This window comes from Chroicocephalus ridibundus, chromosome 17 (genome assembly GCF_963924245.1).
Source record: "Chroicocephalus ridibundus chromosome 17, bChrRid1.1, whole genome shotgun sequence".
Classification (NCBI taxonomy): Eukaryota; Metazoa; Chordata; class Aves; order Charadriiformes; family Laridae; genus Chroicocephalus; species Chroicocephalus ridibundus.
The window spans coordinates 7,527,912-7,596,002 of NC_086300.1; the positions used below are offsets into that span (position 1 = coordinate 7,527,912).

A 68,091-nucleotide genomic window follows, 5' to 3' on the forward strand; every position below is an offset into this window, starting at 1 on the left:
CCTCTATAGGCAGGTGGGCTACACTGTGCTTTCAAATGCCTTTGCCCAAGGAAAGCTTCTCCTGTGGAGACATTGATTTCTTTGGTAAAGCCATCCACTCTCATGGCAGTTCCAGGAGTTCCCCAATCAATGCCCTCAGCTTTGGACAACTTTGCCGTACCAAACCCGGTGATTCCTCAACACAATCTGTGGAGTCAGGTCCCTCCTCACTACCAGAGGGGTATGCTGGGGCACAGGACAGTGCTTTGTTCCTCCCACTCTCCTCAAACCAACATGCACTTTGGTCACACGCTTTGGACCCTGACCTACAGGATATTCTGAGGCCAGGCCACTTTTCCAAAACATGCTGACCACCCTGTGACCGCTCTGAGCTGTGTTAGCGCTGGCAAAAAAGTCTTTATGAGGGCAATGGCCATTGGAGGTGCCTGGAGTAGTGTACTCAGGTACAGCCCAGTGCTCAGAGCTCGCTTTCCCTGGGCGGGAATACAGCTGCCCAGGCCACAGGGGAACGCAGCCCTGCGTGGGAGAAGGGCCTGCAGAGAGCACGCACTCCTGGCTTGTCGTCACACCAAAAGGCTGACACACGGCCAATCCACAATTAGAGTGTGACTCGCCATGGGTCGGGAGAGTCTGTCCCAGGAAGCTTGCCTGCTGAAGGCTTTCCCTTGCCCTCCTGAGACATGTCCCAGCTGCCTTCATGCCTGCAGGGCAGGGAAGTGCATCACCTTTTTGATGTAGACTGAGAGCTGTTTTTGAACACAGGGCCACTCTGATCCCCTCCCCTCCCTGAGCATCCTCAGGCACGTGGCACTTCAGGGTCCTGTCAGGCCTTGCTTGCTGTGGAGTTGGGGGAAATTTCCTGGCCTCTGCCATGGTGCTGGGTTGTGCTCCAAGCTGACGAGTCCCTTGGGGCATGGGAAAGGAGGCACGGTGAAGCCCCAGTGCCGGGAGAAGATGTATCGCCTGGGACCCAGGGATGGTGAGTCCCGGCTGGTGGGGAGCTGCTTTCTGCAAACCTTTCTTTTCCTCTGCAGAGCATTCAGGACAGGTCCTCACCACGGCCCGGTCTCTTTGTCCAGGTAGGTGAGGCCCGTGCACCCATTCCCTTTCACCCTCCAAGTCTCTCTCCATCGCTGACCCTGCTCCAGGGGGCAGATGTACCCAGAGGAGTTTCTTCTCTTACAGGTGCAGGACTGGACATTTGTCATTCTTAATCCCATGAGACTCCCGTGGCCCAGTCCTCCAGATGATCTAGGTCTCCCTAAAATGCATTCCTAGTCTGAAATGCATCAGCTAGCTTGTACGGGTCAACCTTTCTCAGGCAGTCATTGATTTGATACCCATCCGCTGCTGGGAGGGCTCCCCCTCATTCCTTCAACTCTTTCAGAGAAAGCATAGGGGCCTGGGAGACCTTGTAGGTGAATACTGAGAGAGAAAAGGGATTGAATTCCCTAGCCTGCTCTCTGTCAACTTTCAGGAAATCAGCTGCCCCAGTCAGCTGTGGGCTCATATTTTCCTCTGTCAGTCTTCAACCACTCTTGTACAGGTCAATGTTCCTCCTGATGTTTGTTGCCTGTTGCTCTGGATACCCCTTGCAAGACTCAATGCAAGCGAAGTTTTGGCTTCCTAACAGCATCCAAACATGCCTAGCAATTATTTCCAAATTCCTCCTTTGCAGCTCATCCATCCTTCCACCTCCAGAATGCTGCCTTTTGACATTGGTGCCTTGAGTACTCCACTTAGCCAAAGCCAGACGGCTGAGGCATCTGCTTGTTGTCCTGATTATTGGCAATGGACTGTTCTTGACCTTGGACTGTGAGGTGCCTAAGGTGCTGCCAGCTTTTCTGAGCTCTTTCTGGTTCACAGCTGTCTCCATGGCATCTTCCATACCAGCTGCCTGATAAGGCTGAAGTCAGCATGCCCAAAGTCCAGGGGCTCTCCTCTGCTACTCGCTTTCCTTCCTGCCATCAAGTCTTGAATTCCAGTGTCTCTCAGGCATTACAACCAAGGCTGCCTTGATTCCAATGTTCCCAACCAGTTCTTCCTTCTTAGGGACAGCTCTGCAGCATGTTTCTTTCCCATGACAGCATCACAGGGTCCTTGAGGTTAGAAGGGGACTCGAGATTATCTAGTCCAACTGTCCCTGCTCAAAGCACGGTCAGGCTTTGGAGGAGGCGCAGGGTCAAGTCCTGTCAAGCTCTGAATACCTACAAGGATGGAGAAGACACAACTTGTCCAGGCAACCCCAGTGCTCAACCATGCTTGAGCACCCTCACACTAACAAAGTCTTTTCTTATGTTTTCATGAAATTTCCCATATTTCTCTATGTGCCAATTACCTCTTGTCCCTTCACTGGATAGGACTCAGGACAGTCTGGCTCTATGTTCTTCACTCCCTCAATTCAGCTCTTTTACCCATTGCTATGAGGTGTGTCCTGGGGCCTTCTCTCCTACAGGGTGAATAACTCCACCTCTCACAGCCCCTCCTGCCTCAGGGGCTCCAGTCACTTTATGAGCACTGAGGCCCTTTGCTGGACCCACCAAAGAGCCTCTCTTGTACTGGGGGCCACGAACTGGACATCTAATTTTGTCTCAGCAGTACTGAGCAGGGAAGAGGGATCACCTTCCACAATCTGATGGAAAAAAAACCTTCCTAATGCAACCCAGATGCTGTTGGACGCCATTTCCACATGGGCTACCTGATGGTGTCTTCCAGGAGCCATGTCCTCTGCTGCAAAGCTCTTTGGAAGTGCACTGGCCCCAGCCTGTCATGGGACAGCAAATTCTTCCTTCCTCACTGTAGGACTTTGCATAAAGTGGTTAAACACTCTTGGCCCCAGGATGCACCCCTACAAGGCACCAGGAGTCAGTGGCCACCACATGGACCTTGTGACACTCATCACAACCCTTGGAGTCCAGCAGCCACCCCAGATTTCAATCCCCTGCACTGCCCTCTTCCCTAGCCTGTATTTTCTCTGCTGGTTTGTAATGATTGTCAGAGCAGACAACATTGAAAGCCTTGTTTAGATGAGATCAACAACATTTGCTGCACTGCCCTCACCCATCGGAGGCAGGCACTTCATCAAAGGAGGCCGTGAGGTTGGTCAGGTCTGCCTTTCCCTCCATAAATCCATGCTGACCTCTCACAGTCACCTTCTTGTCCTTTCATCTTGGTAAAGGGCTTCCAGGATGATTTGCTCCATCACCTTTGCAGGGATTGAGGTGAGACTGACCGGCCTGTCCTTACGTGGGTCCTCCTTCTTACCCCTCCTGAAGACAGGAGGCCCACCGGCTTTCTCCCACTCCTCAGATGCATTCCCTGACTGCTGTGACATTCAAAGTGAGTTGAGAGCGGCCATGTAGTGACACCAACCAATTCCCTCGGGTGCATGGTAAGGATCAAGCCTTGGTTTTGCTGCTTACCTGCCTGGAAGAAGACCTTCTTGTTGCCCTTCACATGCTTTGCCTGATTGTACACTAGGTTGACCCCACCAGCACTTAGGACAGTATCTTGACCCTGCGCTCACACCACCACCCTGCCCTTGAAATGCTTGGGTGTCCCATCCCAGCACATGAAAGGAACCTGCATGGTAGACCAGTCATGCCAGAAATGAGGAAATGTGATGGCAGTGTTGAGGGAAACCAAAACACAACGTGTGCCATTAGGTAGCATATTTTTCTTTGGAGGTGAGTCTGATGGAAAATTATTGCCCACACAAAGTGACTGTATGCCTGAGGCAGTGCAGGAGCAGTATAAAAGCTGGCCCTTCTCTCTTGTAATCTACTCCACTTGCCTCCATCTCCTTGTGTATGAAGTGAGTCTAAAGCCCTTTCTCCTTCTCCTCCCCTGGGAATTCTCACAACATACCCTGTTTGTTCTGGCTTGTGGCACTACTTATTTTTGGGGAAATTTATGTTTTGGGAAGGGGGCAGAAGGTGTGGCATGGAGACAGGCTGGGTCTTGGCTGACATGTGGTATGGGCTAGGCAGGGACCTACCTGGGCTTGATCACTCGTGGCAGGGCTCTTTTGGGATGACGGGAAGGGAGAAACACGTAGGGCTTGCTTCAACTCCTCCACATTTTGTGCCCACCTTGTGGCTTGGCTCCCTCTTGATGGGAGCGACAAGTTACTCTTTATCAAACTCTAATGCTCTACTTCCCCCTGCCCTCTCTCCCAGGTGCACCTCCAGCCCCAAGACATGTCCTGCTACAGCCCGTGCCTGCCATGCCGGCCCTGTGGCCCGACCCCGCTGGCCAACAGCTGCAATGAGCCCTGTGCCAGGCAGTGACAGGACTCCACTCTCGTCATCCAGCCCTCCCCCGTGGTGGTGACCCTGCCCGGACCCATCCTCAGCTCCTTCCCGCAGAACACCGCCGTGGGATCCTCCACCTCCGCTGCCGTTGGCAGCATCCTCAGCTCTGCGGGAGTGCCCATCTCCTCCGGGGGCTTTGGCCTCTCCGGCCTCTCTGGCTTGGGCAGCCGCTCCTGCAGCACGAGGTGCCTCCCCTGCTAAAGCTGCTGGCGATGGCCCTGGGAAGGTCCCCAGGGACCCAGAAGAAGGTTCAGGACTGGGGACGAAGCACCGTGTTGTTTTCAGCGGGTCTGAGCAAGCCCAGCAACCCTTGCAAAAGGATAGGGCCAGCCTGGGCTCTCAGAGAGCGCGGCCCATGCCTGCCTTTCCCCTCTTCCACTCTCCCCTTTGTCTTCCGTCTCCTTGTTCTCTTGTGCTGCCCTGGGCTGTGAGCTCCACAGAGCCAGCCTAGGCAGGACCTGCTGGCCCTGCTCCCTCTCCGGGACAGGCAGATCGACACCTGGTGGGATAACTTCTATAGCCATGGGGCACAGTCTCTTTTCTGCCCTTGTTGCTCCCTGCACTGGGTTCTCCAATTAGATTGACCTTGTATTCATGTTTTGACTAATTAAAATTCTGTTGCATCCCAGCCCATGCCTCTGTGTCATACTTTCCCCTACAGAAGCTCTCAAATGATACTCAGGAAGAAGGAGGGTGCTCTGGTGTGGCTCTGGGAAGGGTTTCTTCAGGATGCTTACACAGTGACACAGTCTTGCTTTGAGTATGCACAGTAATGCATCAGTTCACCTCCCATTCCTTCAGGAATTGTGATGGCTCCTCATGTGCCCCACAGACCCATAGCTTCCCCAGACCAACACTCTCCTCACCATTTCTGCTGCAGTGTTTGCATGAAGGAATGTCCACACAGAGGCAGTTAAAAATCTTTCTTGTGGTGGGTTACATTGTCTTGCTGCCAGATTGGTGGGGATACAGTTGTTATCTTCTTGATCACATCCATACGCATGTAACGATGTCCACCCTGCCATTTTACTGCCAAGAACCACATCTCCTGTGCACCTCCTTTGACCTTGCTTCTTTTGGTGGCCAATCCACCTTTTAGAAGAATCAGAATTATTCTTTGGCCCTTCTCTAACACTTCTTCTGCTTTCTTGCCCCACATGATGGGGCAACCACACTGCAACTAAACTGACAGCCTTCTTGCACGGCCCCTTCTTAGCAGCTCTCTTCAACCTCTGTTCACATACACAGGCTGACAGCTTAAAAGTGGGCTCACCATCCCACTTCCCCTGGTCACGCAGGAAGAACCAGAGAGAGCCCCGCAGCATGGTCCCGGGTCTTTCTTTCCTGCTGACCACAGCGGGAGGGGACTGGCGCCGTGGGTTGCCCCTCACAGCTGAGGTGCTGGCCTGTGGGAAAAGGAGCAAGAGAGATTTTCTTCCAAATTTCAGAGGTAGCATGATGCTCTGTCCACAGTTGATGTATCCAAACCTGGGCAATACATTCTTGCCAAGAATATGACACTGGTGCATTTTGGATCACCTTTATCATGTGGCCCGTATACACAGGCTCTTCTCCAGACCTTTGGAGACCTCATTGTCATTGAAGTCACCATAGTTGACTTCCAGCACTGCTAATTCTCTCAGGTACTGGATGCCTTCCTATGCTTTTCTTGCTAAATCACAAGATCATCCTTCAACAGATATCTTGCCCTCACACTTGACAGGAGACTCCTCCAGAGGCTGCAATTCATTCCCTCTTTCCCAACTCCTCTGTCAGCTCCACGGTCCCTAGTGAGGGATCCCAGCTTTTGGCTTCCTCACCTTCCAATTCCTGACTGTTGGCCCCACTCTCCCAGCATCAGAGTTGCCAGGCAGTAATCCGCTTACGTCGCTGGTGCCTGTAATCTTTCCACATGTCTCAAAGTTCTCTTGAGGTCAGGGAATGGGTACTTTGCATCTCTCGAGTGATTTCTCTCACTTCTCCCTTCCATTTCTTTGCTGAAGCGCCAGCTTCTGGTCCTGCAGAACAGACTCTTCCTCCTCCTCACTCCCTTATAAACCAATTATATAGACCCATTCACCTCCTGCTCCACTATTTCTTTGTCACTACTGGGGCGATTGTTCCCTGAATGGATATCTTGCCCTTGCACTTGACAGGAGATGCCTCTAGAGGCTGCAATTCATTCCCTCTTTTCCAATTCTGCTCCTGAGTCTTTGCTGAAGAACTGGCTTCTGGATCAGGCTCTTCCTTCTCCTCATTCCATTACTACTCAACAATATGGACCCATTCACTTCCTTGTCTGCTATTTCTTTTTCACTACTCTTGTGGTTACTGTAGGTGATATTTGAGTCCCACCTTAACCTTGTGGTGTTCTCACATGAGGTTTGGGTCTCTGCCTCAGCTGCTGTGTTCTTAGATCTACTTTGGATCCCTAGGTCAATCAAGGCATTTTCAGAGGTGGTTTGGATCCATGTCTTAACCACAGTCCTCTACTAGTACTGAATTGTGGCTCCGTACACAAAGGTCAAGCTCCAATACTGTGCTAAAATCTGCCATCCCAGCTCAGCCCCCGCAGGGCCACACCCAAAAAATTTCTCCTCTCACGCCAGCATGACATCAGATTCCACAAAACCCAGAATAGGCCAACACTGTTAATTAGTAGTATTAAACACCTCACATAAGGGTAAAGAAGGACCTTGGGAGCCTGCACAACAAAACAACCCACATCACTCCTGTATGGGAAGAGGATGGTGTATTCCCTCATCCTCTCCACAAGAAACCTCCCCCAGCACAGTAAGGGCCTCAATGCCAGGGCAATATCACAAGCCCTGCATTAGGTGCCCTGAAGACTGGAATGAGTTGACCTTGTATGGCTACTAGGTGCCCACTAGGACACTTTATCACATCCCCTCCTCAGCAGGACAGGGAGATAACAAGATTAAAAACTTGTGGGTCAAGAGAAATGCCGTTTCAGGAAGAAAAGCAAAGGTTGTGTGCAGAAGCAAAGTAAAGCAAAAGGATTTATTCTCTACTTGCCAGCAGCAGGCAATGTCCAGACACTCCGGAGAAGCATTCCAGAGGAGGCATAGAGGTTGCTTTAAGAGACAAATGCCATATTAATGAATGCAACCACCTCCCTCAGCTTTCACTTAGCTTTTAGTGCTGAGCACGATGCTATACGGCATGGAATATCCCTTTTGTTGTTCAGAGAGACAGCCTGCAAGAACTGCTCAGCAAAAGCTAAGACATTATGTGTTATCAATACCGTTACAGCTATCAACAGAAAGCAGAGAACGGTGAGTGCTGCTATGGGGAAAGGTAACTCCATCACAGCCAGACACTACACAATTGTGTTAACAACCACTGCACAATGCTCTCCAACAATTCCCTCCCAGAACCACCCCTGAGAAACACCGATCTTCCTGAGTATCTTGGGAGAGCTTCTGCTGGGGAAAGGATGACACAGAGATATGGATTGGGATGCAGATGAACTTTAATAAGTCAAAAGAGGAAAAGAGGAAAATGAGGTCTCTCTTAGTGGAGGTCCCTGTGCAGGGAGAAACAGGGGCAGAAAGGAGTCGGTGCCCCATGGCTATGGTGGAGATCCCACCAGGTGTCGATCTGCCTGTCCCAGAGAGGGAGCAGGGCCAGCGGGTCCTGCCTAGGCTGGCTCTGTGGGGCTCACAGCCCAGGGCAGCACAAGAGAACAAGGACACAGGAAGGAAAGCAGAGAGTGGAAGAGGGGAAAGGCAGGCATGGGCCGTGCTTTCCGAGAGCCCAGGCTGGCCCCGTCCTAATGCAAGGGGGGTTGTGTTGACTCAGCCCCTCTGAAAACTTTGTCCCCAGTCCGGTACCACCTTGTGGGTCCCTGGGGACCATCCCCAGGGCCATCGCCAGCAGCTTTAGCAGGGGAGGCACCTTGTGCCGCAGGAGCGGCTGCCCAAGCCAGAGAGGCCGGAGAGGCCAAAGCCCCCGGAGGAGATGGGCACTCCCGCAGAGCTGAGGATGCTGCCAACGGCAGCAGAGGTGGAGGATCCCACGGCGGTGTTCTGCGGGAAGGAGCTGAGGATGGGTCCGGGCAGGGTCACCACCACGGGGGAGGGCTGGATGACGACGGTGGAGTCCTGGCACTGCCTGACACAGGGCTCATTGCAGCTGTTGGCCAGCGGGGTCGGGCCACAGGGCTGGCATGGCAGGCACGGGCTGTAGCAGGACATGTCTTGGATCTGTAGGTGCAACTGTAGAGAGGGTATGGGGAAGCAGAGCATTAGGGGTGGGTGAGGATCAACCTATCATCTCACCATAAGGCAACCAAGGGACAAACTGGAGATAAGAGCTGGAGGCTGTGTAGGGAGGTCCACAGGGTTCACCCTTCCCTCAGCAAAGCCCTGCCAAAAGCAACCAAGCCATGGAGGTCCCCTCCTATCTAAAACTCAGGAGACATCCCAGAAAGCTCCAGTGACACTCCATGCGATATCATCTACCACCACAACAAAAAGCCCCATGACCCAGCAAGGTCAGGACAGACAAAGCGGCAAGAATGCAATGAGAAATTCCCGAGGAGGAGGAATGGAAAGGGTTTCAAACTCACCTTGTTCCCAAGGAGATGGAGATGGAGAGAAGTGGATGAGAGAATGAGGAGAAGGGCCTGAATTTATACTGCTCCTGCACCGCCCCAGGCCAAAAGTCATTGCACGCAGGCTGTGATTTTCCATCAGACTCACCTCCAAAGCAAAATATGCTACCTAATGGCACAGGATCTGGTTTGGTTACCATCAATTCTGCCGTTTCATTTCCTCATTTCTGACATGACCGTCTGGCCTCAGAGGCTCCTTTTAAATGTGGCAAGGAGAAGCCCAAGGATTTCCAGGGCAGGAGCACATTCTTTACAGGGAGATGTGCTCCAAGTTCTGGAGGGGTTTGTGCAGACAGGAGACATGGTTCTGGGGAAATCTGGTGATGTTGTTTACAGCCCTTGGTGCAGGAAGGTGCACATGTCCTCCCACCAATGCTGTCCTCTCATTGGTGCGTAAAGGCTCCTGTGACTGACGATGTGCTGCATCCTCCTACCTCCCTGCCTGCCTCCCTGCTCACTCCATCAGTCACTGGTCATCGCCTCTACAGGTAGGTGGGCTGCATTGTGCTATCAAGTGCCTTTGCCAAAGGAAAGCTTCTCATTCCTGGAGACAATGGTTTCTTTGGTAATGCCATCTGCTCTCCTGGCAGTTTCTGGGGATCCCCAACAATGCCCTCGGACTGTGGAAGGAGAATGTTGCCCCCCTGAAGGGGCGTAATGGGGCTCAGGACAGCGCCTTGTTCCTTGCACTCCTGTCACACCATCATGACCTTTGGCCACATGCTTTGGACCCTGACCAGCAGGAGACACAAATTCCTGGCCACTTTTCCAAAACATGCTGACCGTCTTGTGACCATCCTGTGAGCTCTGGGAGTGCTGGCAAGTAGGTCATGCTGAGGCTAATAGCAGTTGGGACTGCCTGGAGCCGTGTACTCAGGTACAGCCCAGTGCCCAGTTTTCCCTGGGCATGGACGGGGCTGCCCTGGCTGCAGGGGAATGCAGCCCTGCGTGGGACAAGGGCCTGCAGAGAGCACGCACTCCTGGCTTGGCGTCACACCAAAAGGCTGACACACGGCCAATCCACAATTAGAGTGTGACTCGCCATGGGTAGGGAGAGTCTGTCCCAGGAAGCTTGCCTGCTGAAGGCTTTCCCTTGCCCTCCTGGGACGTGTCCCAGCTACCTTCATGCCTGCAGGGCAGGGTAGTGCATCACCTTTTTGATGTAGTCTGAGAGCTGTTTTTGTACCCAGGGCCCTTCTGAGCACACCCCTTCCGTGAGCATCCTCAGGCACATGGCACTGCAGCATCTTGCCAGCCCTCACTCAGTGGGGAGTTGGGGGAAATTTCCTGGCCTCTGCCATGGTGCTGGGTTGTGCTCCATGCTGAAGAGGCCTTTGGGCCATGGGAAAGAAGGCATGCTGTAGCACTAATGCCAGGAGAACATATACTGCCTGAACTCAAGGACAACTCCCAGCTGGTGGGGAGTTATTTTCTGCAACCTGAACTTTCCTTCCGTGGAACATTCAGGAGAGCTCCTCACTGCAGCTTAGTCTCTTTGGCCAGCAAGATGAGGCCTGTGCATCTGTTATTTTCCCCCCTCAAATACTCTGCTTGTTTTCCTGAGTATTGGGCTGGATCCTTCTTGCTCTTGAACCATGAGGTGCTGTAGGCACTGACAGGTTTCTGAGCGCCTTTTTGCTTCAGAGCTGCCTCCATGGCATCCTACCTTCCAGCTGCCTGACTAGGCTGAAGTTTGTGTGCCTGAAGTCCAGGGGCTGTGCTCTGCTACTCACTTTCCTCCCTGCTATCAAGTTCTGAACTCTCAGTTTCTCAAGCCATGACCGCCCTTGATTCCAATGTTGCCAACCAATTTTCCCTTGTTAGGAGCAGGTGTGCATCACCCATCTTTTGCCCATGACAGAATCACAGGATCTTTGAGTTTTAAAGGGACCTCTGGAGATCATCTAGGCCAAGCACCCCTGCTCAAAGCACAGTTAGCCTTTGGAGGATGATCAGGGCCAAGTCTTTTCTTATGTCTTCATGGAATTTCCCATATTTTGATATTTGCCTATTACCTCTTGTCCCTTCACTGGATAGGACTCAGGACAGTTTGGCTCTATGTTCTTGACTCCTTCCCATCAGCTCTTTTACCCATTGCTAAGAAATGTATCCTGGAGTCTTCTTTGCTACAGGGTGAACAATGCCACCTCTTGCAGCCTCTCCTACCATACGGTGTCCAGTTACTTCATAGGCACTGTGGCCCTTTCCTGGACTTCACCAGTGTGACTGTCCCTCTCTTGTACTGGGGAGACATGAAATGGACAATGTTCGTGGCAGTGGTGTCTCAGCACTGCTGAGTATAGAGGAGGGATCACCTTCCATGGTCTGAGAGAAACTGCCTTCCTAATGCAGCCCGTGATGCTATTGGACGCCATTTCCACACAGGCACAGGGTACCTGATTTTGTAATTCCAGAGCCATGTCCACTGCTGCAAAGCTGTTTGGAAGCCCCAGCTGGACCTCATGCCACTCAGCACAACCCTTGCAGTCCAGCAGCCATCCCAGATTTCAGTCCCCTGCACTCTTCCCTAGCCTGTATTATCTGTTGGTTTGTAATGATTTTTACAGCACATAGCGTCAAAAGACTTGTTTAGAGAAGATGAGCAACATTTGATGCACTGCCCTCACCCACCAGAGACAGGCACATAATCAAAAGAGGCCGTGAGGTTGGTCAGGCCTGCTTTTCCCTCCATAATTCCACGCTGACCCCACACAGTCACCTTGTCCTTTCATCTTGGGAAAGGGCTTCCAGGATGATTTGCTCCATCACCTTTGCAGGGATTGAGGTGAGGCTGACCGGCCTGGCCTTCCACAGCTCCTCCTTCGTGCCCTTCCTGAAGACAGGAGGCCCATTGGCCCTTCTTCCACTCCTCAGATGCATTCCCTGACTGCTGTGACATTCAAAGGGAGTTGAGAGTGGCCATGTAGTGACACCAAACATTCCCTTAAGTCCATGGCATCATGTTGCTTGTGTTCATGCATTCTGTTTAAGTGTTCCCACACCTGATCCTCCTCTACCGCAGCTGTGTCTTCCTTGCTCCAGACTTTCCAAGGAATGTCAGGAGCCTGATCTTTCAACAGCAAATCCTGCCAGTAAAGACCGAGGCCAAGACCCTTTGGAGTGCCTATTCCTTTCCTATAACCCCTGTCCCCAGCAAATCTGTCCCATTCAGTGCTGTGGTTGACTTTGACCAAGCCTTGCTTTTGCTGCTTACCTACCTGGAAGAAGACCTTGCTTCCCTCCACATGCTTTGTCTGATTCAACACCATGTGGACTCCACCAGTACGTTGGAGAGTATCTTTAGCCCATGCTGACACCACACTGCCCTGGAAATGCTTGGGCATCTCATCCCAGCAAATGAAAGGAATCTGCATGGTAGACCTGTTATGCCAGAAATGAGGAAATGTGATGGCAGCGTTAAGGGAAACAAAAACACAACCTGTGCCATTAGGTAGGATATTTTAGAGGTGAATCTACTGGAAAATTTTGTCCGCTTGAAGTGACTGTACACCTGAGGCACTGCAGGAGCAGTATAAAAGTGGGCCCTTCTCCTCACTCTTTCACCCACTCCACTTGCCTCCATCTCCTTAGGAACAAGGTGAGTCTTGACCCCTATCTCCTTTGCCTTCTCGTTCTCCTCCAGTGTATCTCAGCGCATGCCTCTCCCTTTGTCCTACACTGCGTCTTGCTACTGCTTGTCATAGGAGAGGGAAGGGGGCAGAAGATATACAATGGAGAAAGGTAAGGGCTTGTCTAGGTATCTCCTAAGCTATGGGCTAGGTCTGGGTGTGTGTCTCTGTGAGGGCTTAGATGCTCTGGGCAGGGCTCTTTTGGGCTGAGGAGAAGCCACCCATGGGAACAACGTCTCCAGCTTATATCTGCAACTCATGCCTTGACTCTGTCTTAGCAGGGTGAGAGGCTGATCCTCACTCACTCTTCGAGCTCTGCTTCCCTCTGCCCTCTCTCCCAGGTGCACCTCCAGCCCCAAGACATGTCCTGCTACAGCCCGTGCCTGCCATGCCAGCCCTGTGGCCCCACCCCGCTGGCCAACAGCTGCAATGAGCCTTGTGTCAGGCAGTGCCAGGACTCCACCGTCGTCATCCAGCCCTCCCCCGTGGTGGTGACCCTGCCCGGACCCATCCTCAGCTCCTTCCCGCAGAACACCGCCGTGGGATCCTCCACCTCCGCTGCCGTTGGCAGCATCCTCAGCTCTGCGGGAGTGCCCATCTCCTCCGGGGGCTTTGGCCTCTCCGGCCTCTCTGGCTTGGGTAGCCGCCCCTGCGGCACAAGGTGCCCCCCCTGCTAAAGCTGTTGGTGATGGCCCTGGGGAAGGTCCCCAGAGACCCACAAGATGGCACCGGACTGGGGACGGAACATTGTGCTGTTGCTTTCAGAAGGCCTGAGCAGCCCCAACCCCCCTTGCATTAGGACGGGGCCAGCCTGGGCTCTCGGAAAGCACGGCCCATGCCTGCCTTTCCCCTCTTCCACTCTCTCCTTTGCCTCCCGTCTCCTTGTTCTCTTGTGCTGCCCCGGGCTGTGAGCCCCACAGAGCCAGCCTAGGCAGGACCTGCTGGCCCTGCTCCCTCTCCGGGACAGGCAGGTGGACACCTGGTGGGATCTCCACCATAGCCATGGGGCACCGACTCCTTTCTGCCCCTGTTTCTCCCTGCACAGAGACCTCCACTAAGAGCGAGCTCATTTTCCTCTTTTCCTCTTTTGACTTATTAAAGTTCATCTGCATCCCAATCCATGTCTCTGTGTCATCCTTTCCCCAGCAGAAGCTGGGTCCAGCTTCTGGGTCCATAACGAGTCCATATTGTTGAGTAGTAATGGAATGAGGAGAAGGAAGAGCCTGATCCAGAAGCCAGTCCTTCAGCAAAGACTCAGGAGAAGAATTGGAAAAGAGGGAATGAATTGCAGCCTCTAGAGGCATCTCCTGTCAAGTGCAAGGGCAAGATATCCATTCAGGGAACAATCGCCCCAGTAGTGACAAAGAAATAGTGGAGCAGGAGGTGAATGGGTCTATATAATTGGTTTATAAGGGAGTGAGGAGGAGGAAGAGTCTGTTCTGCAGGACCAGAAGCTGGCGCTTCAGCAAAGAAATGGAAGGGAGAAGTGAGAGAAATCACTCGAGAGATGCAAAGTACCCATTCCCTGACCTCAAGAGAACTTTGAGACATGTGGAAAAATTACAGGCACCAGCGACGTAAGCGGATTACTGCCTGGCAACTCTGATGCTGGGAGAGTGGGGCCAACAGTCAGGAATTGGAAGGTGAGGAAGCCAAAAGCTGGGATCCCTCACTAGGGACCGTGGAGCTGACAGAGGAGTTGGGAAAGAGGGAATGAATTGCAGCCTCTGGAGGAGTCTCCTGTCAAGTGTGAGGGCAAGATATCTGTTGAAGGATGATCTTGTGATTTAGCAAGAAAAGCATAGGAAGGCATCCAGTACCTGAGAGAATTAGCAGTGCTGGAAGTCAACTATGGTGACTTCAATGACAATGAGGTCTCCAAAGGTCTGGAGAAGAGCCTGTGTATACGGGCCACATGATAAAGGTGATCCAAAATGCACCAGTGTCATATTCTTGGCAAGAATGTATTGCCCAGGTTTGGATACATCAACTGTGGACAGAGCATCATGCTACCTCTGAAATTTGGAAGAAAATCTCTCTTGCTCCTTTTCCCACAGGCCAGCACCTCAGCTGTGAGGGGCAACCCACGGCGCCAGTCCCCTCCCGCTGTGGTCAGCAGGAAAGAAAGACCCGGGACCATGCTGCGGGGCTCTCTCTGGTTCTTCCTGCGTGACCAGGGGAAGTGGGATGGTGAGCCCACTTTTAAGCTGTCAGCCTGTGTATGTGAACAGAGGTTGAAGAGAGCTGCTAAGAAGGGGCCGTGCAAGAAGGCTGTCAGTTTAGTTGCAGTGTGGTTGCCCCATCATGTGGGGCAAGAAAGCAGAAGAAGTGTTAGAGAAGGGCCAAAGAATAATTCTGATTCTTCTAAAAGGTGGATTGGCCACCAAAAGAAGCAAGGTCAAAGGAGGTGCACAGGAGATGTGGTTCTTGGCAGTAAAATGGCAGGGTGGACATCGTTACATGCGTATGGATGTGATCAAGAAGATAACAACTGTATCCCCACCAATCTGGCAGCAAGACAATGTAACCCACCACAAGAAAGATTTTTAACTGCCTCTGTGTGGACATTCCTTCATGCAAACACTGCAGCAGAAATGGTGAGGAGAGTGTTGGTCTGGGGAAGCTATGGGTCTGTGGGGCACATGAGGAGCCATCACAATTCCTGAAGGAATGGGAGGTGAACTGATGCATTACTGTGCATACTCAAAGCAAGACTGTGTCACTGTGTAAGCATCCTGAAGAAACCCTTCCCAGAGCCACACCAGAGCACCCTCCTTCTTCCTGAGTATCATTTGAGAGCTTCTGTAGGGGAAAGTATGACACAGAGGCATGGGCTGGGATGCAACAGAATTTTAATTAGTCAAAACATGAATACAAGGTCAATCTAATTGGAGAACCCAGTGCAGGGAGCAACAAGGGCAGAAAAGAGACTGTGCCCCATGGCTATAGAAGTTATCCCACCAGGTGTCGATCTGCCTGTCCCGGAGAGGGAGCAGGGCCAGCAGGTCCTGCCTAGGCTGGCTCTGTGGAGCTCACAGCCCAGGGCAGCACAAGAGAACAAGGAGACGGAAGACAAAGGGGAGAGTGGAAGAGGGGAAAGGCAGGCATGGGCCGCGCTCTCTGAGAGCCCAGGCTGGCCCTATCCTTTTGCAAGGGTTGCTGGGCTTGCTCAGACCCGCTGAAAACAACACGGTGCTTCGTCCCCAGTCCTGAACCTTCTTCTGGGTCCCTGGGGACCTTCCCAGGGCCATCGCCAGCAGCTTTAGCAGGGGAGGCACCTCGTGCTGCAGGAGCGGCTGCCCAAGCCAGAGAGGCCGGAGAGGCCAAAGCCCCCGGAGGAGATGGGCACTCCCGCAGAGCTGAGGATGCTGCCAACGGCAGCGGAGGTGGAGGATCCCACGGCGGTGTTCTGCGGGAAGGAGCTGAGGATGGGTCCGGGCAGGGTCACCACCACGGGGGAGGGCTGGATGACGAGAGTGGAGTCCTGTCACTGCCTGGCACAGGGCTCATTGCAGCTGTTGGCCAGCGGGGTCGGGCCACAGGGCCGGCATGGCAGGCACGGGCTGTAGCAGGACATGTCTTGGGGCTGGAGGTGCACCTGGGAGAGAGGGCAGGGGGAAGTAGAGCATTAGAGTTTGATAAAGAGTAACTTGTCGCTCCCATCAAGAGGGAGCCAAGCCACAAGGTGGGCACAAAATGTGGAGGAGTTGAAGCAAGCCCTACGTGTTTCTCCCTTCCCGTCATCCCAAAAGAGCCCTGCCACGAGTGATCAAGCCCAGGTAGGTCCCTGCCTAGCCCATACCACATGTCAGCCAAGACCCAGCCTGTCTCCATGCCACACCTTCTGCCCCCTTCCCAAAACATAAATTTCCCCAAAAATAAGTAGTGCCACAAGCCAGAACAAACAGGGTATGTTGTGAGAATTCCCAGGGGAGGAGAAGGAGAAAGGGCTTTAGACTCACTTCATACACAAGGAGATGGAGGCAAGTGGAGTAGATTACAAGAGAGAAGGGCCAGCTTTTATACTGCTCCTGCACTGCCTCAGGCATACAGTCACTTTGTGTGGGCAATAATTTTCCATCAGACTCACCTCCAAAGAAAAATATGCTACCTAATGGCACACGTTGTGTTTTGGTTTCCCTCAACACTGCCATCACATTTCCTCATTTCTGGCATGACTGGTCTACCATGCAGGTTCCTTTCATGTGCTGGGATGGGACACCCAAGCATTTCAAGGGCAGGGTGGTGGTGTGAGCGCAGGGTCAAGATACTGTCCTAAGTGCTGGTGGGGTCAACCTAGTGTACAATCAGGCAAAGCATGTGAAGGGCAACAAGAAGGTCTTCTTCCAGGCAGGTAAGCAGCAAAACCAAGGCTTGATCCTTACCATGCACCCGAGGGAATTGGTTGGTGTCACTACATGGCCGCTCTCAACTCACTTTGAATGTCACAGCAGTCAGGGAATGCATCTGAGGAGTGGGAGAAAGCCGGTGGGCCTCCTGTCTTCAGGAGGGGTAAGAAGGAGGACCCACGTAAGGACAGGCCGGTCAGTCTCACCTCAATCCCTGCAAAGGTGATGGAGCAAATCATCCTGGAAGCCCTTTACCAAGATGAAAGGACAAGAAGGTGACTGTGAGAGGTCAGCATGGATTTATGGAGGGAAAGGCAGACCTGACCAACCTCACGGCCTCCTTTGATGAAGTGCCTGCCTCCGATGGGTGAGGGCAGTGCAGCAAATGTTGTTGATCTCATCTAAACAAGGCTTTCAATGTTGTCTGCTCTGACAAACATTACAAACCAGCAGAGAAAATACAGGCTAGGGAAGAGGGCAGTGCAGGGGATTGAAATCTGGGGTGGCTGCTGGACTCCAAGGGTTGTGATGAGTGTCACAAGGTCCATGTGGTGGCCACTGACTCCTGGTGCCTTGTAGGGGTGCATCCTGGGGCCAAGAGTGTTTAACCACTTTATGCAAAGTCCTACAGTGAGGAAGAAAGAATTTGCTGTCCCATGACAGGCTGGGGCCAGTGCACTTCCAAAGAGCTTTGCAGCAGAGGACATGGCTCCTGGAAGACACCATCAGGTAGCCCATGTGGAAATGGCGTCCAACAGCATCTGGGTTGCATTAGGAAGGTTTTTTTTCCATCAGATTGTGGAAGGTGATCCCTCTTCCCTGCTCAGTACTGCTGAGACAAAATTAGATGTCCAGTTCGTGGCCCCCAGTACAAGAGAGGCTCTTTGGTGGGTCCAGCAAAGGGCCTCAGTGCTCATAAAGTGACTGGAGCCCCTGAGGCAGGAGGGGCTGTGAGAGGTGGAGTTATTCACCCTGTAGGAGAGAAGGCCCCAGGACACACCTCATAGCAATGGGTAAAAGAGCTGAATTGAGGGAGTGAAGAACATAGAGCCAGACTGTCCTGAGTCCTATCCAGTGAAGGGACAAGAGGTAATTGGCACATAGAGAAATATGGGAAATTTCATGAAAACATAAGAAAAGACTTTGTTAGTGTGAGGGTGCTCAAGCATGGTTGAGCACTGGGGTTGCCTGGACAAGTTGTGTCTTCTCCATCCTTGTAGGTATTCAGAGCTTGACAGGACTTGACCCTGCGCCTCCTCCAAAGCCTGACCGTGCTTTGAGCAGGGACAGTTGGACTAGATAATCTCGAGTCCCCTTCTAACCTCAAGGACCCTGTGATGCTGTCATGGGAAAGAAACATGCTGCAGAGCTGTCCCTAAGAAGGAAGAACTGGTTGGGAACATTGGAATCAAGGCAGCCTTGGTTGTAATGCCTGAGAGACACTGGAATTCAAGACTTGATGGCAGGAAGGAAAGCGAGTAGCAGAGGAGAGCCCCTGGACTTTGGGCATGCTGACTTCAGCCTTATCAGGCAGCTGGTATGGAAGATGCCATGGAGACAGCTGTGAACCAGAAAGAGCTCAGAAAAGCTGGCAGCACCTTAGGCACCTCACAGTCCAAGGTCAAGAACAGTCCATTGCCAATAATCAGGACAACAAGCAGATGCCTCAGCCGTCTGGCTTTGGCTAAGTGGAGTACTCAAGGCACCAATGTCAAAAGGCAGCATTCTGGAGGTGGAAGGATGGATGAGCTGCAAAGGAGGAATTTGGAAATAATTGCTAGGCATGTTTGGATGCTGTTAGGAAGCCAAAACTTCGCTTGCATTGAGTCTTGCAAGGGGTATCCAGAGCAACAGGCAACAAACATCAGGAGGAACATTGACCTGTACAAGAGTGGTTGAAGACTGACAGAGGAAAATATGAGCCCACAGCTGACTGGGGCAGCTGATTTCCTGAAAGTTGACAGAGAGCAGGCTAGGGAATTCAATCCCTTTTCTCTCTCAGTATTCACCTACAAGGTCTCCCAGGCCCCTATGCTTTCTCTGAAAGAGTTGAAGGAATGAGGGGGAGCCCTCCCAGCAGCGGATGGGTATCAAATCAATGACTGCCTGAGAAAGGTTGACCCGTACAAGCTAGCTGATGCATTTCAGACTAGGAATGCATTTTAGGGAGACCTAGATCATCTGGAGGACTGGGCCACGGGAGTCTCATGGGATTAAGAATGACAAATGTCCAGTCCTGCACCTGTAAGAGAAGAAACTCCTCTGGGTACATCTGCCCCCTGGAGCAGGGTCAGCGATGGAGAGAGACTTGGAGGGTGAAAGGGAATGGGTGCACGGGCCTCACCTACCTGGACAAAGAGACCGGGCCGTGGTGAGGACCTGTCCTGAATGCTCTGCAGAGGAAAAGAAAGGTTTGCAGAAAGCAGCTCCCCACCAGCCGGGACTCACCATCCCTGGGTCCCAGGCGATACATCTTCTCCCGGCACTGGGGCTTCACCGTGCCTCCTTTCCCATGCCCCAAGGGACTCGTCAGCTTGGAGCACAACCCAGCACCATGGCAGAGGCCAGGAAATTTCCCCCAACTCCACAGCAAGCAAGGCCTGACAGGACCCTGAAGTGCCACGTGCCTGAGGATGCTCAGGGAGGGGAGGGGATCAGAGTGGCCCTGTGTTCAAAAACAGCTCTCAGTCTACATCAAAAAGGTGATGCACTTCCCTGCCCTGCAGGCATGAAGGCAGCTGGGACATGTCTCAGGAGGGCAAGGGAAAGCCTTCAGCAGGCAAGCTTCCTGGGACAGACTCTCCCTACCCATGGCGAGTCACACTCTAATTGTGGATTGGCCGTGTGTCAGCCTTTTGGTGTGACGACAAGCCAGGAGTGCGTGCTCTCTGCAGGCCCTTCTCCCACGCAGGGCTGCGTTCCCCTGTGGCCTGGGCAGCTGTATTCCCGCCCAGGGAAAGCGAGCTCTGAGCACTGGGCTGTACCTGAGTACACTACTCCAGGCACCTCCAATGACCATTGCCCTCATAAAGACTTTTTTGCCAGCGCTAACACAGCTCAGAGCGGTCACAGGGTGGTCAGCATGTTTTGGAAAAGTGGCCTGGCCTCAGAATATCCTGTAGGTCAGGGTCCAAAGCGTGTGACCAAAGTGCATGTTGGTTTGAGGAGAGTGGGAGGAACAAAGCACTGTCCTGTGCCCCAGCATACCCCTCTGGTAGTGAGGAGGGACCTGACTCCACAGATTGTGTTGAGGAATCACCGGGTTTGGTACGGCAAAGTTGTCCAAAGCTGAGGGCATTGATTGGGGAACTCCTGGAACTGCCATGAGAGTGGATGGCTTTACCAAAGAAATCAATGTCTCCACAGGAGAAGCTTTCCTTGGGCAAAGGCATTTGAAAGCACAGTGTAGCCCACCTGCCTATAGAGGCAATCATCAGAAATGAGGAAATGAAGCAGCAGCGTTGATGTAAACCAAAACAGAACTGTGTCATTAGGTAGCATATTTTGCTTTGGAGGCGAGTCTGATGGAAAATTACTGACCACATGCAATGACTTTCAGCCTGGGGCGGTGCAGGAGCAGTATAAAAGCAGGCCCTTCTCCTCACTCTCTCATCCACTCCTCTCCCCTCCATCTCCTTGAGAACAAGGTGAGTCTGAACCTCTTTCTTGTTTTCCTCCTCCTCCTCCTTCATCTCTTCCTCCTCCTCCTCTGGGATTTCTCAGCACATACCTGTCCCTTTGTCCTGGGCTGTGTCTTGCAGCTGCTTACCATGAGAGGGGGAAGGGAGAAGAAGTTGTTTCATGGAGAGGGGCTTTGCAGAGGTGTCTCCTCAGCTGTGGGCTGGATAGGGATCTCCTTGGGTATGGTCACTCTTCGTAGGGCACTTTTGGCTGAGCGATAGGATAGTGTGGTACCAGGCTGCTCTTCAACCACCCCTCGTGCTTTGTTTTCCCCTGCTCTCTCTCCAAGGTTCATCTCCACCATTGAAAAATGTCCTGCTACAGCCCGTGCCTGCCATGCCAGCCCTGCCAGCCCTGTGGCCCGACCCCACTGGCCAACAGCTGCAATGAGCCCTGTGTCAGGCAGTGCCAGGACTCCACCGTCGTCATCCAGCCCTCCCCCGTGGTGGTGACCCTGCCCGGACCCATCCTCAGCTCCTTCCCACAGAGCACTGCCGTGGGATCCTCCACCTCCGCTGCCGTTGGCAGCATCCTCAGCTCTGCGGGAGTGCCCATCTCCTCCGGGGGCTTTGGCCTCTCCGGCCTCTCTGGCTTGGGCAGCCGCCCCTGCGGCACAAGGTGCCTCCCCTGCTAAAGCTGCTGGCAGTGGCCCTGGAGAAGGGGCCCGGGGACCCGCAAGATGGTACCAGACTGGGGACAGAGCATTGTGATATTGCTTTCAGAGGGCCTGAGCAATCCCAGCGACCCTTGCAAAAGGACAGGACTTGCCTTGGCACTCAGAAAGCGTGGACCACGCCTGCCTTTCCCCTCTTCCACTCTCCTTTGCCTCCTGCGTCCTTCTTCTCTTGTGCTGCCCTGGGCTGTGAGCTCCACAGAGCCAGACTGGGCAGAACCTGCTGGCCCTGCTCCCTCTCTGTGGCAGGCAGATGGACACCTGTCATGATCTCTGCCGCAGCTATGGGGCATAGATTAACTTCTGCCCCTTGCTGCTCTGTGTACCTGAGGCCTCTGCTCTGATCAACCTTGTTTCTGTCTTTTGACTCATTAAAGTTCTGCTGCATTTCAGCCCACACTTGTGTGTCATCCTTTCCCCTGCAGACGCTCTTCCAAGATGCCCAGGGGAAGAGATGGTAATCAGGGGTGGGTTTTGGGAGGGGTTTGCTGGGAATGATTGCCGACATAGGCTTGCACTAAATATGCGTATTTGTGCATCGGCTGGTTCTCTAATTTTTGAATTTGTTTGCGTATTTGGGTCTGAGTATAATTACCCACGGTAGATCAGTGACTGCGATCCACTAGCTTTCCAGGAGAGGCCAGGAGAACCCATCCTAACCACAGCATTCTCAGGGGGAGAGACACAGTGCAGAAGGCTGCCTTAGCATACAACCATAGTATAGAATCATAGAACAGTTTGGATTGGAAGAGACCCTTAAAAATCCTCTAGTTCAACCCTCTTGCCATGGGCAGGGACATCTGTCACTTAATCACATTACTCAAAGTTCCATCGAACCTGACCTTGAACTCTTCAAAGATGAGGCATCCTATCATTCTCTGGACCACATTTTCCAGTGTCTCACCACCCTCCCTGTAAGAAGTTTCTTTCTTATGGCCAATCTATATCTATGATCTTTCAGTTTAAAATTCTTGCTCGTTGTCCCATCACTACAGGCCTTGATAAAAAGTCTCTCTCTGAATTCCCCTTTATATTTCTCTGTTCCTACATTTATATAAGTCCCCTTCATACATTGAAATGTCACAAGGTCTCCTCAGAGCCTTCTCTTCTCCTGGTTGAAAAATACCAACTCCCTCAGCCTTTCTTCGTAGGAGGGGTGATGCATTCCTCCGATCCTTTCTGTAACCCTTCTCTGGACGTGCTGTAACAGGTCCATGACTTTTTTTGTACTGGGGACTCCAGACTGGGAACAGTACTCCTGATGGGGTCTAATGAGAGAAGACTGGAAGCAGAGGATCACCTCCCTCAACCTGCTGGCCATGCTTCTTTCGATGCATTCCAGGGTATGATTGGCTTTATGGGCTGCAACAGCACACGTTCAGGTTTTTTACCACAAGTATCTCCAAGTCCTTCTCCGCAGGGCTGCTCTCAATCGTTCACCCTCTAGACCGTATTCATATTGAGGATCGCCCTAACCCAGGTGCAGGACCTTGCGCTTGGCCTTGTCCAACTTCCTGAGTTTCTCATGGGACCGTTCCTCAAGCCTGTCAAGATCCCTCCGGATTGCAATCCTTCCCTCAAGCATATCAGTTGTGCCCCTCAGCTTGGTGTCATCCACAAACTTGCTGAGGGTGCAGTCAGTCCCACTCTCTATGTCGTTGATGAAGAAATGAAATAGTATTGGTCCCAGTACAGACCCCTGAAGGACACCACAACACTGAGATGTTGACAATAACTCTTTGGACACAGCCAAAGTGCCCTTGGGCCACTGTCACTTGCAGGTGAGGAGGCATCCATGATTCCACCAGAGCCCCTGGCCGTCAGGCCCAGTTTGCTGAGCCTCTGCCCAAAAATGCCCTCTTGGCCTCAGTGCACATGCTGGGGAAAGGGAACGTGGCCACTGCTGACCTCAGTTGCAGAGCCTGGGCTGTGCAAGGCCTTGTGAGGGCAGCAGTGTAGGGACAGGAGGGGAGAAAGGAGATGAGGGGAGCGGAGGGGAGGGGAGGGGAGGGGAGAGGCAGGAATTCCTCTTGCCCTGGCTGCCACTGTGCTGGAGGAGGAGGCTTGAGAAGACAATGTCCTCAGAGGACAACAGGAGAGGCAATGGGGGCACCAGGCTGAACTGGCCCTGGTTGGGATGGAGATAATTTTCCTCATAGCAGGCCATATGGTGCTGTGCTTTAAATGTCTGGCTAAAACAGTGCAGAGAACACAGCAAAGCTTTAGCTATCACTGCACAGTGCTCTCACATCATCAAGGCCGTCTTTCTTCCTCACTCTGCACCCCGCTGCAGTGGAGGCTAGGGGTGGGCAAGCTTCTGGGAGGGGATCTGAACTGACCAGAGGGCTATTGCATGTCATATAACATCATGCTCAAGAACGAAACTGCAGCCAGTCTTTCCAAAGTATCTGTTCTTTGATGAATTGCTGGGTGTTAGTCTGCTGGTGGTAGGTAATGAGTGATTGCATCACTTTTTGTTCCCCACTATTTTCCTTTCCCCTCTTAGATTGTTCTGATGTTGACCCAAGGGTATTTGGCTTTCTTGCTCTTCCAATTTACCCCCACACCACTGGGACAGCGGATCGGAACAGCTGGTGGGTACTTTGTGCTTGCCAGGGCCAACACACCACACAGACCCACAGGCAATGCATGTTGTTCTTGCCCTTCTCCATCCCTGTCTGTGCCCAGGGCTTCCTGGGAATGTTTCTGGGGAGATGGCGGCAGGGAGAGACTTGGGGTGGGAAGAGAGGCAGCGGGGGCATGCTGAGTGTCTCAAAGGGCTGTCCAGGAGCTCTCCAAAGCAATGCGGTGACCAGCAGCAAAGGCTGCTGAACTGCTACAGGCCAGAGGTGGGCAAGATGACACATGCCCACCCAGAGTCCTGAATGGCAGCTGGCTTGGTAGCAACCAGCCCCGTCTCCACACAGATCCTTCAGCCCCTGGCAAGCAGTAGCCCAAAAGCAGGGCCAGGAAAAGGTGCTTTTGCGGTAACCCCATCAAAACACATGCGAGTCCCGGTGCTGCTCCTGGACACATGGACTGTCGTCAGCATCCAGAGCTATATAAGTAGGAGCGTAGCCAGAAGACCGAGGGAAGCAACGACCCCAATCTGTTCAGCAATCCCGTGATGGCATCTAGAACACTGTGTTGAGTTGTGGGCTGCAATGCAATAAAGACCTTGACTGAGTGGAGCGAGTTCAGCAGAGGAGCAGCGGGTGGGTAGGATGGTGAGAGGGGTGGACCCCTTCCTTGGGGAGGAGAGGGTGAGGGGACGGGGCTTCCTGAGTGTGGAGAAGATATAACTTTGGTAGGAGTTCTAAATTCATCTTTGGAGTAACTATGGTCTTTGAATAGCGTCGGGTAATTCTTCCAGCCCCAGATAGGCAGTGAGGTTTAGAAAGCAGAGGGTCTCCTACAGTATGACTGCACATACTCAAAGCAATCCTGCCTTAACAACCACAGCAGTACCATCCCGGAACCACCCCTGCGCAAAATCTGTCCCCCTGGGCATCTTGGGAGAGCATCTGCAGGGGAAAGGATGACACAGAGACATGGCTAGAACGCAGCAGAACTTTAATGAGTCAAAAGAGGGATACGAGGTTGCTCTGAGTGGAGGCCCCAGTGCAGGGAGCAACCGGGGCAGAAAGGAATCGGTGCCCCATGGCTGTGGCAGAGATCCCACCAGGTGTGGATCTGCCTGTCCCAGAGAGGGGGCAGGGCCAGCAGGTCCTGCCTAAGCTGGCTCTGTGGGGCTCACAGCCCAGGGCAGCACAAGAGAAGAAGGACGCAGGAGGGAAAGTAGAGTGGAAGAGGGGAAAGGCAGGCGTGGTCCACGCTTTCTGAGTGCCAAGGCAAGTCCTGTCCTTTTGCAAGGGTCGCTGGGATTGCTCAGCCCCTCTGAAAGCAATATCACAATGCTCTGTCCCCAGTCTGGTACCATCTTGCGGGTCCCTGGGCCCCTTCTCCAGGGCCACTGCCAGCAGCTTTAGCAGGGGAGGCACCTTGTGCCGCAGGGGCGGCTGCCCAAGCCAGAGAGGCCGGAGAGGCCAAAGCCCCCGGAGGAGATGGGCACTCCCGCAGAGCTGAGGATGCTGCCAACGGCAGCAGAGGTGGAGGATCCCACGGCAGTGTTCTGCGGGAAGGAGCTGAGGATGGGTCCGGGCAGGGTCACCACCACGGGGGAGGGCTGGATGATGACGGTGGAGTCCTGGCACTGCCTGGCACTGCCTGACACAGGGCTCATTGCAGCTGTTGGCCAGCGGGGTCGGGCTGCAGGGCTGGCATGGCAGGCACGGGTTGTAGCAGGACATGTCTTGGATCTGGAGGTGCACCTGGGAGAGAGGGCAGAGGGAAGCAGAGTCTGAGGGCTGGGTAAGGAAAACCCTGTAGGACCACCATGAGTGTAAAAAGCCACAAGCTTGAGAAGGGAGTCCCACCGGTCTCACCTTCCTCTCATCCCAAAATAACCCTCCCAAAAGTTATCATGCCCAGTGAGGTCTCTACTAGCCCATATCTCAGGAGACACCTCTGAGACACCTCAGTCTTTCTGCATGCCACACCTTCTTCCGCCTTCACTCTCCCATGACAAGCAGTTCCAGCATCCAGAATGGACCAAAGGATCAGGTATGGGCTAAGAAATCCCAAAAGAGGAGGAGATAGGGCTTCAAACTCATCTCGTTCCCAAGGAGATGGAGGCGACAGCAGTGGATGAGAGTGTGAGGAGAAGGGCCCACTTTTATACTTCTAATGGACCGCCCCAGGCGCACAGGCACTGCACGTGGGCAGTAATTGTCCAACAGACCCACCTCCAAAGCAAAACGTGCTACTGTCATGGTTTTGGCTGGGCTGGCCACAAAATGAACAACAAATGCTGTTTTTAACCCCTCTCACTTCAGGGATGAGAGAGCATCTCCCTTCAGAGGAGAGGAGAGAGAATGAGAGAGTGAGAGAACTTGGCTTGAAAAAGAAACTAAACCACTTTAATGAAATATTAATAATAAAATAGTAAGAAGAATACAAAATATTAATAAGAAAATGATGAAATACGTAGCATATCAAAATCGTATTGAGCTCCCAGGATGACAACCACGTCACTGGCAGGTTCTGGGAAAGTCCCAGGCCGGACTCAGTGATGGACGGGAACTGGATTCCCTATCTGGATTCAGGAACGCATGGATCAGGACCAAAGGCAGACAAACAGACAGAGTCCTCCTTGGAGGCCGGACACTGATGAAAGAGATGACCCCTTTGATCCCTCCGCTTTTATGCTCAGCATGGGGCAGATGGGACGGAATACCCTTTTGTTCACTTTTGCATCACCTGTCCTGTCGACCCCTCCCCACATGTGCGGCCCCTTTCCGCTGTTCTGTTTGCAACCCGCCAACTTGGTGCGCAACAAAGTTATCTGATCTTGGTTGTTATAGCAATAAGTATAAGCAGGAGCCTCTCAGCACACCATTCCTTGGTATTAGTTATATGCATCAGACCTTATCAGTCTGGAAGCAGACACTGTCTGAGAAATACGCCCTTAATTTCAGAGAGTTTGGTAGTCAGCAGAGACTTAAGCGAAAAGTAAAACTGTTGAAAAGAAAATTGGTTCTCTTTTACCTCGTACCACAACATCTACCTAATGACACAGACACTCTTCTTCCCAATGCCCTTTTCTCTGGGGGAAACATTTGCCAGGCTGAGTATACAGGGTTAGGAAAGCCAAAGCTCACTTGGCATTGAATCAGACTAGGCATGCATAGGGCAACAAGAAAGTCATCTTCCACATAGGTTGCCACCAGTGAGGAGTGGTCAAAGACAGCTGCAGAGCTGAACAGGGCAGCTTCACTGGGGACAGGGATTACAGGACAGGGCCGAACTGTGGACAGAGCTGAACTCACTTTGAAGTCAGGGAATGACTCTGAGGACTGGAAGAAAGGCAACTGGCCTCCCGTCTTCAGGAAGGGCAAGAAGGAGGACCCACGGGAGATTCTCCATCTCCCGGCACAAGAAAAGAACATGGCTGCAAAACAGTCAAAAGCTGCTACGAGGAAGAACGTGGGAACTCAGACTGAGCTCCTTTGCAAGCATGTGACTGTGCAGGTCTCGGGCTGTAATGAATGCCTGAGTCTGGCACTGCTCCCACAGGGATCCAGAGACACTGTGTGTATACGGTGCGATCAAGTAAATGATCTGCTCAGGACGGTGGTTGAACTGAAGGAAGAGGTAGAAAAGTTAAGAAGTATTAGGAATTGTGAAAATGAAATAGATTGGTGGAGCCATACCCTGAGGCAAAGGCAGCAGGAAGAGGCTCTATCAGAAGTGGATGACCCACTTCCCTCCTGTCACCAGGCAGAAGGAGAGGACTCAAGGGATAAGGGGGAGTGGAGTCAGATCCCTCCTCGGAGAGGTAAGCGAAACCTCTCACGGCCCCCCTCACCATCCCAACTGCTCTTACGTAATAGGTATGAGGCTCTGGAAATTGAGGACCAGGCGACTGAGGATGGAGAAGCTGATCCATCCAGTGAAATGCCCAGTGCTGGTCACTCACCCCCACGCCTCAGGACGTCCTCAACAAAGACAGAAAGAAGGGTTATTGTAGTAGGTGACTCCCTTCTGAGAGGAACAGAGGGCCCTATCTGTAGACCGGACCCATCCCACAGGGAAGTCAGCTGCCTCCCTGGGGCCAGAATTAAGGACATACGGAGGAAACTCCCTTCCCTGGTCCAGTCATCAGATTACTATCCGCTACTGATATTTCAGGTAGGCAGTGACGAAGTAGGTACCAGAAGTCTGAGGGCAATGAAGAATGACTTTAGGGCCCTGGGACGGCTGGTTAAGGGATCGGGAGCACAAATAGTGTTCTCCTCTATCCCACCATTTGCAGGGGTAGACGAGGGGATAAATAGGAGGAGCCAGCAAATTAACTCCTGGCTCCGTGACTGGTGCGTCCGGCAGGACTTTGGCTTTTTCGAACATGGGCTGATCTACCGGAAACCAGGCGTGCTGGCATCAGGCAGGGGAAGCCTAACCCAAAGGGGAAGAAAGAGACTGGGACAAGAATTAGCAGGGCTTATTCATAAGGCTTTAAACTAGGTTTGATGGGGGATGGGGACGAAACCAGGATCACAAAAGCGGTGCCTGGGAGCAACATAGCAGTGCTCATGGGTAAAAGTGATAGCAAGGTCTTGCAGCCTGTCTCAGCGATGGTGGGGGATAGTGAATTGTGTGGCAGCATAGACACAAGGAGTAGTGATAATTTGGTAACTGCAGTAGTGTCTGAGAATGATCAGGTGCAAATCAGGGCCTGTCCCCCCAAGAAAGTGGCAGGACAATTAACCCAACTGAAGTGCATCTACACTAATGCATGCAGCATGGGGAATAAGCAGGACGAGCTGGAGGCCATCGTGCAGCAGGGAAACTATGATGTGGTTGCCATCACGGAAACGTGGTGGGAAGACACACACAAGTGGAGTGCTGTAATTGATGGCTACCAGCTTTTCAGAAGAGATAGGCAAGGGAAGAGAGGTGGTGGGGTGGCCCTTTATGGTAGGGGCGGTTTTGAATGTCTAGAACTCAACGGTGTGAATGACAGTGTTGAGTGTGTGTGGATAAAAATTAAGGGGAAGGCCAACAAGGCAGATATCGTGATGGGAGTTTGTTATAGACCCCCTAATGAGGATGTAGAAACCGATGAAGTATTCTATAAGCGGCTGGCAGAGGTCTCGCGATCATCTGCCCTTGTTCTTGTGGGGGATTTCAACTTCCCAGATGTCCGCTGGGAATACTACACAGCAGAGAGGGAGCAGTCCCGGAGGTTCCTGGAGTGTGTGGAAGACAACTTCCTAACACAGCTGGTGAAGCAACCTACTAGGGGAAGTGCCCTACTGGACCTACTGTTAGTTAACAGAGAAGGTCTTGTGGGGGATGTAAAGGTTGGAGGTCGTCTTGGGCAGAGTGACCATGAAATGATAGAGTTTTCAATTCTTGGTGAAGCGAGGCGGGGAGCCAGCAGAACTGCCACCTTGGATTTCCGAAGGGCAGACCTTAACCTGTTTAGGAGCATGGTTGAGAGTGTCCCTTGGGAGGCAATTTTGAAGAGCAAAGGTGCCCAGGAAGGCTGGTCATGCTTCAAGCAGGTGCTCTTAGAAGCACAGGAGAAGGCCATCCCCATGTCCCGAAAAACGAGCCGACGGGGAAGAAGGCCAGCCTGGCTAAATAGAGAGCTTTGGCTGGACCTCAGGAAAAAAAGGAAGGCTTACATTCTCTGGAAAAGGGGCTTAGCAACTTATGAGGGTTATCAAGATATAACAAAGCTATGCAGGGGGAAGATTAGAAGGGCCAAAGCTCAATCAGAACTCAGCTTGGCCACTGCAGTTAAAGACAACAAGAAGAGATTTTTCCAGTATATCAACAGAAAAAGGAAGACTAGGGAAAATATAGGTCCACTGATGAATGAGACGGGTGCCCTAGTGGTGGAAGACACAGAGAAGGCAGAGTTACTGAATGCCTTCTTTTCTTCGGTCTTCACTGATAAAGCTGTGTCTCACGAATCCCATACCCTGGAGGCAAGGGGGAAGGTCGGGAGAGAGGAAGACTTTCCCTTCGTTGAGGAGGACCGGGTCAGAGACCACTTGGCCAAGCTGGACATTCATAAATCCATGGGCCCTGACGGGATGCACCCGCGAGTGCTGAGAGAGCTGGCAGATGTTATCGCTAGACTGCTCTCCATTGTCTTTGCAAGGTCATGGGGAACAGGAGAGGTGCCTGAGGACTGGAGGAAGGCTGACATCACTCCATTCTTCAAAAAAGGCAAGAAGGAGGACCTGGGGAACTACAGGCCGGTTAGTCTCACCTCTGTCCCTGGGAAGGTAATGGAGCGACTCATTCTGGATGTCGTCTCCAAACACGTAGAGGAACAGGAAGTTATTGGAAGTGGTCAGCATGGATTTACCAAGGGCAAATCATGCCTGACCAATCTGATAGCTTTCTATGATGTTATAATGGGTTGGCTGGATGAGGGGAGAGCCGTAGATGTCATCTACCTTGACCTTAGCAAGGCTTTTGACACTGTCTCCCATAACATCCTCATTAGGAAGCTGAGGAAGTATGGGCTAGATGAGGTGACAGTGAGGTGGATCGAGAGCTGGCTGTGTGACAGAACTCAGAGGGTTGTGATCAGCGGCACAGAGTCCAGTTGGAGGCCTGTAACCAGTGGTGTCCCTCAGGGGTCAATACTTGGTCCATTTTTGTTCAATATATTCATTAATGACCTAGATGAGGGGACAGAGTGTATCCTCAGCAAGTTTGCTGATGATACCAAGCTGGGAGGGGTGGCCGACACTCCAGAGGGCCGTGCTGCCATCCAGCATGACCTGGACAGGCTGGAGAGCTGGGCAGAGAGGAACCAAATGAGGTTCAACAAAAGCAAGTGTAGGGTCCTGCACCTGGGAAGGAAGAATGCCAAACACCAGTATATGTTAGGGGCGGACACGCTGGGAAGCAGCTCTGAGGAGAAGGACCTGGGGGTCCTAGTAGACAGCAAATTATCCATGAGCCAGCAGTGTGCCCTTGTCGCCAAGAAGGCCAATGGCATCCTGGGCTGCATAGGGAAGAGTGTGGCCAGTAGGTCAAGGGAGGTCATTCTCCCCCTCTACTCTGCACTGGTGAGGCCACAACTGGAGTACTGTGTCCAGTTTTGGGCTCCCCAGTTCAAGAGGGACAGGGAACTACTGGAGCGAGTCCAGCGAAGGGCAACCAAGATGATTGGTTGGGACTGGAGCACCTCCCTTCTGAGGAAAGGCTGAAAGAGCTGGGACTCTTTAGCCTGGAGAAGAGAAGGTTGAGGGGGGACCTGATTAATGTTTACAAGTATCTAAAGGGTGGGTTTAAGGAGGACGGAGCCAGGCTCTTTTCAACGGTTCCCAGTGACAGGACAAGGGGCAATGGGCACAAGCTAGAACATAGGAAGTTCCATTCAAACACACGGAAAAACTTCTTTACGGTGAGGGTGACAGAGCACTGGAACAGGCTGCCCAGGGAGGTTGTGGAGTCCCCTTCTCTGGAGATTTTCAAGACCCGCCTGGATGCAGCCCTGAGGGATGTGCTTTAGGTAATCCTGCTCTAGCAGGGGAGTTGGACTAGATGATCTCTAGAGGTCCCTTCCAACTCTGAAGATTCCATGATTCCGTGATTCCGTAAGGACAGGCCGGTCAGCCTCATCTCAATCCCTGCAAAGGTGATGGAGCAAATCATCCTGGAAGCCCTTTCCCAAGATTAGAGGACAAGAAGGTGACTGTGAGGGGTCAGCGTGGATTTATGGAGGGAAAAGCAGGCCTGACCAACCTCACGGCCTCCTTTGATGACGTGCCTGCCTCCGGTGATTGCAGGAAGTGCAGCAAATGTTGTTGATCTCATCTAAACAAGGCTTTTGATGCCATCTGCTGTAACAATCGTTCCAAACCAATGGACAAAATACAGGCTAGGGAAGAGGGCAGTGCAGGGGACTGAAATCTGGGATGGCTGCTGGACTCCAAGGGTTGTGATGAGTGTCACAAGGTCCAGCTGGATGCCACTAACCCCTGGTGCCTTGTAGGGGTGCATCCTGGGGCCAGTAGTGTTTAACCCCTTTATGCAAAGTCCTACAGTGAGGGAGGAAGAATTTGCTGCCCCACGACAGGCTGGGGCCAGTGGCCTTCCAAACAGCTTTGCAGCAGAGGATGTGGCTCCTGAAGGACACCATCAGACAGTCGATGCCCATGTGGAAATGGCATCCAGCAGCATCGGGGTTGGATTAGAAAGGCAGTTTCTATCAGATTGTGGAAGGTTATCCCTCTTGTATGTTCAACACTGCTGAGAAAACAGGTGCCATGAACAGGAACTCTCCAGTACGAGAGAGGCACGATCACACTGGCATGAGCCCAGCAAAGGACCATGAAGCCCTTAAAGCGACTGGAGCCCCTGAGGCAGGAGGGGTTGTGAGAGGTGGGGTTGTTCACCCTATAGGAGGCAAGGCCCCGGCGCACACCTCATAGCAATGGGTAAAAGGGCTGATGGGAGGGAGTGAAGAACATGGAGCCAGACTGTCCTGAGTCCTACCCAGTGAAGGCACAAAAGGTAACAGGCACATATTGAAATACGGGAAATTCCATGAAACATAAGAACAGACTTTGTGAGTTTGCTCAAGCACTGCCTGGGGTGACCTGGACAGGTTGTGGCTTCTGAGTCCTTGTAGGTATTTGGTCTTGACAGGACTTGACCCTGAGCCTCCTCCAAACGGTGACTGTGCTAGATAATCTCCAGAGTCCCCTTCTAACCTCAAGGATCCTGTGATTCTCTCATGGGCAAAAGATGACCGATGCACAGCCACCCCTAAGAAGGAAGAATTGGTTGGGAACATTGGAACCAAGGGCACCCTTGACTGTCACATGAGAAACACCGGAGTTCAAGACTTGATGACATGATGGCAGGAAGGAAAGCGAGTAGCAGAGTACAGCCCTTGGACTTCAGGCATGCCAACTACAGCCTTGTCAGGCAGTTGGAAGGTAGGATGCCATGTAGGCAGTGGTGAAGCACAAAAGAGCTCAGAAAAGCTGGAAATGCCTTAAGCACCTCATGGTCAAAGAGGAAGAAGGTCCAGGCCAATACACAGGCAAAGAAGCAGAGAATTTGAGAGCTGAAAGAATGGGCAAAAGGCCTCATCTTCCCAGGCAAGCAGACCGGGCTGCAGTGAAGAGCTCTCCTGAAAGCTCAGCAGAGGGGAAGAAAAGATTTCAGAAAACACCTCCCTACTGCTTGGGACTCATCGCTGTGTCCCATCCAGCATGTCTTCTCCTGGGCATTAGGGCTTCAGCACACCTCCTTTCTCATACACCAAAAGTCTCCTCAGCCTGGAGAACAACCAAGCACCACCGAAGAGCAAGGAAACTTCATTTTCCCAATATATGAGGGCCGTCAGGACCCTGCAGTGCCATGTGCCTCAGGATGCTCAGGGAAGGGATTGGATCAGAAGGGCCAAAACCAGCTCTCAGACTATGTCAAGGAGACAGTACACTTCCCTGCCCTGCAGGCAAGGAGGGAGCTGGGACGCATCCCAGCAGGGCAAGGGAATGCCTTCAGTAGGCAAGCTTCCTGGAACAGATGCTCCCTACCCATGGCTTGGCCGTGTGTCAGCCTTTTGATGCGAGGCCAAGCCAGGAGTGTGTGCTGTCTGCAGGCCCATGTCCCACGCAGGGCTGAATTGCCCGGCAGCCAGGGCAGTTCCATGCACATCCAGGGAAAACTGAGCACAGGGCTGTAGCCAAGTACACTACTCCAGGCAGCCCCAACGGCCATTGCCCTCATTGCCTTGTTGCTGGCAATCCCACAGCTCAGGGGATTCGCAGGATGGTCAGCATGTTTTGGAAAAGTGTCTCCTGCTGGTCAAGGTCCAAAGCATGTGGCCAAAGTATGTGTTGGTTTGAGGAGAGTGGGAGGAACAAGGCACTGTCCCAAGCCCCAACACACGCCTCTGGTAGTGAGGAGGGACCTGACTCCACAGGGCATGTTGAGGAATCACCACGTTTGTGAGGGCAAAGTTGTCCTTCGGCAAGCCTGCTGAGGGCATCGGTTGGGGACTCCATGAGACTGCCATGAGAGAGGGTGGCTTTACCAAACTGACAGAGGCAGGAGAGGACTGCACTGGTGGGAGGTTATGTGCAACTTCCTGCCAAGGGGGTGGAAAACAACCTCTCCAGATTTCCCCAGACCCATGGCCCCTGCCTGCACAGACCCCTCCAGAACTTGGAGCCCATCTTTTGCCCATACTTATGTGTTCCTGCCTGGGATATCCTTGGGCCTTTCATCTCAACACTTAAAAGGAACCTCTGAGGCCTGACGGTCATGTCAGAAATGAGGAAATGAAACGCAGCGTTGAGGGAAACCAAAACAGAACGTGTGCCATTAGGTAGCATATTTTGCTTTGGGGGTGAGTCTGATGGAAAATTACTGCCCGCATGCAGTGAGTGAGCACCTGGGGCAGTGCGGGAGCAGTATAAAAGGGGGCCCTTCTCCTTACTCTCTCATTCACAGCTCTCCACCTCCATCTCCTTTGGAACAAGGTGAGTCTGAAGCCCTATCTCCTTTTCCTCTTCTTCCTTTCTTAGCCCATATTTGCCCATTTGTCCCATGAAGGTTCTTGGAACTGCTTCTCATGGGAGAGTGAAGGGGGCATGGAGAGAGGCTGGGGCTTGGGTGAATTGAGATAAGGGCTACACAGTTCTTACTGGACTTGGTCGTTCTTGGTGGGGAAAGTGGGCTAAAGGGAAAGAGAAATCCGTGGTGCTCGCCACACAGCCTACAGCTCTCATCCCCAGTTTGGCTTGGCTTTTGTCGCTTGTGATGGAGTGACAGGCTTCTCTCCCCCCAGCCCTCAGGCTCTGATTCCCCCTGCTCTCTCTCCAGGTGCACCTCCAGCCCCAAGACATGTCCTGCTACAACCCGTGCCTGCCATGCCAGCCCTGCCAGCCCTGTGGCCCGACCCCGCTGGCCAACAGCTGCAATGAGCCCTGTGTCAGGCAGTGCCAGGACTCCACCGTCGTCATCGAGCCCTCCCCTGTGGTGGTGACCCTGCCCGGACCCATCCTCAGCTCCTTCCCGCAGAACACCGCCGTGGGATCCTCCACCTCCGCTGCCGTCGGCAGCATCCTCAGCTCTGCGGGAGTGCCCATCTCCTCGGGGGGCTTTGGCCTCTCCGGCCTCTCTGGCTTGGGCAGCCGCTACTGCAGCACAAGGTGCCTCCCTTGCTAAATCTGCTGGCGATGGCCCGGGAGAAGTCTCCCAGGGACCCGCAAGAAGTTTCAGGACTAGGGATGGAGCATTGTGGTCTTGCTTTCAGAAGGGCTGAGCAACCCCAGCGACCCTTGCAAAAGGACAGGACTTGCCTTGGCACTCAGAAAGCGTGGACCATGCCTGCCTTTCCCCTCTTCCACTCTCTCCTTTGCCTCCCGTCTCCTTGTTCTCTTGTGCTGCCCTGGGCTGTGAGCCCCACAGAGCCAGCCTAGGCAGGACCTGCTGGCCCTGCTCCCTCTCTGGGACAGGCAGTTCGACACCTGGTGGTATCTCCACCACAGCCATGGGGCACCGACTCCTGTCTGCCCCGGTTGCTCCCTGAACTGAAGACTCCACTCAGATTGGCCTTGTTTCCCTGTTTTGACTCATTAAAGTTCATCTGCATCCCAGCCCATGCCTCTGTGTCATCCTTGTTCCTGCAAATGCTCTCACAAGATGCCCAGGGAGAGAGCTGGCGCTCAACCATGTTCTGGTATGGAATTGTTGGGCATGAATATTCAGTGACTGGTAACAGGATTGTATAGGGTCTTCCTGGGATGAAGTTAAGTTTCACCATATTAGCCCTCCGACTGGTTCCTTGTAGTTGCAGCTAGAACGTTGTTGATAATCCCATAAATATTTTGGGGGTTGCAGGCAGCGCTTGCCCAGCAGCGTCCCTGTCTCTCCAAAACCCTCTCCGAAAGGCCAGTAGGCTAAGGGTGTGCAAGAGGTTGGGAGGGGACATAGGCAGGGCAGCAGACCTAAACTGACCGATGTGATAGTCCATTACATATGACTTCATGGTCAGCAAAAAATGCTAAGAGAAAGGAGGTTGGCGGGGGAGGGAGAGGCATTCATTATTAAGGTGTTTGTCTTCTGAAGCAACCGGTAAGTTTACTGTGATCCTGCTTCCCAGGAGTGGCTGGACATCACCTGCTGCTGGCAAAGTAGAGAATAAATTGTTTTGTTTTGCTTTCGTTCCACACACTTTCCTTGCTTTTCTTCATTAAACTGCCTTTACCTTGTCCCACAAGTTTTAAATCTTATTTTGTCCCTCCTTTCTGGCTGAGGAAGGGTAGTGACAGAGCACGTTGGTGGGCACCTGGCAGCCAGACAAGGTCAACTCATCCCAGTCTTTTTGGTGCTTAACCTGAGCTCGAGACAACGGCATGTTTGAATTGAGCTTGCTGTAGCTGTAGCAGTTCCTAATAGACGGGTTTCTGAGTGGGTCACAGAGTTTTCTTTGTAGAATGGTAGAATCTTAGAATGGTTTTTGTTTGAATGGACCTTAAACATCACCGAGTTTCAATCCCCTCCCATGGGCAGGGACACCTCCCACTAGACCAGGTTGCTCCAAGCCCCATCCAACCTGGCCTTGAACCCCTCCAGGGATGGGGCAGCCACAGCTTCTCTGGGCAACCTGGGCCAGGGCTCACCACCCTTAGAGTGAAAAACGTCTTCCTGATATCTAATCTAAATCTACTCTCTTCTAGTTTGAAGTCATTACTAATTGTCCTATCACTACATGCCCCTGTAAAAAGTCCCTCTCCAACTTCCTTGTAGCCCCCTTCAGATACTGGAAGGCCGCTATAAGGTCTCCCCGGAGCCTTCTCTTCTCCAGGCTGAACAACCCCAAGTCTCTCAGCCTGTCTTCACCGCAGAAATGCTCTTGTCCTCGGATCATCTTCGTGGCCTTCTCTGGACTCACCGCAACAAGTCTATGTCCTCCTCATTTTGGGGAGCCCCAGAGCTGGATGCAGTACTCCGGATGGGGTGTCACGAGAGCGGAGTGGTGGGGAAGAATCCCCTCCCTCGACTTGCTGGACTTGCTTCTTTTGATGCAGCCCAGGCTGCATCCTGGGATGCAAGCATGCATTACCATTTCGTGTTGATCTTCCCATCCACCAACACCCCCACGCCCTTCTCCTCAGGGGTGCTCTCAATGCATTGTCCACCCAGCCTGTATTTGTGCTTGGGATTGCCCCGACCCAGGTGCAGGACCTTGCACTTGGCCTTGTTGAACTTCACATGGGCCCACCTCTCAAGCATGTCCAGGTCCCTCTGGATGGCATCCCTTCCCTCCAGCATGTCAACCACACCATGCAGTTTGATGTCATCAGCAAACTTGCTGAAGGTGCACCCAATCCTACTGTCCATGTCACCAACCAAGATGTTAAACAGCACTGGTCCCAGTACTGACCCCTGAGGAACGCCACTCATCATTGGTTTCCATTTGGACATCGAGCCGTTGACCACAACCCCTTTGAGTATGCCCAACCTGACAGTTCCTCATCCACCGAGTGGTCCACCTGTCAAATTAATTTCTCTGCAATTTAAAGAGCAGGATGTTGTGTGGGAGTGTCAAATGCTTTGCACAAGTCCAGGCGGATGATGTCTATTTGTCTCCCCTTATCCACCAATGCTGTAACCCTGTCATAGAAGGTCACCAAATTTGTCAGGCAAGACTTGCCCTTGGTGAAGCCACATTGACTCTCACCAGTCACATCCTTATTTTCCATCTGCCTTAGCAGAGACTCCAGGAGGATCTGCTCCATGACCTTGCCGGGCACAGAGGTGAGAGTGATCGGCCTGTAGTTTCCTGGGTCTTCCTTTGTTCCCTTTTTGGAAATGGGGGTTACGTTTCCCCTTTTCCAGTCAGTGGGAACTTCACTGGATGCCATGACTTTTCAAGTATAATGGAAAGTGACTTAGCAACCTCATCTGCCACTTCCCTCAAGACCCGGGAATGGATTTCATCAGGTCCCATGGGCTTGTGCACCTTCAGGTTCCTCAGATAGTCTTGTACTTGATCTTCAGCTACAGTGGGTGTTTCTTCATTCTCGCAGTCCCTGCCATGGCCCTCTCTGACTTGGGCGGTGTGGTTAGAGCCCTTGATGGTGAAGACTGAGGCAAAAAAGTCATAGGGTACCTCAGCCTTCTCCATATCCCCGGTGACTAGGCCTCCTGTTTCTTCTGGAGAGGGCCCACATCCTTCCATTCCAACACTCCAGTCACAGGAGCCATCCTACCACGTCTCTGTAATGCCAATGAGATCATAGCCCTGGAGGCTCTTGTTTGTTCCTGATGCTACGTGCATTTGCATAGAGGCACTTAAGCTGGGTCACCGTTGAAGCTGACTTACTGCCTGGAGTGGCTGCAGTTCCTTCCTGCTGCTCTCAAGGTGGCCTTCCATTGAGGTGTTTTATCCATGTTTCCCTGTTGGCTCTTATTTCCTCAGGAGTCCCTGGCTCATCTCCATCAGATTTCGAACGTGTCCAGCACATCTCGGAGCAACAGTTTGAGGGCCCTCGCTAGCACCCCATCCCTCTAACCTTGGTGTGTCATCCCTTGGCTTGTCACGTACAAGCCTGATAATGCCCCCCTCCCCCATCAAGTCTAGTTTAAAGCTCATTCAATGAGCCCCACTAGCTCATGAGAAAAGACCCTCTTCCGTCTTTGAGAAAGATGAACCCCATCCGACGCCAGCATCCCACTATCTAAAAGCCAAAAACACAGAGCCATGTATTAACAGTCTGAGTGTGTCTGTTTCTTCCAATGCTGCTGACTGCAACTGGAAGGAGAGAAGAAAAAATAGCCTGCACCCCAGATTCTTTTACTATCTCTCCCAAGGCCCTGAACTCTCTTTTAATATCACCCTTGGGCAACTTGTTGCTTCTTGCTGCATTGCTTATCTCTTTATCTGTTTGAACTTGGAACATGTTCACAGAACCAAAGGCTATGGGCTTTGCCCTGGCATTGAGGCCCTTACTGTGCTGGGGGAGGTGTCTTGTGGAGGGGACGAAGGAATACACCTCCTTCTTCCCATACAGGACTGATGTGGGTTGTTCTGTTGCGCATGCTCCTGAGGGCTTGTTCACCCTTATGTGAGGTGTTTAATACTACTAATTAACACTGTTAATTAGAGGGGGTAGGCAGCTGCTAAGAAGGGGCCGTGCAAGAAGGCTGTCAGTTTAGTTGCAGTGTGGTTGCCCCATCATGTGGGGCAAGAAAGCAGAAGAAGTGTTAGAGAAGGGCCAAAGAATAATTCTGATTCTTCTAAAAGGTGGATTGGCCACCAAAAGAAGCAAGGTCAAAGGAGGTGCACAGGAGATGTGGTTCTTGGCAGTAAAATGGCAGGGTGGACATCGTTACATGCGTATGGATGTGATCAAGAAGATAACAACTGTATCCCCACCAATCTGGCAGCAAGACAATGTAACCCACCACAAGAAAGATTTTTAACTGCCTCTGTGTGGACATTCCTTCTGCAAGCACTGTGGCAGCAGTGGTGAGGAGAGCGTTGGTCTGGGTGTGTGGGGGGCACATGGGAAACCTTTACCATTCCCAAAAGGAGGGGAGTGTGGGACACAGTGCAGTGGGCCCCCTTGGGGCACTGTCAGTTGCAGGGGAGGAAGGCATCCGTGACTCCACCAGAGCCCCTGTTTGTCAGGCACAGCTTTGTTGAGCCTGTGCCCACACGCTCTCTCTTGGCCTCAGTGCACTTGCTGTGGAAGAGGACCACGGCCACTGCTGATGTCAGTTGCGGAGCCCTGGAAGCCCTGGGAGGGCATTGGCCCCTCAGGCTCCTAGAAATAGTCAGCTGGGAAGAAGAAGAGAAAGGGGGCATTGGTAGCAATTCCTCTTGTCCTTGCTGCTGCTGTGCTGGGGGAGGAGGCTCAAGCATGAAACGACCCCCGAGGGGCAGAGAAGAATTGACAAAAGAGTGGTGACATGCCATATAACATCACAGTCAACAATCAAACTGTGAGTAGGGCCCTGATCATCAGCCAGCTTGGTAGAACCCAGCCATGTATCCCCACGTATCCTTCAGCCACTGACAAGCAGCAGCTTAAAAGCAGGGCCAAAAAAGGCGCTTTTATGGTAACGCCATCAAAACAGGTGTGACACTCAGCACTGTTCCAGACACCAAGGACTGTCATCAGCATCTGGACTATATGATCAGGAGCATAGCCAAGAGACTGATGTCAAGTTTTGTCTGTAATGCAAGAAGGACCTTGAACAAATGGAGCAAATTCAGATGAGGGTGGCCAGAATGATGAGAGGACTGTAGCACTGGCTTGGGGAGGAGAGATGGAAACGTAACTTCATCCCAGGAAGACCCTATACAATCCTGTTACCAGTCACTGAATATTCATGCCCAACAATTCCATACCAGAACATGGTTGAGCGCCAGCTCTCTCCCTGGGCATCTTGTGAGAGCATTTGCAGGAACAAGGATGACACAGAGGCATGGGCTGGGATGCAGATGAACTTTAATGAGTCAAAACAGGGAAACAAGGCCAATCTGAGTGGAGTCTTCAGTTCAGGGAGCAACCGGGGCAGACAGGAGTCGGTGCCCCATGGCTGTGGCGGAGATACCACCAGGTGTCGAACTGCCTGTCCCAGAGAGGGAGCAGGGCCAGCAGGTCCTGCCTAGGCTGGCTCTGTGGGGCTCACAGCCCAGGGCAGCACAAGAGAACAGGGACACAGGAAGGAAAGGAGAGAGTGGAAGAGGGGAAAGGCAGGCATGGGCCGTGCTTTCCGAGAGCCCAGACTGGCTCCGTCCTTTTGAAGGAATGTTAGCGTTCCTCAGCCCCTCCAAAAGCAACAGCACAATGCGCTGTCCCCAGTCTGGTACCATCTTGTGGGTCCTAGGGGGCCTTCTCCATGACCATTGCCAGCAGCTTTAGCAGGGGAGGCACCTTGTGCCGCAGGAGCGGCTGCCCAAGCCAGAGAGGCCGGAGAGGCCAAAGCCCCCGGAGGAGATGGGCACTCCCGCAGAGCTGAGGATGCTGCCAACGGCAGCGGAGGTGGAGGATCCCACAGCGGTGTTCTGCGGGAAGGAGCTGAGGATGGGGCCAGGCAGGGTCACCACCACGGGGGAGGGCTGGATGACGACGGTGGAGTCCTGGCACTGCCTGACACAGGGCTCATTGCAGCTGTTGGCCAGCGGGGTCGGGCCACAGGGCTGGCATGGCAGGCATGGGTTGTAGCAGGACATGTCTTGTGGCTGGAGGTGTACCTGGAGAGAGGGCAGGGGGATGTCAAGCATGATGGGTAGTTGAAGAGCAGCCTGTTACACCACTACAAGCTGGAGACAGAACGCCTGTGGGTTTCTTATTCCCCACAGCCTAAAGGAACTCTGCCAAGAGCGACCAAGCAGAGGGAGGTCTCTGCCTTGACCATTGCTCACCTCAGCTAAGACCCCGCCTCTGTTCATGCTAGAACTTCTGCCCCCTTCACCCTGCCGTGGTACGTAGTCCCATGACTCAGTGTAGGACACAGGGGCAAATATGTGCTATCCCAAAGGATGAGAAGGAGGAGGAGAAAGGGCTTCAAACTCACCTTGTTCTGAAGGAGATGGAGGTGAGAGGAGTGAATGAGAGAATGAGGAGAGGGGCCTGTTTTTATACTGCTCCTGCACTGCCCTAGGCAGACAGTCACTGCACGCGGGTAGCAATTTTCTATCAGACTCACCTCCAAAGCAAAATATCCTACCTCACGGCACACCTTCTGTTTGGGTTTCCGTCAACACTGCCATTTCTTTTCCTCATTTCTCAGATGCTTGGTTCGCAATGCAGGCTTCTTTCATGTGCCGGGATGAGAAGCCCAAGGATTTCCTGGGCAGTGTAAGGCAGGTGTGTCCCAAGCGTAGGAGTGGTACGTGCAGGTAGGGGATGTTGGCTTGGGGCAGTTAAGTGATGTTGTTAGCAACTCCCTTTGCAGGAAGAGGCCCAGCTCTGACCTGTGCTGCACATGTCAGCAGAGCACCAAAAGGCTCCTTGTCCTTAAGGACTTGCCACATACTTCTTTCTCCTCCGTGTCTCTCGGCTCGCTCCAATAGTCACTGGCCATTGTATTTCCTGGTGGCCAGGCTGTGCCAATGGTTTTGGCTGTTTTCTTCTTGATGCCCTTTGCCCTGGGGAGAACATTCTCCAGGCTGTTTGAGTATGAAGTGTTTGGGTTAGGAAAGTCAAAGCTCACCTGGCATTAAACCAGGCAAAGCATGTGGAGGGCGACGAGAAGGTCTTCTTCTGGGTAGGTCAGCAGCAAAAGAGAGGCTTGGGAAAAGGCTGAACAGGGCAGCTTCACTAGGCACAGGGGTTACAGGAAAGGCAGAGGTACTCCAAGAGTTCTTGACCTTGGTCTTTACTGGAAGGAAAACCACTGTCATTCCAGTCTTCAGTGAGGGGACCGGAGCACCTCTCTTACGAGGAAAGGCTGAGACACCTGGGGCTATTCAGCCTGGAGAAGAGAAGACTGAGAGGGGATCTCATCAATGCTTATAAATATCTAAAGGGCAGGTATCAAGGGGATGGGGCCAGGCTATTTTCAGTGGAGCCCAGTGACAGGACAAGGGGAAATGGGCACAAACTGGAACATGGGAAATTCCATCTCAACATGAGGAAAACCTTCTTTAGGGTTCCAGGGCATGGGAACAGGCTGCCCAGAGAGGCTGTGGAGTCTCCTTCTCTGGAGATATTCAAAACCTGCCTTGATGCAATCTTGTGCAAAATCCCCTAGGTGAACCTACTTTGGTGTGGGGGGGTCAGACTAGATGATCTCTAGAGGTCCCTGCCAACCCCTACCATTCTGTGATTATGTGATTTACTGTCGAAAGATCAGGCTCCTGATATTCCTCGGAAAGTATGGAGCAGGAAAGCCTTCCCCACAGTAGAGGAGGATCAAGAGTGGGAACATTTAGATAGAGTTGATGGACAATAATGCAGCCAACCTGATGCCATACCCCTGAGGGAATTGGCTGGTGTCACTACAAGGCCTCTCTCAACTCCCTTTGAATCAGGGAATGTATTTGAGGGGTGGAAGAAAGGCAATGGGCCTCCTGTCTTCAGGAAGGGCACGAAGCAGGGACAGGGTGTGACGGGCCAGTCAGCCTGGCACGAAGCGGAGCTGGCTGCCACTCTCTCCTGGTGCCTTGTAGGGGTCCAGACTGGGGCCAATAGTGTTTAACTCCTTTATGCAAAGTCCTGCAGTGGGGGAGGAAGAACCTCCTTCACCACGTCAGCCTGGAGCCAGTGGGATTCCAAACTGCCTTGCAGCAGAGGACGTGGGTCCTGGTGGACAGCATGAGACAACTCACACCCATGCAGAAATGGTGTCTGACAGCATCCTGGGTTGTATTCGGAAGGGTTTTTTTAATCAGACCATGGAAGGTAATCCATCTTCTCTGCTCAACATGGCTGAGACTGTTGTCCCAAAGCGGGGTTGTTTACCTCGTGCAGAAGACAGAAATACACACCCTTAATTATACTTGGTGGTTAGTACCTTATCTTAACAATTTCTATTGGTTAGCATAGTCTCTCGCTTTCATTTAAAGTTACAAGGTCCTTTAATTGATGTGCACATGCTCCAGCAGCATGGCGGGGATAGTCCAATTCAGTCTCCAATTGCGTTGGTGGTCATGATCTCCCACTGCCACCTTTACCTTTCCCCCAGTTACTGCAAATTTTTATTGACTTTATTCCTTATCCAGCAGTTGTCTGGTTTTCAGCTGGTTTCGGCACCTCCTGTGGAGGGATGTTTCCTCGTTATCAGCCTTTTCTTCTTCAAGGGTATCTTCATTAGCAAGGCATTTATCTTTTATACCAAATGTCTAGTTTCACAGGGCCTTGTGACCTTTTTACAGCTCTTTGTTCTTACATAGTGAGAGATTCTACCTTCTAAAATATATTTTACCTTTTTAAAAGTACATTCCACCTTCTTAAAGTACACCAAGACCACAACTGCTGTCCAGTTTGTGGCTCCCCCATAGGCCAAGAAAGGCATGGTCATACTGGCATATGAAAGCCCATAAAGCAACAACTGGAACTCCCTGAGGCAGGAGGGGCTGTGAGAGTTGGGGCTGTTCACCCTGTAGGAGAGAAGGTCCCGGGGTACACCTCATAGCAATGGGTAAAAGAGCTGATGGGAGGGAGTGAAGAACATAGAGCCAGACTGTCCTGAGTCGTATCCAGTGAAGGAACAAGAGGTAATAGGCACATATTGAAATACGGGATATTCCATGAAACATAAGAAAATACTTTGCTAGTGTAGGGTGCTCAAGCACTGCTTGGGGTGACTTGGACAGGTTGTGGCTTCTCAGTCCTTGTAGGTATTTGGAGCTTGACAGGACTTGGCCCTGAGCATCCTTCAAAGGCTGAGCATACTTTGAGCAGGGACAGTTGGACCAGGCAATCTCCAGAGGTCCCTCCCAACGTCAAGGATCCTGTGATTCTGTGATGGGCAAAAGACGGGTGTTGCACAGCTGTCCCTAAGAAGGAAGAACTGGTTGGGAACATAGGATTCAGGGCAGCCTTGCTTGAAAGACATGTGTAACAGAGAGCTGAAGACCGGAAGACAGGAAGGAAACCAAGAAGCAGAGTCCATAGACTTCGGGCGTGCCAACTTCAGGCTACTCAGGCAGCTGGTACATAGGATGACATGGATTCCAAATTCCCCTGCCTGCACAGGACCCATCCAGCACAGTCTTCTGCCTGTATGGATGTGTTCCTTCCCAGGAAAGACCAAACTACCAAAGCTGACACAATCCTGCACAGGGTATCCTTGTATGACTCATCCCGGTAATGAAAGGAGCCTGCGAGGCAGACACAGAATGTCAGAAATTTAGAAATTTAATGACAGAGTTGATGGAACCAAAACACAACCTCTGCCATTTGGTAGCCCACAGTGCTTTGGAGCTGAGTCTGTTGGAAAATTACTGCCCGTGTGCAGTGACTGTGGGCCTGGGGCAATGCAGGAGCTGTATAAAAGCAGGCCCTTCACTCTCTCATCCACTCCTTTTACCTCCGTCTCCTTCGGAATAAGGTGAGTCCACAGCCCATTCCCCTCCTCCTTATGTTCTTCCAGTGTATCTCGCATACCTGCGCTTTTATCATATGCTGGGTGTTGGAGTAGCTTCTCATGGAAGTGGGAAGGGGGTAGATGACGTGGCACAAAAAGAGGCTGGGCTTGGATGAGATGTATTGTGAGCTATGGGGTAGGCAGGGACCTCCCTGTGCTCGGTCAATCTTGGCAGGGCTCTTTTGACTCAGACAAAGTAGAAGAACGTGAGCCTCTCTAGAAGACCTCCAGCTCACATCTCCAACTCATGTCTTGCCTCCCTTGTGGTGAGATGACAGGGTGCTCACCCACCCCTCATGCTTTCTCCTGCCCTCTCTCCCAGGTGCACCTCCAGCCCCAAGACATGTCCTGCTACAGCCCGTGCCTGCCATGCCAGCCCTGCCAGCCCTGCGGCCCGACCCCGCTGGCCAACAGCTGCAATGAGCCCTGTGTCAGGCAGTGCCAGGACTCCACCGTCGTCATCCAGCCCTCCCCCGTGGTGGTGACCCTGCCCGGACCCATCCTCAGCTCCTTCCCACAGAACACCGCCGTGGGATCCTCCACCTCCGCTGCCGTTGGCAGCATCCTCAGCTCTGCGGGAGTGCCCATCTCCTCCGGGGGCTTTGGCCTCTCCGGCCTCTCTGGCTTGGGCAGCCGCTCCTGCGGCACAAGGTGCCTCCCCTGCTAAAGCTGCTGGCGATGGCCCTGGGGATGGTCCCCAGGGACCCACAAGGTGGTACCGGACTGGGGACAAAGTTTTCAGAGGGGCTGAGTCAACACAACACCCCTTGCATTAGGACGGGGCCAGCCTGGGCTCTTGGAAAGCACAGCCCATGCCTGCCTTTCCCCTCTTCCACTCTACTTTCCCTCCTGCGTCCTTCTTCTCTTGTGCTGCCCTGGGCTGTGAGCCCCACAGAGCCAGCCTAGGCAGGACCTGCTGGCCCTGCTCCCTCTCTGGGGCAGGCTGGACACCTGTCTTGATCTTCACTGTAGCCATGGGGCACAGTGTCTTTTCTGCCCTGTTGCTCCCTGCACTGGGAACTCCACACAGAGTGACCTCATTTCCCTCTTATGACTCAATAAAATTCTGCTGCATTCCAGACCATGCCTTTGTGTTGTCCTTTCCTGTGCACATGCTCTCACAAGATGCCCTGGGAGAGACATGTTGTGCAGGGGTCTGTGACAAGCGGTGGGACATCACATCAGGGTTGGAGGGACCGGGTGCTAGGAAGGGCCTTCGACCTGTTGCCCCAAGGCATGCTGGGGATGGTGGGGATGCTACATCACACCCAAAATCTTATGGAGACGACTCATGGGCTCCTGAGATAGTCCAAGTCAGCAGGGAAACACCTGAGAAAAACCCGAAGGGGTGCTTCCCTAAGAAGGCATCACAGCCAACAGCCTGGCTGAAGTGCCTCTACACAAACACAAGCAGCATGGGCAGCAAACAGGAGGAGCTGGAAGCTACCGTGCTGCTGGAATGCTATGACAGAGTGGCCGTTACTGAAACCTGGTGGCATGAATCCTATGACTGGAATGTGGTTATGGATGGCTACAAACTGTTCAGAAGGGACAGGTGAGGAAGGAGGGGCGGAGGTGTTTATGTCATGGGTATGTTATCTTTAGGTGTTCCTATGTTAAGGAATGGGTAGAGTGTGAAGAGATGTCCCTAAAGAATAGCCAAAAGGAAGTCACAAGCTTATGGGTAGGAATTAGACTCCGAGGCAAGAAGGGGAACCTTGTGGTTGGTGTGTACTACAGGCCGCCTGATCAAGGGGAACCTACTGATGTAGCCTTCTTCCTCCAGCTACAGGAGGCATCGCGCTCCAAGGCTCTCGTCCTGCTGGAGGATTTCAACTACCCCAACATGTGCTGGAAAAGTAACACGGCAAGCTGGAGATGATCCAGCAGGTTCCTGGAGTGCCTCGACGATAACTTCCTAAGACAGGAAATAGACAGCCCTACCCGAGGGGATGCGATACTGGACCTCATAGTCACCAATGCAAGCGAGCTCATCGGGGATGTCAAGACTGGAGGCAGCCTGGGCTGCAGTGACCATGTACTGGTGGAGTTCACAGCCCTAAGGGATACGTGTCAGATGAGGAGCGTAGTGAGGACCCTGAATTTTAGGAAAGCAAACCTCTGGCTCTTCAAGGAGTTAGTCAATAGGACCGCCTGGGAAACAGTCCTCAGGGACAAGGGGGCAGAAGAGAGCTGGCAGATCTTCAAGGACACTTTCCATAGAGCACAAGAGGTCTCGATCCCCAGGTGTAAGAAATCAAGTAGGAAAGGGAGGAGACCCAGTATGTCTGAGCTGGGACCTGTTGGTCAAACTAAAAGGCAAGAAGGAACTGCACAGAGAGTTTAAGCAGCATCAGGTGTCCTGGGAAGAGTACAGGGATGCTGCCCGGTTATGTAGGAATGAGGTCAGGAAAGGCAAGGTGCAGCTGTTGCAGCCCATAAAGCCAATAGTACCCTGGGATGCATCGAAAGAGGTATGGCCAGCAGGTTGAGGGAGGTGATTCTCTGTTTCCAGTCTTCTCTCGTTAGACCCCATCAGGAGTACTGTTCCCAGTACAAAAAAACTCATAGACCTGTTAGAGCACATCCAGGGAAGGGCTACAAAAAGGGTCAGAGGGCTGTAACTGCTCTCCTATGAAGAAAAGCTTCAGAGGAGAAGGGGGCTGGCGTTGTTCAGCTTAGAGAAGAGAAGGCTCTGGGGAGACCTTGTTGCTGCCTTTCAATATATAAAGGGGACTTACAAGGAAGTAGAGAGACTTTTTATCAAGTCCTGTAGAGATAGGGCAACAAGCGGCAGTTTTAAATTGAAATAGGGTAGATGTAGATTGGACACAAATTTATTATGACGTAGGCAGCAAAACACTGGAAAATGTTGCCCAGAGAATGATGGGATGCCGCATCATTGAAGTGTTCAAGGTCAGGATCAACAGAACTTTGAATAACATGATTCAGTGACAGATGTCCCTGCCCATGGCAGGAGGGTTGAACTACATGATTTTTAAAGGTCTCTTCCAATCCAAACCATTCTCTGGTTCTATACTATGGTTCTATGCAAAGGCAGCCCTCTGCACTGTGTCCCTCCCTCTGAGAATGCTGTGGTTAGGATAGGTTCTCCTGGCATCTCCTGGGAAGCTAGTGCCTGTGTCATCTCAGTACCAGATTCCCTCCTGACAACTTGCATCACAATGTTGAGCTTTCTGAGGAAAAAGAAAAGGTGTGCACAACAAAGTGGATGACAGTCACTGATCTAGATAGAGTGATTCTATCCTGACCCAAGAAGGCAGACAAATTTAGAAACTAGAGGATCACCTGACACATGACTAAGGAAATGCAATGCAAGCCTGCGTTGACAATCACTGCACAACTATCCCCAACAACACCCTCTCAAAACGACCCCTAAGGCACGTATGTCTCCCTGGGCATCTTGGGAGAGCATCTGCTGGGAAAGGATGACACAAAGGCGTGGGCTTGGATGCAGCAGAACTTTAATGAGTCAATAGAAGAATATGAGGCCAATCTAATTGGAGGCCCCAGTGCGGGGAGAACCAGGGGCATTTAAGAGTTTGTGCCCCATGGCCGTGGTGGAGATCCCACCAGGTGTCCACCTGCCTGTCCCAGAGAGGGAGCAGGGCCAGCAGGTCCTGCCTAGGCTGGCTCTGTGGGGCTCACAGCCCAGGGCAGCACAAGAGAACAAGGAGAAGGAAGGCAAAGGAGAGAGTGGAAGAGGGGAAAGGCAGGCATGGGCCGTGCTTTCCGAGAGCCCAGGCTGGCCCCGTCCTAATGCAAGGGGTGTTGGGGTTGCTCAGCCCTTCTGAAAGGAAGAGCACAATGCTCCGTCTCCAGTCCGATACCCCAGCCTGGTACCAGTCTGGGTCCCTGGGGACCTTCCCAGGGCCATCGCCAGCAGCTTTAGCAGGGGAGGCACCTTGTGCCGCAGGGGCGGCTGCCCAAGCCAGAGAGGCCGGAGAGGCCAAAGCCCCCGGAGGAGATGGGCACTCCCGCAGAGCTGAGGATGCTGCCAACGGCAGCAGAGGTGGATGATCCCACAGCGGTGTTCTGTGGGAAGGAGCTGAGGATGGGTCCGGGCAGGGTCACCACCACGGGGGAGGGCTGGATGACGACGGTGGAGTCCTGGCACTGCCTGACACAGGGCTCATTGCAGCTGTTGGCCAGCGGGGTCGGGCCGCAGGGCTGGCAGGGCTGGCATGGCAGGCACGGGCTGTAGCAGGACATGTCTTGGATCTGGAGGTGCAGCTGGAATAGACTGAAGGCAGAAGAAGAGTCTGAGGGGTGGGTAAAGAGCAGACTGTCACGCCACCACAAGGGAGGCAAGACATGAGCTACAGACGAGAACTTGGGGCTGTGTAGGGAGGCACACCGCTTCTTCTTCCCTATGGCCCACAAGTGCCCTGCCACCAGTGACCAAGCCCAGAGAAGTCTCCATATACCACACAGGTCAGAAGACACCTCCTGAGTGTGAGGTCCCAAAAGCCAGCCTCTCTCCATGACACAACTCCATCCCTTCCCTCTCCCATGACAAGCAGCCCCATAAGCAGTCTAGGACAAAGGCGCAGGTACGTGCTGAGAAATCCCGGAGGAGGATGAAGACGAGGAGGAGAAAGAGTAGAAAGGGCATCAGACTCACCTCTATCCCAAGGAGAAATACGCAAGACGAGTGGATGACAGACTGAGAAGGGCCCGCTTTTATATTGCTTCTGCACTGCCTAAGGCCCACTGTCACTGTACGCACGCAGTAATTTTAAAACCGACTCATCTCCAAAGCAAAATATGCTACCTAATGGCACAGGTTGTTTTTTGGTTTCCCTCAACGCTTCCATTACATTTCCTCATTTCTGGCATGCCTGGTCTGCCATGCAGGCTCCTTTCATGTTCTGAGATGAGAGGCCTAATGATCTCCAGGTCCCGGTCATGTCAATTCAGGCTCAAGATGCCTCCTAAGGGCTGGTGGGGTCCACCTGGCATTGAATCAGACAAAGTACGTGGAGGGAAACAAGGTCTTCTTCCAGGTAGGTCAGAGTGAGACTTGGCCAAAGGCAGCCCCGGCACTGAATGGGGTAGATTCAGTGGGGACAGGGATAGCATGCAAGGCAAAGGTACTCCAAAGGGCCTTGGCCTTGGTCTTTACTGGCAGGATTTGCTGATGAAAGATCAGGCTCCTGACATTCCTCAGAAAGTCTGGAGCAGGAAAGACATAGCTGCAGTGGAAGAGGATCGGGTGTGGGAACATTTAAACAGGTTGGATTGACATGAGTGCAAGCAACCTCATGCCATGCACCTGAGGGAACTGGTTGATGTCACTACATGGCCACTCTGAACTCCCTTTGAATGTCACAGCAGTCAGGGAATGCATCTGAGGAGTGGAAGAAGGGCCAATAGGCCTCCTGTCTTCAGGAAGGGTGTGAAGGGAGAGCCAGGGTACGACAGGCAGGTCAGCCTCACCTCAATCCCTGCAAAGGTGATGGAGCAAATCATCCTGGAAGCCATTTTCCCACAGGAAAGAACAAAAAGGTGATTGTGAGGGGTCAGCATGCATTTACAGAGGGGAAAGCAGGCCTGACCAACCTCACAGCCTCCTTTGATGAAGTGCCTGCCTCCGGTGATTGCAGGAAGTGCAGCAAATGTTAATCGCATCTAAACAAGGCTTTTGATGCTGTCTGCTCTGACAATCATTACAAACCAGCAGAGAAAATACAGGCTAGGGAAGAGGGCAGTGCAGGGGACTGAAATCTGGGATGGCTGCTGGACTCCAAGGGTTGTGATGAGTGTCACAAGGTCCATGTGGTGGCCACTGACTCCTGGTGTGTGTTAGGGGTCCAGTCTGGAGCCAGTAGTGTTTAACCCCTTTATGCAAAGTTCTACAGTGGGGGAGGAAGAATTTCCAAACAGCTTTGCAGCAGAGGATGTGGGTACAGTGGACACCATGAGGAAGCCCTGCACCCATGCGAAAAGGGCACCCAACACCGTCCTGGGCTGCATTAGGAAGGTAGTTTCTATCAGATCATGGAAGGTGATCCCTCTTCTCTGCTCAGCACTGCTGAGATGACAATTACCAAGAACTGTGTCCAGTTCATGACTCTACACTAGAAGAGAGGCACCAGCCCAAGCCCAGCATAGAGACACAGAGCCCATGAACTGACTGGAGCCCCTGAGGCAGGATGGGCTGCAAGAGGTAGGGCTGTTCACCCTGTAGCAGAGAAGGCCCAAGGGCAATGGGTAAAAGAGCTGATAGGAGGTAGTCAAGAACACAGAGCCAGACTGTGCTGAGTCCTATCCAGTGAAGAGAAAGGAGGTCCATATAGGTGCTTATTGAAATATGGGAAATCACATAGTGTGAAGGTGCTCAAGCAATGGCTGGTGTTGCCTGGACAAGTTGTGACTTCTCCATCCTTGTAGGTATTCAGAGCTTGACAGGACTTGACCCTGAACGGTTGGACTAGACGATCTCCAGAGGTCCCTTCCAACCTCAAGCATCCTGCAATTCTGTCACAGGCAAAAGGGAACATTGGAACCAAGGCAACCTTGGTTGTTGCATCGGCAAAACACTGGAGTTCAAGACTTGATGGCAGGAAGGAAAGCGAGTAGCAGTGTAGAGCCCCTGGACTTCAGGCATGCTGATTTGGCCTAGTGAGGAAGCTGGTATGGAAGATGCCATGGAGGCAGCTGTGAACCAGAAAGGAGCTCAGAAAAGCTGGCAGCACCTTAGGCACCTCATGGTCCAAGAACAAGAAGGATGCAGACCAATACTCAGGACAACAAACAGACGGCTCAGCAGACAATCTTTGGCTAAGTAGAGTATTCAAGGCAGGTCACCAACATCAAAAGGCAGCATCCTGGAGTCGGAAGAAGCAATGAGCTGCAAAGGAGGAATTGGGTAATAATTCCTAGGCATGCTGGAGTGCTGTTAGGTAAGCCAAACCTCACCCTGCCTTGACTGATGCAAGGGGCATCCAGAGAAACAGGAAACAAGCATCAGGAGCAACATCGACCTCTACAAGAGTAGCCGAAGACCAGCGGAGGAAATGTGTGCCAACTGCTGTCTAGGACAGAAGACTTCCTGAAAGCTGACAGACAGCGGGCTGGGGAAGTCAATGTCTTCTCTCTCTCAATATTCACCTACAAGGTCCCTCAGGCCACAGTGCACTCTGAAAGAGTTGAAGAAAGGAGGGGTAGCCTCCCGGTAATGGGTGGGCATCAAATCAATGAACGCCTGAGAAAGGTTGACCCATACGAGCCAGTTGATGTGCTCCGTAACAGGAATGCATTTTAGGGAGACCTAGACCATCTGGAGGACAGGGCCACAGGAGTCTCATGGCAAGCATAAATGGACCTGCATCTGGCAGGGAAGAACCTCCTCTGGGTAGATCTGCCCCCCGGGGCAGGGTCAGCGATGGAGGGAGACTTGGAGGGTGAAAGGGAATGGGTGCACGGGCCTCACCTACCTGGACAAAGGGACCGGGCCGTGGTGAGGACCTGTCCTGAATGCTCTGCAGAGGAAAAGAAAGGCTTGCAGAAAGCAGCTCCCCACCAGCCGGGACTCACCATCCCTGGGTCCCAGGCGATACATCTTCTCCCGGCACTGGGGCTTCACCGTGCCTCCTTTCCCATGCCCCAAGGGACTCGTCAGCTTGGAGCACAACCCAGCACCATGGCAGAGGCCAGGAAATTTCCCCCAACTCCACAGCAAGCAAGGCCTGACAGGACCCTGAAGTGCCACGTGCCTGAGGATGCTCAGGGAGGGGAGGGGATCAGAGTGGCCCTGTGTTCAAAAACAACTCTCAGACTACATCAAAAAGGTGATGCACTTCCCTGCCCTGCAGGCACGAAGGCAGCTGGGACATGTCTCAGGAGGGCAAGGGAAAGCCTTCAGCAGGCAAGCTTCCTGGGACAGACTCTCCCTACCCATGGCGAGTCACACTCTAATTGTGGATTGGCCGTGTGTCAGCCTTTTGGTGTGACGACAAGCCAGGAGTGCGTGCTGCCTGCAGGCTTGTGTCACACACAGGCCTGTTTTTCCCTCCAGCCAGGGCAGCTCTGTTCCTGCCCCAGGAAAACCGTCACCAAGCACTGGGCTGTGCCCAGGCACACAGCTCCAGGCAGCCCCAACTGCCATCGGCCTCAGCCTGACCTTCCTGACAGCACCCCCACAGCTCGAGGGGCTTGCAGGACGGTCAGCATGTATTGGAAAAGTGGCCAGGCCTTTGTGTGGCACACAGGTCAAAATCCAAAGCGTACAGCCAAAGTGCATGGTGGTGTGAGGAGAGCGGGTGCTGTCCCAAGCCCAAAACACCCCTCTGACCGTGAGAGGTGACTCTACAGAGATTGTTGAGTAATCAGGGCTTTTAGGAGTGCTGCTTTTCCCTTCCACAAGCCTGGTGAAAGCATTGTTTGGGGACCCCCAGGAACTGCCAGAAGAGCAGGTGGCTTTACCAAAGAAATCAATGTCTCCAGGAAGGTGGAGCTTTCATTAGGCAAAGGCATCAGAAATCAGAGGCGCAGCTCACCTGCCTACAGAGGCAACAACCAGTGACTGCTGGAGCGAGAAGAAAGGCAGGCAGAGAGGGAGAAGGATGTGGCATGTCCCCAGTCGCAGGAGCCTTTGGGCACCCAGGGGAGGACTGCATTGGTGGGAGGACAGGTGCACCTTCCTGCATAAAGGGTTGAAAACAACCTCACCCGATTTCCCCAGGCTCACGTCTCCTATCTGCGCAGACACTGCCAGCACTTGGGGGCACATCTTCTGCCTGTGCTGACATGATCCCGCCCTGGAAATCCTTGGGCCTCTCGTCCCGATACTTCACAAGAGCCTCCGTAGCCTAATGGTCATGTCAGAAATGAGGAAATGAAATGGCAGTGTTGACAGAAGCCAAAACAGAACTGTGCCATTAGGTAGCATATTTTCCTTTGGAGGTGAGTCTGTTGGAAAATTACAGCCCGCATGCAGTGACTGAGCACCTGGGGCGGTGCAGGAGCGGTATAAAAGCAGGCCCTTCTCCCCACTCTCTCATCCACCACTCTCACCTCTATCTAGTTGGGATTAAGGTGAGTTTGGAGCCCTTTCTTTTCTTCCTCGTCCTCCTCCTCCTCTTTTGGAATTTCTCTGCCCATATCTGCCTCTCTGTCGTATGCTGGGTCTTGAGGCTGCTTGCCATGTGAGAGGGAAGGGAGCAGGTGTGCCATGGAGAGAGTCCAGGGGCTTTGCTGAGGTGTCTCCTGAGCTATGGGCTAGGTGTGGACCTCCTTGGGCATGGTTGCTGTTGGAAGGCCTCTTTTGGGCTGAGGTATAGGGTTTCGTTTTTGTGGGGTGACAGGCTGCTCTTCAGCCACCCTTCTGGCATAGTTTGTGTCTGCCCTCTCTCCCAGGTGCACCTCCACATCCAAGACATGTCCTGCTACAGCCCGTGCCTGCCATGCCAGCCCTGCCAGCCCTGCGGTCCGACCCCGCTGGCCAACAGCTGCAATGAGCCCTGTGTCAGGCAGTGCCAGGACTCCACCGTCGTCATCCAGCCCTCCCCCGTGGTGGTGACCCTGCCCGGACCCATCCTCAGCTCCTTCCCACAGAACACCGCCGTTGGAAACTCCACCTCCGCTGCCGTTGGCAGCGTCCTCAGCTCTGCGGGAGTGCCCATCTCCTCCGGGGGCTTTGGCCTCTCCGGCCTCTCTGGCTTGGGCAGCCGCCCCTGCGGCACAAGGTGCCTCCCCTGCTAAAGCTGCTGGCGATGGCCCTGGGAAGGTCCCCAGGGACCCAGACTGGTACCAGGCTGGGGTATCGGACTGGAGACGGAGCATTGTGCTCTTCCTTTCAGAAGGGCTGAGCAACCCCAACACCCCTTGCATTAGGACGGGGCCAGCCTGGGCTCTCGGAAAGCACGGCCCATGCCTGCCTTTCCCCTCTTCCACTCTCTCCTTTGCCTCCCGTCTCCTTGTTCTCTTGTGCTGCCCTGGGCTGTGAGCCCCACTGAGCCAGCCTAGGCAGGACCTGCTGGCCCTGCCCCCTCTCTGGGACAGGCAGATCGACACCTTGTGGGGCCTCGGACACAGACCCTTGTGCTTTCTATGCTTGGGCCTCCACTTGGATTGACCTCATCTCCTTCTTCTAACCCAATAAACGTCCGCTGCATCCCAGTCCACGCCTTTGTGTCGTCCTTTTCTCTGCAGCACTCTCCCAAGATTCACAGGGAGAGGGATGCTGCTAAGGGGTGGTCTGGGGAGGGAGTCGTAGGAGAAGGTTGTTCAGTGACTCTTAACATAGGATTGCTTTGACTGTCCTGGGTCGTGCATTTTGTGACACTCTGCTTTCTAATCTTCGCTACCAATCTGGGTCTGGATCAAATCGTAGAATCATAGAATGTGTTGCGTTGGAAGGGATATTTGAAGGTCATCTAGTCCAACCCCCCTGCAGGAAGTGGGGACATCTTCAACTAGATGAGGTTGCTCAGAGCATCCTCAAGCCTGGCCTTCAATGCCTCCAGGGATGGGGCCTCCACCACTGCTCTGGGCAACCTGGGCCAGTGTCTCACCACGCTCACTGTAAAGAACTTCTTCCTTTCATTGCCTTCTGCCCAGTCCATGATCACTTCCAGAATTCCTGGGTGACAGGGGTTTCACATTCGAGCTCGCTGTGTGATCAGTGCAATCCTCTTACTCCATGCAGCATCAGTTGCATGATGTGTGGTGGGGACCCTTTCTTTGAAGATCTAGCCCAGCACCGGCAGTCGAGGTGATAAGAGTAGCTGTGCTTCCACACCAACCACTTCCAAAGCCGCTCGAACCCCTTCATATGCTGCCAATATCTCTTTTTCTCTTGGAGTGTAGTGGGCTTTGGATCCTCTGTATCCCTGACTCCAAAACCCCAGGGGTCGACCTCGGGTCTCCCCTCATGCTTTCTGCCAGAGGATCCAGGTAGGGCCATTCACCCCGGCTGAGGTGTAGAGCACATTGTTAACATCTTGTCCTGCCTGGACTGGCTCCAGGGCTACTGCATGGACTATTTCCTGTTTGATTTGTTCAAAAGCTTGTCGTTGCTCAGGACCCCATTTAAAATCATTCTTCTGGGTTACTTGATACAGAGGGCTTACAGTTAGACTGTAATCTGGGATATGCATTCTCCAAAAACCCACGATGCCTAAGAAAGCTTGTGTTTGTTTTTAACTAGTTGGTGGAGACATAGCTGCTATTTTGTTGATCACATCCATTTACATCTAACGGCGTCCACCTTGCCATTTTAATCCTAAAAACTGGATCTCCTGCACTGGCCCCTTGACCTTACTTTGTTTTATGCCAAAAACAGCTTTCAGAAGGATTCGGACTAATTTATTCCCTTTCTGAAAAACTTCTGCTGTGTTTTCCCATATGATGATGACATCAATGTATTGCAGATGTTTCCTCGTTATCAGCCTTCTTTTCTTCTTCAAGGGTATCTTCATTAGCAAGGCATTTATCTTTTATACCAAATGTCTAGTTTCACAGGGCCTTGTGACCTTTTTACAGCTCTTTGTTCTTACATAGTGAGAGATTCTACCTTCTAAAATATATTTTACCTTTTTAAAAGTACATTCCACCTTCTTAAAGTACACCAAGACCACAACTGCTGTCCAGTTTGTGGCTCCCCCATAGGCCAAGAAAGGCATGGTCATACTGGCATATGAAAGCCCATAAAGCAACAACTGGAACTCCCTGAGGCAGGAGGGGCTGTGAGAGTTGGGGCTGTTCACCCTGTAGGAGAGAAGGTCCCGGGGTACACCTCATAGCAATGGGTAAAAGAGCTGATGGGAGGGAGTGAAGAACATAGAGCCAGACTGTCCTGAGTCGTATCCAGTGAAGGAACAAGAGGTAATAGGCACATATTGAAATACGGGATATTCCATGAAACATAAGAAAATACTTTGCTAGTGTAGGGTGCTCAAGCACTGCTTGGGGTGACTTGGACAGGTTGTGGCTTCTCAGTCCTTGTAGGTATTTGGAGCTTGACAGGACTTGGCCCTGAGCATCCTTCAAAGGCTGAGCATACTTTGAGCAGGGACAGTTGGACCAGGCAATCTCCAGAGGTCCCTTCCAACGTCAAGGATCCTGTGATTCTGTGATGGGCAAAAGACGGGTGTTGCACAGCTGTCCCTAAGAAGGAAGAACTGGTTGGGAACATAGGATTCAGGGCAGCCTTGCTTGAAAGACATGTGTAACAGAGAGCTGAAGACCGGAAGACAGGAAGGAAACCAAGAAGCAGAGTCCATAGACTTCGGGCATGCCAACTTCAGGCTACTCAGGCAGCTGGTACGTAGGATGACATGGATGCAGCTGTGAAGCACAGAAGAGCTCAGAAAAGCAGGCAGCTCCTTAGGCACCTTATGGTCTTGCTATTGAGTCCAGGCTAATACTCAGGACAACGAGGAGATGTCTCAGCAAACTGGCTTTGTCTTAGCGGGGTATGGAATGTGGAGCACCAAAGTCAAAAGGCAGCATCCTGGAGGTGGAAGAAGGGATGAGCTGTAAAGGAGGAACATGAAAATATTCCTAGGCATGTTGGGCCTTCTGATGGAGGACAATGTGGACCCACTGCTCACTGGGGCAGCTGGTTTCTTGAAGAGTAGACAGAGAACAGGTTGTAGGGGTGTGGTGGTGCAGCAGCCCCTCCCCCCTCCCCCCCCCCCCCCCCCCCCCCCCCTCGGCTTTAGGCCTTTCTGTGCTTGATGTGACTTCCTTCCCCACCTGGGCCACATAATAACACAATTGATCAGAACAATACATAATGGTCTAACATGAAAGAAAGAAAGAAAGTGTGGAGAGCAATGGACTAGAACACTACGGCAACCCCTTAGTGTACCTGGCTCACTTGGCTCCTACCACTTGAAAATAATAACTATAATTGATCACTCCTGACAAATATGGATCATAACCACAAAGCCGGGGTATACCAGGACCCCAAGTCCTAACAAGCCCTGGGCTTGCATAACTGGTGGAAAGTATCAAAATATTCCATTTTCCAAGCTGGGCTGGAGCAGAAAAGTATGTGATGGAAGTCAATTATCGTGGATCCTGTAAGAAGAGATTCTAGTAAAGACGCTTTGAGCAATTCTGGATCCTGGCCAGTAGCTCCCCTGCATTCAGATACCTCTCAGGCTGATACTTCGAGGGCATGGGTGAAAGAAGACCCTTCTCAAGCCTCAACCCATTGAGGAACACTGATGCATCATGAATATTTACTCTAAATCTGAGAAAGGGAAATTTTAACTACAAGCTAGTCTTTCTCCCATCCACCTCTCCACCTATGTATTGTGAGATACACATTAGCTTTATGGATGTGGATGCTCTTCTGTCCATCTGTGCATGTGTAGGACCTAAAAGCTGTACCTTTTGGCTCGCTAGAGCTGCCCACTATTAAGAAATTCCCAATCCTAAGTAATTGGACAAGTCTGTGTGTGTGTGTGTGCGCGCGCGCGGGCTTATATGCTTTGCTTAGAGATATATATATATACGTATTAGTCTGTGATTTGTGTTTTTACTCATATGTATGTGTACTGATTTGGGATACTTTATAGTAAGTTAATGTGAATCTTGCAATCTTCGAATCTGTGATTAAGTCGCTGTTCAATTATTTTGTTCACTCACTTTGTAAACCTCTAAAACAGTTAATGATTAAGTGCTGCTAAAATTCAACCTCTCAATCTACCTTACATCATTAATAAATTTTGCATTGCTGCTAAAACATAACTGTGTTAAATATTTCCATCCGTGACAGGGGGTCAATGCCTTCTCTCTCACAGCCTTCACCTACAAAGTCCCCAAGGCTACTGTTCCCTTTGAAAGAGTTGAAGGAAGGAGGGGAGCTCTTCCAGCACCGATGGGCATGAAATCAAGGACTGCCTGAGAAAAATCAATCCGTATAAGCCAGCTGATATGCTCCAGAGTAGGAATGCTGTTCATGGAGCCATAGACCTGCTGTAAGACTGGGTCACAGGGGCCTCATGGCATTAAGAAGGACAAACGTCCAGTCCTGCAGCCAGAAAGGAAGAACCTCCTCTGGGTAGATCTGCCCCCAGGGACAGAGTCAGCCTTGGGGAGAGACTTGGATGCTTCAAGGGAATGGACACCCAAGCCTCATATTCCTGGCCAAAGAGACTGGGCTGTGTTGGGGGGCTCCCCTGAATGCTCCATGGAGGGAAAGAAAGGGTTGCAGAAAACCTCTTCCCCACTGGCTGGGACTCACCCTGTGTCCAGGCACTATGCCTTTTCCTGGCCTTATGGCTTCTCCATGCCTCCTTTCCTGTGCCCCAAAGGCCTCCTCAGCTTGGAGTACAAACCAGCACCACTGGGGAGGCAAGAAAACTTCCCCCATCTCCCCAGTTGGTGAGGCCTGGAAAGACCCCATGGTGTCACATCCTTGAAGTTGCTCAGGGAAGGGGCATGCTTGGAAGGGCCCTGGGTACAAAAACAGCTCTCAGACTACATCAAAAAGGTGATGCGCTTCCCTGCCCTGCAGGCATGAAGGCATCTGGGACACATCCCAGGAGGGCAAGGGAAAGCCTTCAGCAGGCAAGCTTCCTGGGACAGACTCTCCCTACCCATGGCGAGTCACACTCTAATTGTGGATTGGCCGTGTGTCAGCCTTTTGGTGTTACGACAAGCCAGGAGTGTGTGCTGTTTGCAAGTCCTTGTCCCATGCAGGGCCGCGTTCCCCTGTGGCCTGGGCAGCTGTATTCCTGCCCAGGTAAAATGAGCTCTGAGCACTGGGCTGTACCCAATTACACAGCTCCAAAACTGGCCATTGTGTGTCGTGCAGGTCAGGCTCCAAAGCGTGTGGCCAAAGTGCATGGTGGTGTAAGGAGATTGGGATGAACCAGGTGCTTTCCCAAGTCCCAACACACGGCTCTAGTAGTGAGGAGGGACCTGACTCCACAGGGCTTGTTGAGGAATCACAAGGTTTGGGAGGGTAACATTCTCCTTCCACAAGCCTGCTGAGGGCGTTGGTTGGGAATCTGCAGAGACTGACAAGTGTAACAAGGTATGACTTTGGCAAAGAAACCAGCCAATGTCTCCAGCAGAAGCAAAGGCATTTGAAACCACATTGCAGCCCACCTGCCAATAGAGGCAATGTTCAATGACTGCTGGAAGGGGAAGGGAGGCAGGCAGGGAGTGACAAATATGCTGCATGTCCTCAGTCACAGGAGTCTATGGGAACCCAGGAGAGGACTGCATTAGTGGGAAGACATTTGTACCTTCCTTCAAACGGGGTTGTAAAGAACCTCACTATATTTCCCCAGACCCATGTCTCCATCTGTGCAGACACCTCCATCACTCGGGGGCACATCTTCTGCCTGTGCTGGCATGGTCTTACTCAGAAAATCTTTGGGCCTTTCATCCTGATACTTCAAAAGAGCCTCTGAGTCCTAATGGTCATGTCAGAAATAAGGAAATGAAACAGCAGCGTTGACGGAAACCAAAACACAACCTGTGTCATTAGGTAGCATATTTTGCTTTGGAGGTGAGTCTGTTGTAAAATTACTGCGTGCGTACAGTGACTGTGGGCCTGGGGCGGTGCAAAAGCAGTATAAAAGCAGGTCCTTCTCCTCACTCTCTCATCCGCTCGTCTTGCCTCCAGCTCCTTGAGAACAACGTGAGTCTGAAAGTCATTCTTGTCTTCCTTAGCAGCCTCCTCCTCTCTTTTTCCTCCTCCTGTTTTGGGATTTCTCAGCCCATTCCTGCCTCTTTATCTTATGCTGGCTCTTGCAGCTGTTTGCCATGGTAGAGGGAAGGGAGCAGAAGGTGTGGCACGGAGAGAGGCTGGGGCTTTGCTGAGATGTGTCCTGAGCTATGGGCTAGCTGGGGACATCTCTTGATTTGATTGCACTTTACAGGGCTCTTTTGGGCTGAAGAAAAGTCTCTTTCCTAATTGTGGAGTGATAGGCTGGTCTTCAATGACCGTCATGCTTTGTTTTCCCCTGCCCTTTCTCCCAGGTTCATCTCCACTTTTTAGACATGTCCTGCTACAGCCCGTGCCTGCCATGCCAGCCCTGTGGCCCCACCCCGCTGGCCAACAGCTGCAATGAGCCCTGTGTCAGGCAGTGCCAGGACTCCACCGTCGTCATCCAGCCCTCCCCCGTGGTGGTGACCCTGCCCGGACCCATCCTCAGCTCCTTCCCACAGAACACCGCCGTGGGATCCTCCACCTCTGCTGCTGTTGGCAGCATCCTCAGCTCTGCGGGAGTGCCCATCTCCTCCGGGGGCTTTGGCCTCTCCGGCCTCTCTGGCTTGGGCAGCCGCTCCTGCGGCACAAGGTGCCTCCCCTGCTAAAGCTGCTGGAGATGGCCCCAGGGACCCACATGATTGCAGCAGTCTATGAACAGGGTATCAGGTTGTTGCTTTCAGAGCAATCCCAGCACCTCTTGCAAAAGTATGTGGCCAGCCTGGGCTTTTCCCTCTTGTTTCCTTGCTCTCTTGTGCTCCCCTGGCCTTGTGAGCCCCACAAAAACAGACTAAGGAGGATTTTCTAGCCCTGCTCCCTCCCTGGCGAGGCAGATGGACAGCTGTCTGGATCTCTGCCTTGGCCTTGTGGCATAGACTCCTTTCTTTCTCTGGTGCTCTGTGCACTGGAGCCTCCACTTGATGGTCCTTGTTTCCCTTTTTTGACTCATTAAAGTTCTGATGCATCCCATCCCATGCCTCTGTGTCATCCTTTCCCCTGCAGATGCTCTCCCAAGATGCCCAGGGAGACAGGTGTTATTCAGAGGTGGTTATCGGGACGGGCTTCTTGGGGATGAATTTGCAGTGATTGTCGACATAGGCTTGCATTGAGTATGCTTACTGTGTGATCTTCAGGTTTCTTTTTTGGATTGAATAGAATTACCCACTGTAGATCAGTGACTACCATCTACTTTGTTGTGCACACCTTTTCCTCAGAAAGCTTATTATTGTGATGCAAGCAGTTAGGAGGGAATGTGGTACTGAGAAGACACAGGCACTAGCTTCCCAGAAAATGCCAGGAGAATCCATCCCAATCATAGCATTCTGAAAGGGAGGGACACAATGCAGAGGGCTGCCTTAGCGTAGAACCATAGTATAGAATCATAGAACAGTTTGGATTGGAAGCGACCTTTAAAAATCATCTAGTTCAACCCCCCTGCCTGCATGTTACTGAAAGTTCTATCAAATCTTATTTTGAACACTCCCAGTGATGGGCTTCCTAGTTTCAGGTGACAAAATGTTAATTTTCCTTCTAGTGATTGCCATGAAATAAATGTCAACAATGCATATTGTTTTAATTGTTGCTAAGCAATGTTTATACATTTCAAGGACTCTTTTCAGCTTCCTGTGGAAGCTGAGAAAGAGTCTAGACAGAACAATGGAATAGCCAATGGAATATTCTGTACCATACATGTCATGCTCAGTATCCGAAAGGGGGTTGGTCAGGTGGCAGAAATCCATGATCACTGCTCAGGATGGTGCCAATTCAGCTGATGGTGAAGGTGACTTGTGTCGTTATTATTAGTAGTAGTATTGTTATTTTCCTCTTCTGTTATTGTTTCTATTAAACTGTCCTTATCTCCACTCATGAGGTTTTTTTCCTTTCCCCTTGCCCTCCTTTCCTCCTGATTCTCTTTGCCCTTCTGGGGAAGGGGGACAACTATGCTAGCAGCTGTGTGGTCCTAGCTGCCATCTGAGGTTAAGCCACAACAGTCCTTTTTGGCACCCAATGTGGGGCTCAATGTGTTGAGATAATGAAAAACCTGATCAGAGCACATTAGAAGAAAATTGTAATAAGCATTCCTCCCCAGATGCAGCACCCTACATTTGGCCTTGTTGAATTTCATAAGATTTCTCTCCGCCCAACTCTCCAGCCTGTCCAGGTCTCGCTGTATGGTGCCACAGCCTTCTCGTCTGTCAGCCACCCCTCCCAGTTTTGTATCATCAGCAAAATTGCTGAGGATACACTCTGTGCCCTCATCCAGGTTGTTGATGAATATGTTGAACAAGATTGGACCCAGTATGGACCATGGGGCACACCGTTAGTTACACGCCTCCAACTAGACTCTGTGTCCCTAATCACATCCCTCTGAGCTTTGTCTTTCAACCAGTTTTTGATCTACCCCCCTGTCCATTCATCTAACCCACACTTCCTAAGCATCCATGAGGATGCTGTGGGAGATGGTGTCGAAAGCGTTGCTGAAGTCAAGGTAGACAAGACCCACTGCCCTCCTCTCATCTATCTATCCAGTCATGCCACTGTAGGCGGCTATCAGATTAGTCAGACGTGATCTTCCCCTTGGTGAATTCACGTTGACTACTTCTGATAGCTTTCTTTTCCTCCACATGCTTTGAGATAATGCCCAGAATGAGCTGCTCCATCACCTTTCCAGGGATGGAGATAAGGCTGACTGGCCTGTAGTTTCCTGGGCCTTTCTTGTTGCCCTTTTTGTGACTGGATTGACATTGGCTTTCCTCCAGTTCTCAGGCACTCCACCTGTTCTCCTGTTTTTTATATATATATATACATACATACAAAACGGTATCAAGCTCCTAGGGAGATGTCACTGGCAGGCACTGGGAAACTTCCAGACTGGACTCAGTGACAGATGGGAACTGGATTCCAGATCTAGCTTCACGAATGCACAGAGTGAGATCAAATGCAGATGAACTGACAGGGTCCTCCTTGGACGTCAGTCATTCAAGAAAGAGAGCCATTGAAGAAGCCAAGCCATTGAAGAAGAACTGACCCTTTGATCCCTCAGCTTTCATACTGAGCATGGCAGATGGCACAGAATGCCCTATTGCAGGTGCAATCCCTCCATGGGGTAAACAACCAAGTCACCTGACCCTGGTTGCCACAGCAACAAGTATAAGGAAGAGCCTCTCTCACTGAATGGAAAGTTGGCTCTGCTCCACCCCAAACCAGGACAGTCATAGAATCAGAGAATCATAGAATGGTTTGAGTTGGAAGGACGTTCAAAGATCATCAAGTCATCATGGAGGGACACACCTCCCACTAGACCAGGTTGCTCAAAGCCCCATCCAGCTTGGTCTTGAGCACGTGCAGGGAAGGGGCATCCACAATTCCTCTGGGCAAACTGTGACAGTGTCTCACCACCCTCACAGTGAAAAATTTCTTCCTATTATCTAATCTAAATCTCTCCTCTTTCAGTTTAAAACTGTTACCCCTTGTCCTATTGCTACGCTCCCTGACAAAGAGTCTCTCCCCATCTTTCCTGTAGGCCCCACTTCAGATACTGGATTCTCCAGACTGAACAATCACAGCTCTCTCAGCCTGTCGTCATAGGAGAGGTGCTCTTGTCCTCTGATCATCTTCGTGGCCCTCTACTGGACATGCTCCAACGAGCCCATGTCTTTCTTTTGATGAGAACTCCTAGGGTTGATGAAGTACTCCAGGTGGGGTCTCACGAGAGAGGAGTAGAGGGGCAAAATCTTGAACAAACTTGAACATAAGGAAGTTCCACCTAAACATGAGAAGGAACTTCTTCACTTTGAGGATGGCAGAGCACTGGAACAGGCTGCCCAGAGAGGTGGTGGAGTCTCCATCTCTGGAGACATTCAAAACCTGCCTGGACGTGTTTCTGTGCAAACCGATCTAGGGGACCCTGCTCTGGCAGGGCGTTGGATGGGATGATCTCCAGAGGTCCCCTCCAACCCTACCATTCAGTGATTCTGTGATTCTGTGTAATTGCCTCCCTCGACCTGCTGGCCATGCTTCTTTTGATGCAGCCCAGGATGCAGCTGGCCTTCTGGGATGCAAGCCTGCATTGCTGGCTCATGTTGAGCTTCTCATCCACCAACACCCTCAAATCCTTCTCCTCTGGCTGTTCTCAATCCATTCTCCGCCCAATCTGTATTTGTGCCTGGGACTGCCATGACCTAGGTGCAGGACCTTGCACTTTGCCTGGTTGAACTTCATGAGGTTTGCATGGGCCCACCTCTCAGGGCTCCCCAGGTCCCTCTGTATGGCATACCTTCCCTCCAGCATGTTGACCACACCACACAGCTTGGTGTTCTTGGCAAACTTGCTGAGGGTGCACTCAATCCCACTCTCCATGTCACTGACAAAGATGTTAAACAGTACCAGGCCCCGTACTGACCTCCAAAGAATGCCACTTGTCATTGGTTTCCACTTGGACATTGAGCTGTTGACCGGAACCCTTTAAGTGCTGCCATCTATCCAGCTCCTTATCCACTGAGTCATCCATCCATCAGATCTGCGTATCTGCAATTCAGAGAGCAAGATGTCATGCAGGACAGTGTCAAACGCTTTGCATAAGTCCAGGTAGATGACACCTGTTGCTCTCCCCTTATGCACCAACACTTTAACCCCATCATAGAAGGTCACCAAATTTTTCGGGCATAACTTGCCCTCACCAATCACCTCCTTATTTTCCATGTGCCTCAGCAAAGTTCCTATGAGGATCTGCTCCATGATCTTGCCAGGCACAGAGGTGAGTGTGACCCGACGGTAGTTCCATGGGTCTTCCTTTTTTCCCTTTTTGAAAACGGGGGTTACATTTCCCCTTTTCCAGTCAGTGGGAACTTCACTGGATGCCATGACTTTTCAAGTATAACAGAAAGTGGCTTAGCAACTTCATCCACCATTTCTCTCAGGACATGCAGATGGATTTCATCAGGTCCCATGGACTTATGTACCTTCAGGTTCCTTAAATGGTCCAACCCCTGTGATGAGTACTCCGGCTATTCCAACCTCCCTGACGAGAACTGCAGCTATTGCAACCACCTTGATGAATGCTGCGGCTACTCCAGCCCTGCCAATGGGCACTGCAGCTATTCCAACCCCCACTACAAGCACTGTGGCTACTGTAATCCCTGTGATGAGTGGTGTGGCTGCTCAAACCCCTAGACAAGTGCTGAGGCTACTTAAAACCCCACAATGAGTACTGTGGCTACTCCAACCCCCATGATGAGCACTGTGGCTACTCCAACCCCATAATGAGTGTTGTGGCTACTCCAATGCAGCTACTAGACCAGAGAACCCATCCATGCTGGTGTCAGTTGGCCCCATACAGAAGAAATACACAAAAAATCACTTCACTTAGCCAGGGATGAAGATGAACAAGGGTCATCACGAGAATAGGAAGAACCAGAGGTAATCACCTGATCCATATCACTGGGTGAGCTGTGAGATATACAAAAAGATTTCAGTTGTCATCCAGGCGAGGAAATTGTCATCTGGTTGCTATGATGCTGGGATAATGGGGCCAGTAGCTTGGAATTTGAAGGTAGGGAAGCCAGGCAGTTGCGATCTTTGTCTAGGGAAGGGGTTATTCACAAGGCGATTGGAAAAAGGACACAAACCCTTAACCTCTGGAGATGACTTCTGTTAGCTGTGAAGGGAAGGTATCCCTTCAAGGAAGATATTATTTGTCACACAGGCAAGCAGACCATCATGGAAAGAGGTATCCAGTACCTGAGGGAATTAGCTTTGCAGGAGCTGATTCGTCATTACCTGGACAACCCACAGTCAACCATAGATCCAGATGAAGTCCATGTATCTGACCCATATAGCGGAAGTTTCTACAGAGAGCACCATCATCATATGGCGGCTCATTGGCATCAGCAAGCTGGGGAGACAAAGAGGCACCAATGGCGGATGCAGTGGCTGGCCAATTCCAGCAATATAGAGAAAGTCTTTCTACTTCCCTATGGGCCTGCATCTTGGCTGTAGAAAGACTGGTCTGGGAGGTCCAGCAACTCAAAGAGGATAAGTCTTACTCTGTATGTACCAGTATCTCAGTTTTAGGAGTGTTTCTCTGCTCAAGAGAGAGGATATAAAGGGTACAAACCACGAGGCACCCTGTGGTTTTACCTGCGTGTCCATGGAAAGGACATGAGGAAGTGGGATGGAAAACCTGCCTCAATCCTATGGCACATAAGTTGCAAGGCAAAACAACCACAAATGGGAGCTCTTCCAAGAAAACTGCTGCTCCAAGTTTCCAGTGGACAACTCCCCACACAAAGCAGAAAGGTTTCTGGTCCTCTTGGAGGAACTCCAGATTTGTATTTCCAAGAAGTGAATACAAAGGATGGGATTCAAATGCACACGAGCCATTTAGACCCATTCATTGATGCTGGATACTACAATCAGAACTAGAGGGGCCCTGCCTACAGCCAGGTGGAGGAAAGGGACAACAAAATTTACTGGACTGTGTGGACTCAATTGCCTGGCACATCAGGCCCCCAGGAGTGTAAGGCTCTGGTAGACGCTGGTGCACAGTGTACCTTAATGCCATCAAACTATAAAGGGGCAGAACATGTCTGTATTTCTGGAATAACAGGGGGATTCAAACAGTTGATGGTATTGGAAGGTGAAGTGAACCAAAATGGGAATGAGTGGCAAAAGCACTCCATTGTGACTGGCCCAGAAGCTCCATGCATCCTTGGTCCTTGGCATAGACTACCTCAGGAGAGGGTATTTTAAGGACCCAAAAGGGCACCAGTGGGCTTTTGGCATAGATGCCTTGGAGACAGAGGAAACTAAACATCTGTCTACCTTGCCTGGTCTCTTGGAGGAGCCTTCTGTTGTGGGGTTGCTGAGGGTTGAAGAACAGGTGCCAATCGCTACCACTATGGTGCCTCGACAGCAATATCTCACCAACTGAGACTCCCTGATGCCCATCCATAACTTAATTCATTGACTGCAGAGCCAAAGAGTGATCAGCAAGACTCACTCACCTTTTAACAGTCCCATATGGTCAGTGCAAAAGTCTCATGGGGAGAGGAGGCTAACAGTGGACTTTCGTGGCCTGAATGAAGTCACACTGCTGCTGAGTGCTGCTGTGCCAGACATGCTAGAACTTCAATATGAACTGGAGTCCAAGGCAGCCAAGTGGTATGCCACAACTGATATAGTTAATGCATTCTTCTCAATCCCTCTGGAAGCAAAGTGCAGGCCACAGTTTGCTTTCAGTTGGAGGGGTGTCCAGTACACCTGGAATCGACTCCCCCAGGGGTGGAAACACAGACCCACCATTTGCTGTGGACTGATCCAGACTGCACTAGAACAGGTTGAAGCTCCCGAACACCTGCAATTCATTGATGACATCATTGCATGGGGCAATACAGCAGAAGTTTTTCAGAAAGGGAATATAGTTCAAATCCTTATGAAAGCTAGTTTTGTCAAGTAATG

At 52.0% G+C, this 68,091-nt stretch overlaps 9 protein-coding genes and 1 pseudogene across 9 annotated transcripts; 7 read left to right on the forward strand and 3 right to left on the reverse strand.

The window, feature by feature from the left end:
* Positions 1–4,199: 4,199 nt before the first annotated feature.
* On the forward strand, positions 4,200–4,514 carry LOC134524472 (feather keratin 1-like; annotated as a pseudogene).
* A 3,701-nt stretch (positions 4,515–8,215) lies between these two features.
* LOC134524582 (feather keratin 1-like) lies at positions 8,216–8,530 on the reverse strand. Its single transcript, XM_063354739.1, has one exon. It carries the CDS (start codon positions 8,528–8,530, stop codon positions 8,216–8,218), a length of 315 nt encoding a protein of 104 aa, XP_063210809.1.
* Positions 8,531–9,364: 834 nt separating this feature from the next.
* LOC134524684 (feather keratin 1-like) lies at positions 9,365–13,255 on the forward strand. Its single transcript, XM_063354880.1, has 3 exons — positions 9,365–9,437; positions 12,450–12,547; positions 12,920–13,255. The coding sequence occupies exons 1-3, from the start codon at positions 9,365–9,367 to the stop codon at positions 13,253–13,255; spliced, it is 507 nt and encodes a 168-aa protein (XP_063210950.1).
* A 5,968-nt stretch (positions 13,256–19,223) lies between these two features.
* LOC134524685 (feather keratin 1-like) lies at positions 19,224–21,242 on the forward strand. The gene is made up of 2 exons (XM_063354882.1): positions 19,224–19,298; positions 20,961–21,242. The coding sequence occupies exons 1-2, from the start codon at positions 19,224–19,226 to the stop codon at positions 21,240–21,242; spliced, it is 357 nt and encodes a 118-aa protein (XP_063210952.1).
* Positions 21,243–32,727: 11,485 nt separating this feature from the next.
* LOC134524686 (feather keratin 1-like) lies at positions 32,728–35,054 on the forward strand. Its single transcript, XM_063354883.1, has 3 exons — positions 32,728–32,812; positions 34,338–34,366; positions 34,773–35,054. Exons 1-3 carry the CDS (start codon positions 32,728–32,730, stop codon positions 35,052–35,054), a joined length of 396 nt encoding a protein of 131 aa, XP_063210953.1.
* A 5,707-nt stretch (positions 35,055–40,761) lies between these two features.
* On the reverse strand, positions 40,762–41,076 carry LOC134524577 (feather keratin 1-like). The gene has a single exon (XM_063354728.1). It carries the CDS (start codon positions 41,074–41,076, stop codon positions 40,762–40,764), a length of 315 nt encoding a protein of 104 aa, XP_063210798.1.
* A 4,203-nt stretch (positions 41,077–45,279) lies between these two features.
* On the forward strand, positions 45,280–45,603 carry LOC134524565 (feather keratin 1-like). Its single transcript, XM_063354710.1, has one exon. The coding sequence runs from the start codon at positions 45,280–45,282 to the stop codon at positions 45,601–45,603; it is 324 nt and encodes a 107-aa protein (XP_063210780.1).
* Positions 45,604–48,845: 3,242 nt separating this feature from the next.
* Positions 48,846–50,429, reverse strand: LOC134524687 (feather keratin 1-like). Its single transcript, XM_063354884.1, has 2 exons — positions 50,397–50,429; positions 48,846–49,127 (listed from the first exon to the last, which is right to left on the reverse strand). Exons 1-2 carry the CDS (start codon positions 50,427–50,429, stop codon positions 48,846–48,848), a joined length of 315 nt encoding a protein of 104 aa, XP_063210954.1.
* A 448-nt stretch (positions 50,430–50,877) lies between these two features.
* LOC134524688 (feather keratin 1-like) lies at positions 50,878–54,662 on the forward strand. The gene is made up of 2 exons (XM_063354885.1): positions 50,878–50,940; positions 54,381–54,662. Exons 1-2 carry the CDS (start codon positions 50,878–50,880, stop codon positions 54,660–54,662), a joined length of 345 nt encoding a protein of 114 aa, XP_063210955.1.
* Positions 54,663–60,926: 6,264 nt separating this feature from the next.
* Positions 60,927–61,241, forward strand: LOC134524580 (feather keratin 1-like). The gene has a single exon (XM_063354738.1). The coding sequence runs from the start codon at positions 60,927–60,929 to the stop codon at positions 61,239–61,241; it is 315 nt and encodes a 104-aa protein (XP_063210808.1).
* Positions 61,242–68,091: the final 6,850 nt, after the last annotated feature.

Coding starts and splice junctions, on each gene's coding strand:
- LOC134524582 (XM_063354739.1), bottom strand. CDS start 8,530: ATGTCCTGCTACAGCCCGTGCCTGCCATGCCAGCCCTGTGGCCCGACC.
- LOC134524684 (XM_063354880.1), top strand. CDS start 9,365: ATGTGCTGCATCCTCCTACCTCCCTGCCTGCCTCCCTGCTCACTCCAT. Junction 9,438..12,449: donor ACTGGTCATCGCCTCTACAG/GTAGGTGGGCTG, acceptor GTCCGCTTGAAG/TGACTGTACACCTGAGGCAC. Junction 12,548..12,919: donor TCCATCTCCTTAGGAACAAG/GTGAGTCTTGAC, acceptor CCTCTCTCCCAG/GTGCACCTCCAGCCCCAAGA.
- LOC134524685 (XM_063354882.1), top strand. CDS start 19,224: ATGGAGAGAGACTTGGAGGGTGAAAGGGAATGGGTGCACGGGCCTCAC. Junction 19,299..20,960: donor GACAAAGAGACCGGGCCGTG/GTGAGGACCTGT, acceptor CAGCCCTGCCAG/CCCTGTGGCCCGACCCCACT.
- LOC134524686 (XM_063354883.1), top strand. CDS start 32,728: ATGATGGCAGGAAGGAAAGCGAGTAGCAGAGTACAGCCCTTGGACTTC. Junction 32,813..34,337: donor CCTTGTCAGGCAGTTGGAAG/GTAGGATGCCAT, acceptor TCTCATTCACAG/CTCTCCACCTCCATCTCCTT. Junction 34,367..34,772: donor TCCATCTCCTTTGGAACAAG/GTGAGTCTGAAG, acceptor CAGCCCTGCCAG/CCCTGTGGCCCGACCCCGCT.
- LOC134524577 (XM_063354728.1), bottom strand. CDS start 41,076: ATGTCCTGCTACAACCCATGCCTGCCATGCCAGCCCTGTGGCCCGACC.
- LOC134524565 (XM_063354710.1), top strand. CDS start 45,280: ATGTCCTGCTACAGCCCGTGCCTGCCATGCCAGCCCTGCCAGCCCTGC.
- LOC134524687 (XM_063354884.1), bottom strand. CDS start 50,429: ATGATTTGCTCCATCACCTTTGCAGGGATTGAG. Junction 49,128..50,396: donor TCACCTTTGCAGGGATTGAG/GTGAGGCTGACC, acceptor CAGCCCTGCCAG/CCCTGCGGCCCGACCCCGCT.
- LOC134524688 (XM_063354885.1), top strand. CDS start 50,878: ATGAGGAAGCCCTGCACCCATGCGAAAAGGGCACCCAACACCGTCCTG. Junction 50,941..54,380: donor TCCTGGGCTGCATTAGGAAG/GTAGTTTCTATC, acceptor CAGCCCTGCCAG/CCCTGCGGTCCGACCCCGCT.
- LOC134524580 (XM_063354738.1), top strand. CDS start 60,927: ATGTCCTGCTACAGCCCGTGCCTGCCATGCCAGCCCTGTGGCCCCACC.